Source organism: Monodelphis domestica, chromosome 1, assembly GCF_027887165.1.
Source record: "Monodelphis domestica isolate mMonDom1 chromosome 1, mMonDom1.pri, whole genome shotgun sequence".
Classification (NCBI taxonomy): domain Eukaryota; kingdom Metazoa; phylum Chordata; class Mammalia; order Didelphimorphia; family Didelphidae; genus Monodelphis; species Monodelphis domestica.
This window is the reverse complement of record NC_077227.1, coordinates 27,447,023-27,519,111: the sequence shown is the minus strand read 5'-3', so window position 1 is coordinate 27,519,111 and position 72,089 is coordinate 27,447,023.

Here is a 72,089-nt window from a genome sequence, read left to right as displayed (position 1 = left end):
GAGAAAGGAAGAAAGGAATAAGAATGAATAAACCAGTCAGTTGGTTTTATCACTCACCCAAGATCTCTCTAGGTAAGGCTTCTCATGCCAACCTCAGGCTCCACCTTCAAGAGAGCCTCCTTTCAAGAAATGTTTCCAGAGAATTCTTCTCCTTCAGAGCCAGCCCAGAGGACCTCCTGGTCCTCCCACAGAGCTACCTCCTCAGTGCTCCTTCAGAGCCACCTCGCTCAGAGCAAAACCTCCTCTGGCACTTCCCCCTGTCCTCAGACCCTGCTATCTTTAAGGAAACCATCTAAGTCCCCCCCCCCTCAGTTCTCACATCTACCAATCACTGTCAATGTCTCCCCTGTGCCAATGGTGGCTCTAGCTTAACCCAGGACTGCCCAGAGGTCTGCCCTCCTTTACACATGTCTGTTGAAGGTCATATTCTCAAATAATTAAATTTTGATCTATGCTGCAGCCCTTCCTAAATCCTGTTAGGCTGAGTAGGGTGGAGATTGTAAGTTCCAAGACCTGGTTCTGTCATTCCAAGTATCTCTATTGTATCAATTCTAAAATCAAACATGACTCAAAGAACTTCCTGTTCTATGCTTAAGCATAGGTCAAAGCCCTTTCCATTGTTCAGCAAAAGGTTTCTGTCCTAAAGCAGTCCCAAGTAGGGAGGAGAAGGATCCTCCCATGCCAAGGGGGTTCACATTCCAATAGAGTTCTTACTATCAGTAGGAAATCTTTTCCAGTATGAGATTTCCCAATCGGGAAATTTCCAACATTCATAAGTTTTAGAAATTTTAAGGTTTACAATGGACTGTCTGTAAATATGTTATATATATACATATTTTGCATATAGATATGCATAAGAGTTTAAATTTATTCTGCTGCATTATTAACATTTTTTATCAAGTTCTTAAGTCTAGACAACCAACAGAATGATAAATAAACTGCTTATTTGTGGCATTTGCCAATTTCTTAGATATAAATCTTCATTTTAAAAATTTAACAACTGGCTCTTGGGAGCTAATAGTGATATGTGAGATTTAAAATGGTTGAGGTCTTAAAGTGTAGTGATTAAAATTAGTGGAAGATATAAATTGTGATAGATATAAGAGAGGGTGAGTAAATTTGACCGCAGAAATATGTTTCGCTACAGTGTCTTGGGTTTAAAATCAAATATAAGGTGGTCGCCAGGGAAATATTCCCAATTATTCAAATACCCAAGTCAATTGGGTTTTATAGAGATTTTAATTAACAATACAATGAGTAATCAAAGAGAGAGAGAGAGAGTAAGAAAGGAATAAGTATGAAGGTCCTCAAGCCAATATGGCCTAGACCTGAGTCTTAAAAGAGAAATCAGTCAGTTTTTTAACACTCACCTCAAGGTCTGACTAAACAAGGATACTAGTGACACCAGGCCAGTATCCTCCCTCAAAGAGTCTTCCAGCCAGAGATTGCTTCAAAGGGCCTCTCTCAAGAGCCTCCAGAGCTCCTACCCCAGAGGGACAGAGCCCCTCAGAGGAGCTCCTCAAGGAGCTCTCCTTCAGAATGAGAGTCAGAAATAGTGATCCTCTTGCTCTTCTCTGAGCTCTTATTTTTAAGGGCAAAATCTCCTCTGTCACCTCCCCTAAGTCCTTACATCTACCAATCACTGTAGATGTTTTAAAGGACCACCCATTTTGAATTCACAGCTGAGTAGTTTTAATCTCTTTAGTAAAGCAAGAAAAAATGCTGCTGTGTCAACAAATTTCATTAAGAAAAAACCTCTAAATAAGTTATCACCCTTTTAGGTTTAAGTAGTTTACAAGTTTCCCCACCTTTATAGGTACTTAGTATTCCATTGTATTAATTCTAAAACAGTCATGACTCAAAGAACTTCCTGTCCCTTCCATAAGCATGGATCAAAGTACTTTCATTGTTCAGCAAGGAGTTTTCTGTCCTAAAGCAGTCTTAAGTAGGGTGGAGCAGGGACACTCCCATAGCTAGGAGCCCCCATACTCAAGTAGAGTTCTCACCATTTGCTAGGGAATTTTTTTAAGTAGAAGATTCCCCAATGCGGGAAACCCCTAACATTCATAAGTCTGAGAAATTTTGAGGTTTACAGATATGAGGGTACAGACTTCCCCTAGACACACCAAAACCAAGATTGTGTCCCAATCAGGGAGTACCTAAAAGATTCCTTTTGCCCTTGTATTCCTACAGTGCTAGGAAAGGTGACTTTGAGCTCATCTGGCCTCTCCCTTCATTCTTGGTGAGCACTGATAGAGGCCTCCAAACTTGCTCCTGATAAGCATGTATTGTCTATCTCAGATATCTGATTATCCTCTAAACTGAACAGTTCATCCCTTTTGACTTTGAGGCATAAGACATAACCACATGACCCATCTCAGGTTCCAGAGACAATGTAACACACCATCATCATCCTCTCTCCAGTCAAGAAGGTCCTATTGTCAAAAGAGTATAAAACTCCTCAATCTGAACTCCTTAAAAGAGGCAGTGTTCCTCCTGGACAATGTCTACTGGCCTTTCAACACGACTTCCAAATTAATAAATTTCTCCTCTAACTTTTCAGCTCAGTTTTGGAATCTTGCATTCTTGCAAAGGGTAACCTATCCCAAATGTGGGGTTTCACCTCAAAGCTCTCCCACAACAGCAGGATCAAGGTCCAGGACACTCCTTATCTGAGTCATCACAGACCTCTAGTGCATTGGGATGAAAAATGCCTCAGAAGCCAGAAAGATAAAACTTTTTAAGTTTTATTTTTTTACCCCTGAAGTTCTTACTGTTTGAGGATATAAATATAAAATGAAATATCTCTGAATTCCAACTGATTCTTTTAAAAACTCTGTACTCTTTCAAAATCCATAACTTGATTTTTCTACTAAGTCTATCTAATGTCAGGCACTCTTATGTTGGGATTTTTTTAGGTAATGAAAAATAGGACACTGAGTGGAATAAAAAAAAAGAATACAAAATGCTGCTGGTCAGAAACTAGACATTAATGATGACTGGAAAACACATAGACATTCCTGAAAATTTCTAGCTCATTGACAGTTCTCTAAATTCTGTCATGTACACAGCACTTCATTGTATACAAAGTGTTTTATGTACATTATCTCATTTGAATCTTGCAAATAACCTATGAGGGAGTTATTAGGGTCATCATCTCTAGTTTTCTGATGATAAAAGTGAGGTTTAGGATGGAGAAATGACTTAATAACTTCAAAATAATAAATGCCCAATGTCCAACCTAGGTATACCTACTTATACTCTATTCCTAGAATTATACTGATTTCTAGAAACTTCAAATATAATTCTAAAAGTAGCCTTAAATTTATGGGCCCTAAATTATTCTATGAATACTATATAATTAGGTTATTTCTTCTGCTATATGCTATTGCTACTTCAAGATGGAAGTTACATAGGTTTCTTGACTCCTAGAATTAGAAAACAAAAACAAAAAAAGTCAAAGTATATACTCCTCAACTGACTGAAAAAGAATTAGAATCAACTCCAATTAGAGAACATCCTAAATAAATCACTGTTCCCTTTTATTCTGTGCTCTAGAGAGGAGGGAATCAAAATATTAGAATCCTCATGTGTTTAAATGAGAAATCCCCTACCCCCCCTTTATCATATGATTATTTCCTTAGTAGCAGGAGTTGATTTACTCAAATTGTAGTTTTAGCATAAACAATGTTAGCATAAGTTTTAAGATATATATTAGCATTTGTAAAAATTAAATTTAACTCTCTCCTGATTATAACAATGAAATTAAATCCCCCCTGATTGTGAAGATCAAATTGTAACCCCTGACTATTTTTAGAACTCCCTAATTAAAAATGAGTGTGGAGATCTGCCCATTTTAGATCTAATCACCAAAAATATGAACATCCCATTTAATCATTGAGTGGAAGGTCTGTGACCCATGTTGGCAATAGTGGGTGATGAATCAGAATCGACTGACTACCTTCTGGGCATTCCTAGAGCAGAGTGTCAACTGTGATTGGTAGAAGTAAAATTAGGGGAAGACATAGGAAGTGATGCAATAGAAAATGACTTTAAAATGGAGTGACAACTTCTTGAAGAAGACGAAATTCTTCATGCTTTCAAGTTGAGGCTGGTGAAGAGGGGCAGAAGGATCTGCTGACTGGACCTGAGACCCTGTTCCTGACTGAACTGACATGTGGTAAAAGCTTACTCTTAACTGCTGTTTTTTCTCTGAAGAGACCGGCCTCAGGAAAGACTTCTCTTGAGAAACTTCCCAGGTCCTCAGCTTTGCCAAGGCTGGATGAAACTAACTCTCCCTGCTGAGGTGGTGGTGGGGGGGTAGAAATAAATTATTTAGTGCTTAGGCTAGATATCTTACCTTATCCTCTCTCTGATGTCTTACTTTACTCATTCTACATTTTGTAAATAAATTGTAAATAAAATCTCTTTGGAATTAATTAAATTCCTGGTGACCACACTCTTAAATAATCAAGTCCAACCCTTTTAAAATTAAACCCATTGCCCCCTTATACATTGTATCTAGTATCTAGTGAAGTGGGGCCTTGAATTTGACTCAAGTACCAGAGAGTTTGCTATACTTAAGCATCTTGACCTTCAGCCTGAAACAACAAGCACCTCTGGTCCTTTTTAGCTTCAAGATCACCCCACCTGTGTTCTATATCAAATATCACTTCTCCTTTTGTATTATATTTTGCTTAGTAGCTTGCTGATTCTTAGGAGTCCTGACTGCTCAAGCACAAAGACTAGGAATGATGCTATTTGTTTATAACTCAACTGGTTTCTGAGTATATAAATTGTGACAAGCCTTCTGGGCATAAAAAAGGCCATCTCCTGAGGCTCAAAGTCTTTAGTCTTGACAAGAGTCTGACTTTTTCTCTAAATAAATTTATTTCTTTTTGGCTTGGAGACTTTGATTCACTCAATTGCATCTTGGCATATACATTTTTGCTACATAAGACAAACATCATTAATTCCTGCTTACTACAACTAGTATAGCCTAAGTAATGTTTTGAGATTCTATTCAGTCTCCTTCTCTTGAAAACCCTATGTTTGTCCCCAAATTACTTCAAGTACTATAGTACCAAGAAGTAATATACTTCTTCCATTCTCAGATGTATAATAGTATATCTAAAATCTAAGAATACTCTTCATCTTTTCCAAGGCACAGTTTACTTTGGAATTAATGAAGTCCTGCTTTGTTAGATACAAAGTTTTCACATGAATCCAGTCGCATAATTCTTTTAGTACTACTTTCTAATACATTCTGTTGAGAAAACGTGATATTATATTTATTAACATGATTATGTGAGAATATATTTTATTCTCATAATATGAGTTCACAAACATATTATATACATATACATATAAACACATGTACGTATAAGTTTATATACACACAAACATACACACATGTATAGGTATATACACACACCCTGTTCTCAAGGCAGAGGAGAGAAGGGGTAGGAAATGGGTCTTAAATAGCTTCCCCAGGATCACACAGGAAGTGTCTGAGTGAAATTTGAACCAAGGACTAGTTCTCAGTTCACTGAGCTACTTAGGTGTCCCTTGGCACACAATTTGTAAAGATGATTTTTTAAAACAAATTTCCCAATACTTAGGGAAATCTAAAACATACTGGAGGTCACCAAATGAAAAATGGAAATTACTGTTATCACTGATGAAATGTTTATATAGATAACTTCTGATCACTGTTTCTATATATAACACAAAACATACTATGTAATATGTTGCAAAAGAAAAGAAGACTAGAGAGAGCACTTGTTCAGGAACCTCAAACAGGGAAGAAAAAAGATAAATAACCAATATGTTATCTATCTATCTATCTATCTATCTATCTATCTCTCTATCTATCTATCTATCTATCTGTCTGTCTGTCTGTCTGTCTATATCTCTCTATCTATATCTATCAATATCTTCATGATGCTTTTTTAAAATCTATAAATGAAGGTGATCATGATAGTGCCATTCCAGGATTTTTTAAAAACTCTTACCTTCTCTCTTAAAATCAATACTATTGGGGACAGCTGGGTAGCTCAATGGATTGAGAGTCAGGCCTAAAGATGGTAGGTCCTAGATTCAAATCTGGCCTCATATATTTCCTGGCTATGTGACCCTGGGCAAGTCACTTGACTCCCAGTATGATTCCAAGACAGAAGGTAAGGCTTTATTTTTTTAAAATCAATACTGTTTATTGATTCTAAGGCAGAAGATTGATAAGGGATAGACAATGGGGGATAACTGACTTGTCCAAGGTCACACAACTAGGAATTGTCTAAAGTTATGTTTGAATCCAGGATCTCCTATCTCTCAGCCTGGCTCTCAATCCACTAAGGCACCTAACTGCCTCATAGTTTTTCTTATGAAATAATTTTCTTAGCCCCTACATTGTAAAATTTGTAATGAATTTTTCAGTTCTAATATTCTCTAGAATTTCTAGAAATGTGTAAAAAATCCACTTTGTTCAAAATAAAAATTTAAAAAATATTCCCTTCTTAGTTCCAGCCTCAGTCCTTTTATTTGAGACTTAATCACAATTTTCAGAGGCAGATAATTTTTTTTGTATTAAAGAGAACATGTATTGAACAAAGGGATTTAAAAAAAAACACTTTGTACTTTAATCTTTAGATAATTACTCCAACTTTTTTCCCTTGAGTGTTCAAAAGTAGTTTTTGGGTTGTTCCCAAGAGCTTGATGGAATTGTTTTTTAAATAGAATCTATTCAATATCTTTAATTCTGACATCCTCAGTTGATTTTAGTAATGCTGCCTGGTCATAGAATCACAGATGTTGAAACAGAGCTCAGAGGATATTTCCATTTAATCACATTTATATCTAAAAAAAAAGACCTCTCCATCCATTCACTGATCCGGGGCCTATCCAGTCTGTTTTTCAGACCTGTAGTGAGTAAAGTTGGGACTAATGACCTTCCAAGGAAGTCCATTAAAGTTTTGGATGGTTCTTATAAGTAGGAAACTTTTCCTTTCTTCCATCCAATATTCAGTTGAAATATGTTCAATTTTTATTGATAAATCAGTTCTAAAAATATAATTAAGAAGGTTAGAGTATATTCATGGTCAGCATCAAACTATTCTTAAGAAAACAGAGTATCAGATATCCTTCAAAGTTTGTCATATATGCAATGATAGAGTACTTACTCTCTAACCTTAGGCTACTTATTTACTCTTTTTCAATGCCTTAGACAAGTCAAGAGGCATTCAGTAAGTATGTACTTCATAACAGGCACTGTGTTAATCCCCAGGGATATAAGAAAAAGACTTAAAAATTGGTCTTTCTTGCCAATATTTCACAGTTGAATAGAGGTCACCACATATACACAAGATAAAAAGATAAAAAATGTATATTATATAGGGGAACACAACAGGAAAGTGGGATCAGGAAAGACTTCTTCCAAAAAATCAAATCTTTATAGAGGACCTGAAGGAAATCAATGAAGCAATGAGATGGAAATGATGAAGGAAATGATTCCAGGGATAGAGAATGACCAGTCAGGGAAATATACAAAATTGAAAGATGGTATGCCTTAGCTTCTTTATGGGATACACACCCATATTTTGTGTGTGCTTGTGTGTGTGTATATTTTAATCAATAGCATAACTTCAATTTAAGTAATATAAGACATTACTTTTCATTTTCTATATGAAGAAATGGAAGCTCAGAGACATTAAGTCATCTATCCACAGCACAGTCTTGGAGACAATATTTAATATTATATTACTCCTGATTCCAAGTCTAATATTCCTTCTCCTTTACCAGGCTGTCTCTCTAACTCACCATGATATAATATGATATTTTAAAAGATTAAAATAATATACAAGATAAAAAGTGTTTTGAAACCTCAGAATTATTGGATGTTAAGAAAGTTATTAATGATGTATCTGAGGAAAGAAATAAATCAAAGCTTCTCCTCTCTCTCTATCTTCTAATCTCTCATAAGTATCACCTAGATTTTTTCTGTCAGTATATTTACTTTCTGGGAAAATCACCTACCTATATTATTTCTGAGATCAATGGTGGTATGCTGCTTTATGAAGTGAAATCCATATAGATCTGGCTATTTTTCTCTCCCTTCAAGTTATAATATTGGGTACCAGGATCTTCAGCCCGATTTGTGGATAGCCACTTCTACCTCTATATATGTTTCAGATTCATGATGTGGTGGACACTGAAGATTATGCTATTCTAAGAGATATTAATCTTTATGATGAACTTTTCTTCTGGCCAGAAGGTCTTAAAAGGGAAGGCATGGGAATTTATTGAATGAAATCTTTGCTAATATGAGTAAGACTACAAATGAATGGAAAATAGCTTTTTATCATTTGGGGAAAAAAGTTCTTTGTTTCTATTCTTACATCTTTATTGATGATAGAGCAGTCATGCAGATGAAGAGAAATCTTGATAGGAAAATTGGTCTCCTTTGGAGGTTTTCTGCCAAGAGTAACTATGATTAAAAATGTAGAGAAAATTAGAGTTTATAACTCTTAATTTGAAATTCTTACTTTTTTTCCTTTCATACATATATTACTGAGGATACTAACTGCAATCTGATAAAAAAATATAAAAGAACAAATAAATGAAAGATTCACTTAGGGAAAACAATAGTAACAACAGGCAAAGCCACCACCACCATGGCCACAGAAACAACACTAGGCCTGAAAACTGGTCTTTCTTGAGTACCTTCTCTATATTGTGAATTTTAAAACTATTCCACCCTAATCAGACTATTCTTTAGAAGATCTGATTTAGCTATTTCCTGATCAGTAACAATGGAGATACTTGGAATAACAGAATCAGGTCTTGGAAACTCTATATTTCTCCTCCCTTCTTAGTTTAACAAGATTTGGAAGGTCTGCATCAAACTCAAGAGTTAATTATCTGAGTAAATGGCCTTCAACATACATGTGCAGAAAAAAGGACAGACCCCTGGGCTGTCCTAAGTCAAGCTAAGCCATCATTGGTACAGATGAGATGCAGGAAAGTTATGTAAAACTGTCTATATAAGGCACATCACTTCATCTCTCCTCCTCTTTCCTGGGAGAGATGACTCTGGCTGGCAATGTGCTAAGTGTTCCAACATCTTGGCATGGTGGCACCTATTGTCTGGGTTTGGTGGTGAGTTTTGCCCTGGAGCTGATTTCAGGTTTGGGCATCTTGGCTTAGCCCTTTTCCTTTTGGAGTTCAAGCCTGACTCCTTCCTCCTTCATACTCCAAAACCTTATCTCCTAATCTTTCTGCTCAGTACCAGCCGGGGGGAGGGGGAGGACCCTACTCTTTTCCTTCTTCCTTATCCTTAATCTCCTCCACTATCAATTAAATCAACATAAAAAATTCCAACTGACTTCAGTGTTCATTAGGATTTTATAAATGAAATCCTTGGCGACCAAAAATATTAATTACATTCAGTCTCAGCCATAATTTTAACCTTTACAATATCCAGTACATATCTTCAGTTAAGGATATTGATGAGTTGGAGTTCATCTAGAGGAAAGAGATTAGGTAGGTAAGGTAACCAGCTCAGTAATATTCAATTAAACAGACATAAGATGTTTGGGCTTGAGAACAAAAGACAGACTTAGTAAGAGAGGATGACCTTGAAGACCTTGTTTTTTGAAACCCCCAAATTTTCTTTGTCCCTTGGGAACCTGCCTTTGGTAAAGTCCCAGATGACTCATTCTTGTATTAGACTGAAAAATAGACCATAAAGTACCTGATGATCTCAGTCTAGATAGACAAAAAGTACCCTTTTGTTTTAGAAGTTTCTCTTATTGTATCTAGACTTCTCCCAGGTAGTCTAGCCCCTAGCTGAAATCCTCCTTTCCTTGTTGACATGTAATCCAATTAATTTTCCATCCTATTCTTTAATCCCAAAAGTGTATATAGGACCCCATGTTCTTTAGTTCATTGGAAAAATTCCCTTTCAATGTTCATTTTCCTGGAGATGGTGATCCCAGAGTCCAAGAGCTTGTCTCTGTGATATTTTGCAGATGACTTTGAGTTGATGTGTTAACCCATTGTCTGTCTTGTCCTGATTAAATACTTGTTCTTTCTAAATACTTTGGTGGTTCTGTGCTTTTCAAGGTTAGTGACCTATATCTTAAAATCATTATTTGCATACTTATACATTTGTATATGCATAAATAGCAGCCATGTATATGTCCATGTATGTATATGCATATTAGGGGGAAATTATTTGTTTGGGCAAATTATGATGTTATTTAAATTCTAACTTGTGTATTTAAAGTTGTCCATCCCCAGAATGTTGCCTGAGTAGCTCTCTAGGAATTCTGTAGATGAATCCAAGATATTTTGGGTTCCAGGTCCTAGATCCAACTTATTTTGCATTATGACAATCAGTATGTATGATGAGTGTATGATTGAAAATCTGTTACCCTAAAAATAGAACTACATATCTCAAGATCCCACTGACTTCCTGTCATTATGTACTTCCTGTAGACAGAGGATAAAGGGCATGGGCTTTGGAGGCTCCTGCTCTCAGATGTAGAATCAGCATTGATGGTGGTGAGTGGGGTTGACTAAAAAATGGCCAACCAGCCATGGGCACATGGTCTTTATTTTATATCTTCTTTATTCCTTGATTTCTAATGATCATTAATAAATCTCTTAAAATATAATATTATTACTGAGATTTAATTTTAATTTTTACATTGATGTCAACCATTAGTCAGAGAAGAAACTCTGAAATTTTTAAGATGGTCTAGATAAACATTTTTTAAGCCACATTTCTCCTCCCAAGGCTTTTTGCCCACCCCACCCACCCTCACAAATTGCAACTCTCTTTTTTGCTGCTGCATTTTTCTTTTATTACTTTTTGCCTGGTTGCTTGTTCTCCCTACTGGCTGGGCTATTTTTATCAGGAGGACTCTTGGTGAAGAAGAAATAAACCTCTTCTCTCGTCCAACTGCTTGAGTCCTTTGATCCTTGTTCCTCCTTTGTTCCTCCTCACTGTTGACTCTGGAGTTGCTGATACTGCTTCCTCCTGATCTTCTCAACCCAGATCGATCTACCAGCACCAACCCCCAGACTCCAGAAATCCTCCTCCTGATCTCCAGCACCGATCCTAAATCAACCTCTGCCCCTACCAGACCTTGACCATTGTTGCTTCCCCTGATGGGCTGATTGCTGCAGAAGCTAGGAGTCCTTGGAGTCCCTCCTCAGGGAAGGTGGTATAAAAATAAGAAGAAAGAAAGAAAGAAAGAAAGAAAGAAAGAAAGAAAGAAAGAAAGAAGAAAGAAAGAAAGAGAGAGGAAAGAAAGAAAGAAAGAAAGAAAGAAAGAAAGAAAGAAAGAAAGAAAGAAAGAAAGAAAGAAAGAAAGAAAGAAAGAAAGAAAGAAAGAAAGAAAGAAAGAAAGAAAGAAAGAAAGAAAGAAAGAAAGAAAGGAAGGAAGGAAGGAAGGAAGGAAGGAAGGAAGGAAGGAAGGAAGGAAAACAGAGTGTCTTTTTCCTTAGGCAATGATTATCCTCCTAAGTCTCTCTGGGGAAACTAACATTTTATCTCAGGAGGAATGGTGAGAAGGAAGAGCCTCTTCCAAACAGGAAATTGATTACAATAATGGCATATTCTATGAAAGAGTGCTGCATTGCCTTTTTCAAACAGTTTCCATCTTTAGGATTTTTTATCTTTTTACCACTGATTCTTTCAATTTTATTGCCTGAGGTTCAGGGGAGTAATTCATCCACCTAAAACCCTTTGCCATTTGGGACTGCCCAGTTTTAGATTCCTAAAACCCATGTTCTCCCTCACTATAGGAATTACTACAGTGCTGACAATAGGGATCTGAATTTTAGAAAAAGGAACTTTAAAGGGTCTGGAGGTGAAATTTTAAGCCTTTTCAGACTCCATTTTTTAAATGAAAGTCTCTGCATCTTATTGTATTTTGCTGATTGTTTTTGTTGTTTTAAGTTCATATATTAATTTTTCGATACTGATCTGTTACACTGAATCATTTTAATCTACTGTTTTAATTATTAGATATATTCTGTTACCTTTCCTTCATGACTACTGAACAAAATATTGTCAAATATTGTAAAAGCCCATAAATAGCCTTTCTTTTTCCATTTTGCATTTGTTAATTGTCACATAGATGATGGATGGACTCAACCTGGCTAACAACCATTAGGGAATTTAATAAGCTAAGAATTTAATTGTAATGTTAAGGGGTCTTTAGAAATAATTTTAATTAACTAGTGATTTCTGAATGGATAAGTATTTTTTTTTATATTTATGTTTTAAAGAATGTTGTATTAAAGGTAAAGAAACAAAGAAATGCTCCTACCAAGGTATTTCTATGAAGCAGGAAGCAAAAAAGAGCTCCTAAAAAATTCTTCAGTTTAATTTACTTCCACTAGAACAATCTAGATTTATTGGTGATGTTCTAGATGCAAATAAGTTTTACTTTGTTTAAAAATATACTTGCTAAGGTTGAAAGAATTGCTATGTGTGTAAAATTTTGACAAATGTCAATCAGTTCGTAGGTTTTGTTTTTGTTTTTTTTTCCATACAGCAACTTATATGAAATATGATAGTGGGTTTGTTTGATATTGTCATTAAATGGGCTATTATAATTTTGGGGATTGTTATACTTTTTTAATGTGCTTTACATGTTGTACTATTGTTCTTTATAAAAACTGTTACTTTGTGAAAATCATTTGCTTTGCACTAACAGTTGATCATGGCCAGGTTTGAAGAGGAAATGGATCTCATTTTTCGGTGAGAAACTTTTGTACTCTACATTTCCTTAGCTGACAAAGTGTCATGATTAGAATCTTTATTTTTGATTTTTAAAAAACTCTTTTATTATTGTTTTTCCTTGCATGTGAAATAAACTATTTCAGTTTTTATTTTTTCTTTCTTTTTTGTATTTGAAGCACGTCACCAGTATTGAGATTTTCTTTAACTTTTTTGATTTTTCAGTAATAAAAGTTTAAAATATGTTTGCTATAATGTCAATGCATACCCAAAAAGCTTTAGACTATAAAAATGATACCACTGATTGTTTATAAAAAATATGGGATTTTGCTTAATGATTCAATCTGATTCTAGGATAAGAAAATACAAAAAGAATCATTGCACAGTGCCAAAAGGGGACTTCCCTCTAACTGACTTTTTGTCAATGTATTGTAACAGTTAAATTAGTTTCTCTACTAAAAGTATTATATTTTTAGAGGTTTATTAAAGATTATTAGAAATCAAAGATAAAGAAATACAAAAATATAAAAAAGACTAGGGCTGGTAAGCCCATTCAGTTTTACTTACTACATCTTGAGAGACACGTGTGCTTAGAAGTGGAAGCAGAGAGACCCAAGTAGGTGTTACAGTCAATTTAAATACAACTGCTGATCTCGCACTAAGGTGAGGACTCAGGTGAGATCATAGGGCATTATGGGAAGTGCCAAGGACTTCTGGGGAATTGAAGTATGGGGTTCAAATCTCAATTTTTACAGTGCCTAGCAATTATTGGTTTTGTTCTTTTTTCCTCTTATCCTCAAATTATTGCAATTTCAAAGTTGGTATGTTTACAAGACCCACTGGAGAGACTAGTCTTCTGTGGGGGAATGTATGATTGAAAATCTGTTACCCTAAAAAAGAACTACATATCAAAAGAGCCCACTGACTTCCTGTCATTAATTATTTCCTGTAAAGTATAAAAATTAAATTAGTTTCTACTGATAAAATATTATATTTTAAGAGGTTTATTAAGATTATTAGAAATCAAGGAAATAAGAAAATACAAAATAAGGAAAGCACAAGCCTAGGGCTGATTAGCCCATTCACAATTCACTTACATCTTGTTGCAATCTCTGAGTAGAGGACGACAGAGCAGTAGGCATTACAGCCAGTTTAAATACAAATTGTGGTGTTTCCCAGGTGAGGATCTCAGGTGAGATTATAGGGAATTCAGGGAATTATGGAGTTCTGGGGATTGAAGTCTGGGGTTCAAATCTCAATTTTTACAATCCTCCCTATAATCATTATTAGGAAACCAGTTTTCCCAAAAGGATCATTAAAACACAATCAACTTAAAGATTACAGAAATTTGAGGATAAGAGGGAAAAAAAAAGAACCAAACAATAATTGCTAGATGCATTAACAAAAAGCCAATTAGGGGCAGTCCCCTCTGGCATGAAAGTGTACATACAAATAAATGTTCAATCAACCACACCTAACGTTCATTCTTTATTTTCTCGTGCAGCTTGTGGTCTGGAGGCATCTTCATGGTGTCTTCTCCAAATAGTTCAGTTTCTGGATTCAGAGAAACATCATGTTTCTTAACCTAAAATTCTTCTCAAATGGAATTTAAACTTTGCAACTTAAAATAATAATATTTCTTTCTTTTCTATTCCTCCATAACTACTGTAATTTCTTCTTAGAAAATTGTATGTTGTATACATCTGTAGTTAGAAGTGCTTTAGGACTACAAGATGATTATGTTGAATGATCAATGGGGAGTCTAGTCTCCCAATGATCATCAGGGGGGATTGTGAATCTTAAAAACTACTCAGACTGTACTTTAGAAGATTTTGATTTAGCTATTTACTTATTGTAACAATGGAGATACTTTGTCTAACAGAATTAGGAATATCTTGGGAACTTTACATTACTCCACCCATACTTAGACATATTTTCAGGAAGATAAAGTTGTAAATTCCTCATTGAACAATGAAAACACTTAACTCATACCTTATAGTGAAGTTAGAAATTTAAACTGTCTATTTTTAAATCTAATACAAAAAGGTGTTAAGTTCCTATAAAGGTTAAATTAATAAAAAAGGGTCAAGTAACTCAGAAGAGGTAAGCTCAACAAAGAAGTGTGAAGTGCCTCAGAAAATATAATCTAACCAGAGAAGGTAAGAACTAAAGAGTGGTGAGAACTAAGAATTGGCAGTCCTGGAAAAGAATTTCTACTGTGTTTGGTAGACATAAAAATTTAGAGGAGGTGACATAAGAGAAAATTTCTTTAAAAGCAGGGATAAAAAGTCAGTTCAGACAATTCAATTCAGAGTGGAATTTAGTTCTGAACTCAGTTCAGGAGATTAAGTTCAGTGGAGGACTGGAACCCAGCTTGGGGTGAGTAATAAAACTGATTCTCTTTCCCTTAGGAGGCCACTTTGGCCAAGACTTTTAACTACTGCCTGGCTCAGCCTGAGCCAGAGCAGTTTAAATTAATTATCTCTCTCCCTCTCTCTCTCTCTCTCTCTCTCTCTCTCTCTCTCTCTCTCTCTCTCTCTCTCTCTCTCTCTCTTCCTTTAATTCCTTCTCTATATATTAATTAAAATCTCCATAATTCCCAGCTGACATGGGTATTTTATTATTTGGGACTCATCCCTGGTGACCAATTATTTAGGTTTAAGTCAAGACACTAAAATTATCCTCACAAGAGAGAGGATAAAGGGTGTGGGCTTTGGTGGATCCTGCTCTCAGATGTAGAATCAGTATTGATGGTAGTGTGTGGAATTGACTAAAAAATGGCTAACCAGCCATGGGCACTTGGTCTTTATTTTGTATCTTCTTTATCCCTGATTTCTAATGATCATTAATAAATCTCTTAAAATATGATATAATTATTGAGATTTGGTTTTAACTTTTACATGAGTCAACTCAAGTCTGTGTTTTAGGTTCCATTTCATTTGGCTTATGTGTATGATTATTACTCATGCATCCTTGACAAATCTTATATAGGTTATAAACCTTAAAGTGTTTGGAAGGTAGGTAGCTATATCTCCTTTTTAATTTATTCTCTTCTACCAAACAGCCTAATTTTTTCTAAAACTTGCACATCTGGGGATCTAATCTATAAGGGATAGAAATGTGAAGTGTTTTCATAAAAGGTTAGATTGGATTATTCAAGAGCAGGGTCACCAGGAATTTTATGGAATTCCAAAGAGATTTATTTCACAATTTATTTATAAAATATAGAAAAGAGAAGTAAGAAACCAGAGAGGATAGGGTAATATAATTAGCCTATGCACTAAGTATTTTGTTCCAGCCCCTGGATCAACCCAGGCAGGCTAATTAGCCCTTAGCTAGTGTGAAGATTAAATTTAATTCTCCCCTGATTGTGAAATTGAAATTAATTAACTCTCTCCTGATTGTGAAAATTAAATTAATGCCCCTGTCCATTTTTTAGGTTTAATCTCAAAAAGTACTAACACCCCATTCACACTTGAGTGGGGAAAGTCTGTGACTTACCTGTGCAATAGTGGGTGATGAATCAGAATTAAACTGATTGCCCCTGTACTGACCTATAGCAAAGATTTAATTGAGATTGTAGACATAAAATTAGGGGAAGGCAAAGGAAGTGACACAAAAGAAAGTTTCTTTAAAAAGTGAGTTACAACTTCATTAGTGCAGTTTTTACTTGGAGTTCTATTTAGAGTTGAATTTCCTGTGAGAATCAGTTCTTCATTATTGATGTTGAGACTGGAGAAGTATCTGCTGACTGGATCTGAGACCCTGTTCTTGGTGAGGCTATTCTTAAATCTCTTCCTTTGAACTGACATATGGTGAGTGAAAAGGTTAACTCCTTTCCTGGATATTTTCTGGAGAAACTAGCCTCAGGAGAGACATACCTCTTGAGAGAAACTTCCCCAGGTCCTCATCTACAAGGGCTGAGGCATCTTTAGTTAAGGCCAAAACTCCCTTTCCTAGGTTGAGCCAGGGGCTGGGAGGAAATGAGCAAATTACTTAGTACTTAGGCTAGATATCTTACCCTATCCTCTCTCTGATTTTTTTTTTAATTCACTCATATATTTTGTAAATAAATTATAAATAAATCTCTTTGGAATTAATATAAATTCCTGGCAACCTTATTCTAAAATAATGTAGTCCAACCTTTTTATATAATTAACCCCTTTATTCCCTTAAACTGGAGAAGCTTTGGCCTTAAGCCTAGGAACTGGGGATAAAGGGAGCCTCTCTCAAAAGGGTAGGCCTCTCCTGAGGCTAGTCCCTTCAGAAAATCCAGGAAAGGAGTCAGCTCTTTTCACTCACCATGTATCAGTCCAAAGTGAGAGATTTAAGAACAGTCACACCAATTCCATGGTCTCAGTTCCAGTAAGCAGATTTTTCACTAGCCTCCAAATCAAACTCAGAACTCCAGAAGAACTCTCCACAGGAAGTTGTAACTCCTTTTTAAAGACAATTCTTTTGTGTCATTCCTTCTTCCCCTTGACATTAGGACAATTCTTTTGTGTCATTCCTTCTTCCCCTTGACATTAGGACTCCCCAGGAGGCAGTCAGTCAATTCTGATTTGTCACCCACTATTGCACACGTGGGTCATAAACCTCCCTCACTCACGGGTAAGTGGGGTGTATATGCTTCTGGTGATTAAATCTAAAAATGGGCAGGGAAGAGTTAATTAAATCTTCACAATCAGGGGAGAATTAATTTAATTTCACAATCAGGGTAGAGTTAATTTAATCTTCACAAGTCTCATGTACAACAATATTTATGTATTTTGTATAGTAGTAAGTGATGTGTGTTTATCATATTTGTACATATATGTGACACATATGTGCATATTATAGGAATTAAATTTTAATGATTTGACTAAACTATATGAAAAGTATAATCACAGTTGCTGATTTAAAGCATTATCGATCAAAGTCAAAATGACCTTTAATAGATTTTATTGACAAAACAAGTGGAAAGAGTGAAAGTAGAGAAATACTAAAGGGTAGAAAAGACATTAATTTACCCAGTCAGGACTTGAACTGGAATTAAATTCTCTCCAGAAGACAGGAAGGGAAAGTCTGCTATCCACTTACTTAAGTTCCCTCCAAGAGGTAGGTCAAGACAATGAATTGAGTTGAAGGTGATTCCTGAGGCTGATCTTCTTAAAGCTAACTTCCTTCTTGGAATTGACTTCCTCTAGCACCTGAAATTCAGGGTCTTTTATATTGGTTTCTTGTCCCTTCCCCTTTTCACAAGGGACAATCACAGCTTTCAAATTGCCTAGCACTGCAGTGTTTGTGGGAACCACTTATCTTCTAGAGAGATGAAAACTCATCAAAAGAGTTCACAGATGCCTGGCTGATTGAGGTGTGAATTCTCATTTCCTGGCTGATTGAGTTGAAAAGATGGAGAGCTCCTCCACCTAGTGTTAATTAGGGCATTCAACCTTTTGTTGATTCAATCTAAAAGTAGATGAAGGAGACTTTATCCTGTCCTCACAATCTGGTGAAGTACTAAGTAGGGGTACTTAAGTTATTGTTAATCAAAGTGTTAACTCAAAATTAACAAAAGGAATAAAGGATTCCCTTTCACAAGTGTAAACTCAGAGAGAATAAAGAATTCCCTTTTACTCTAAGTATCACTTTGCATATTATGATGGAATGTATTAAATTTGCTACTTTGATCATTCTCGGTCACCGAGAGACTACCACTACTTTGATCAGAGAATACAGAATTAAGAGTAAAAGAAGAGAAGTATAAGGAGGAAGATTTTGTCTTTGTATTATTTAATGAACTTCATTCTTTTAGTTCTATCATCTATATACAGATCATAATTAAAATCTTTATAACATTTCATTTCTCACCTGACCTTCAGGTTCATAGCAAGCCAGCTAGATATTATAACTTGAATATGTAATAACATTTCAAATCTACATGTATATATATATTTTAAATTTATACTACTTTAGATGTTTTGCTTTGCTCTGAAATTCACTCCTATCCTAATATCCCCAGTTCTGTTGAGAGCACCACCATACTTCAAATCTTATCCATTTTTTTGCATACTTCTGCATGTTTATCTCATTCCTTAAGAAGTTCCAATTTTTCATAATTCATGATTGTCTATGAGGATCAAAGATAAACTCAGGTAAACTTTAAAAATCTTCCAAAATCAAGCCCCAATATATCTTTCTAAATTATTAGAACATTACTATCCTTCATATACTTTATTTTCCAGTCAAATTGACCTACTTGGTGTTCTTTATACAGTTTATTTTATTTCTCACTTCTAGGCTTTTGCACAAGCTCTGCCCCAGACCTAGGATATTCTCCTATTTCACCTCTTCCTCTTGAAATTTTCTCAGTTGTTAGATCCTTCCATTGAAATTATTTTGGTAACATAGCTTATGAACACCAGAGGTATTATGTGAACACACATCTAAATGATTCCATGTCCAATATTTTATCTTTCCTACAGTTCTATCTCATAGCTACCGTTAGCTATGATGTGGTCATCATCAATGTATTTCTAGATAAATGTACTAGCCTCTCCAGGAACATCCCTCTCCACAAAACACCAACTAAAATATAGCTATTCAACACTAACATGGAGAAAAATGACAGTTGGACCTTGCTGCTTATATTTCAAAGATTATTATATTATCTAAACTCATATCCAACTTTCCATGTCCTTTAGCAATTACCCCCCTCCAAATTAGTCCCCATTCAAGTCTCATTATTCTTTAACCCTCTAGCAATCCACTTAGTACTGTAAAGTTGAAAATTAATGGTTGGACAATAATTTTATAAAATTATGTGGTTTCCAATATTTCTTTTATCTTGAATCAGAAATTATTTTTCAAAAACTTACAAAATGGAGAGGAAACAATAAAATAGAGAAATGTCAAGAGATTAGAGAGGTTATCTATCCTATCACCCTAAATGTTTATTCTGGGTCTACTTAATACAGGCAGAGATTAATTAGCTGTCAACCAGGAAGGCTAGTGGTAAGTAACCACTCAGCCTCCTCCATCTAGTTCAAGCTTGTGTTGATTCAACTAAGTATGGATACTTAAGTCAGTATTAACTCAGGATAACCAAAGTAAATAACGGATTCCTTTTCATAAGTATAAACTAAGAATGGACAAAGAGAACAAGAATTCCCTTTTAAAGGACAAATGAAAGTTTCTGATTATTGACACAATCTCTAGAAAACCACACCTCTGATACAGCATTATAGTCTGAAGTAGATATTAACATCTTGAAGACCATAATAGGTGAACTTAAGCTCTAGCAAGGTAGTCCAAGGTGAGAAGACTTAAACTTTGGTTCTAGTGATGTACAGGTTTTCTGTTACCTGAGTGGCTGAGAACAAAACTAGAACTGAAATAATTCATAATAATTACACTTTATTAATTCACCTAGAAGAGGAGAAAGCCAAAAGGGGGTGACCTACCCCAAGTATTTATAAGTTACATATTAAATTTAATTCAAACAAAGGATCAAGGAAATAGTATTTGATTGGCCAGCATAGAGGACATTTTCAGATAAAATTCATGGTTTCCTTGAGACATATATATAGAGAAAATTCCTTACTTTAATCTTCATATCTGCCTGCATTTCTGGTCAGAATAACCTAGCCTCTAAATTAAATATTTAACAAATCTGGTCTCTAAGCAACAGGACTTCTTTCTTAACCACATGGGAGTAGATTTAAAAAATACAATATTTTTTCCCACTGTACCATCCTAGTCATGCTTGGGTAAACATCATCAACTCCTTTCCAAGATAATTTCTTAAATACAGAAAAAAGATTGAAAATTATCCTATGTATGATGGGTTTGGGAAATCAACTGAAGTGTATATACATATAACATCATGGATCCAAGACAATAATAAAAATGGTAAGAACTTTCTAAAATTAGTCTACTTAGAACCATCATAATTCTATCTTCTGGTTGTCTTCATGCCCAGCCTATACTTCACTACTAATCTGATATTCCATTCCTGCTATGGACCTTTGAACTCCTAATTGCTAAGAGTTCTTCTTTCTTATTTGATTCCAAAAAAAGATTTCTAGTCAGTATTTTTTTAGGCTGCCAAAGGTATAAACATTTATATATTTTTAAAATGTGTCAATTACCTCTCTATGAGTAAGTAGTTTCATATTGTGGCCGAAAAGGTAATGCAACTTTAGGTTACATTCAAAAAGTATAATGCCATATACAAATGAAGTGTTTTGTCTTGTTTAGACAACATCTGAAAAATTGTATTTAATTTTGGGCATATTATAGCAGGAATATTGACAAGTTCAGGACCATCCTGATGAGTACTAATAAGGCAAAAGGCATCAAAGGCCTGTCATATTAAAGGAAAGTTGAAGGACCTGGATATAATTACCATGGAGTAAGAAAGATTGAGAGAGGAAATAATAGTCATTGCAAGTATTTGAATGTCTGTTTTGTCTCATAGAAACAGAATCATAATTGTTCAGCTTGATCTCAGAGAAAAATAGGGTAAATGATTGTAAATTGACAACAAGGACTTCTACCCTTGATATAAGAAAAAAATAGTCCCAATAAATAGAGGTATAAAATAGAGGAATACGAAAATTAAGGAATTCATTGGATTTTCTCTCCTTGGAAATCTTTAAGTGTTGAAATTAATTGTGGTTGGGACTGATAATATATATTGATTATGCGGTTGCCAGGGATTTAATTTCTAAATCCCAAAAAGAAGCAAATGGAATTTATGGTAGTTTATTTATAATATTTACAATAGAATGAAGATGTTAAGGAATGGGAGAGAAAGAGAAAAACTCTGGCTTCTTATATCAGTTAGAATTTCTAAGTCCCAGCTGGGGAAAGAGAATCTCAAGAAGTTGGGCCCTTCCTGGAGGCTTCATGCCTCCAGAAAGGCAGGGTCACTAAGGCAGCTTTTCACTCACCAATGGTGACAATCTCAAAGAAGTCTGGGTGTTAGTCTTCCAGTTGCTCCTCCACGTCAGTGCCCAACATCTGCAAAGGAATGTCTAGATGAAGTTCAAAAATTCAAAGAAAGCACAGTTCCAGAGTTACACCTCAGCTGAAGCAATCTGGGTTTTGCCACAGGGCAAAGAATTTTAGATGATAGTCATTTACCAAAAGCAATTCTTTAGCAGCATAAAAGCAATTAATATTAGTTAAAATAACAATGAAACAATATAAAATAACTATGAGACAATATGGCTTAAAGACAACAGAGACCAACTAGGTGAGAAGAGGCAAGTTTAATCTTAGGAGAAAAGGGACATACCCTAATGGCAATGCCCAATGCATGGGTACAGATAGGAGCATTTTATAGATTTCTGATGCAAGGCCCCCTTCCCTCTCTGTTCTATACCCCCTTGTCTGGGGCCAAATTTACAATCTAGCTGCAAAAGTCTAGCCAATTAGAAAATGATAGGTTACACAGCAAGAGCCCCATCACAGTGTGGGTTTCAACAGGATAAGGGGGAACAATTTAAAGAGGTAGCTAGGTCCTTATGAGTGGCTTTTCCTACTTCTAAAGGTCAGAGGAAATGAGGTAGGATAACCAAATGGTTTGCTCTCCTTGAGATAAGAGATGTCTCAACCCACTGGGCCTATGGCAATAATAGAATGCCCTTGAAAAGTTTTTTTTTTTTTAATCCTAAAAAGATTTTCCTTCTCTAATGGTATTTAATGGAATCTCACACCAATAAGAACAAATTAATTCTTTTCTCTCCACACACAGATTTCAACATGAAATCTTGAAGCCCCCAAACTTTTAGCTAGCTTAAAGGTGAAACCCCAGTTTGAACTTTTCACATGAGAGTTTCTCCCTGAGGAGAAAATCCAACCTCAGAGTCTCAGAATAATAGACTCAGGTATTAAGTATCTATTTTGTCCCAATGGTTTCTCCCCTTAGACCAAAGTCCTTTACATTTACCCTTGGCTGGATCCTTCCCTTTTGTGTCCATTGTAAAGCCTCAGCCCCTCACTGTTTTTCCTGTCTGGGACTCTTCATTTTCTTTTGTTACCATTGTAAAGTCAATTAACTATCTCTCTCATCCTCAGCCCCCATGTTTCATATAGAAAGGTATTTTAGTTTCCCACTTTAATGGCTCCTAATGTCAGTCTAGCATGATTGGCTCTCCCAAGGGTCAGTGTCCAGAGCAGCCAGAGATTTAGTTCTCAAACTCTGTGTGGGTGTGTTGAGCAGCTCTGTGTGGAGGCCTAATTTAGCATTGAACCCCTTTCCCTAATTAAAGAGTGTTTTTTCTGACAATTGAATAGTTCTGGGTTTTTTCCCAGTCCGCATTACCAACTTCTTTCATTTGTGAGTCTTTAGAGTAACTAGATTTCCTCTACAATTATACTGAATGTTTCTTAATTGCTTCTTGTAATATTTTATATCATAGAGTAGAAGGAATATTCAGGAGTGCTTTATGCTCTGGGGAATTTAGTGGCTAATTAGAGTTCCTCTCCCTCATTTTTTCCCTAGAAGCCAAGGAATGGCAGACATTGGTTTGGAATGTTTGTTTCATTGGTAAAAGCTTTAGCCACTCATGTAGGCACTTTCTAGAACTCTTTTAATCATTATTTCCTTTCATTTACAATTTAGTTTGATCTCCTATAGATTTTTTTCACACCTAGCACTAGAAAGAGACTTGGAATCTATTTCACCAAACTCCTCATTTTCTTTAAGAGGCAAATAAAGCCAGAGATATAAAAAGTAATTAATTGCTCAAGATCGGAAATATGGTGAGTGATGGAGGTAAGTTTTTTACCCAGTTTCTGAGATGCAAGAGCCTGTGGTTTCTCTACTTCACTCTAGTGGATGAGTAATGAAAAGATTAAAATATAGGGGAGGCTGAGGCAGGTAGAAATTAGTTTCTCTCTGAAAGGAGTATTATATTTTTAGAGGTTTATTAAAGGTTAAAGATTAAAGAAAATAGAGAATAAGAAAAAACAAATGCCTAGGCCAGAGGCCTAGACAAGACCTCACCTACATTATGGCAAGAGCCACATCTGCTCCAAAATGGAAGTCCAAAAAACACAAAAGCCTTTGCAATCAGCTTAAATCCCTTCTCAATCTTGGCCCACGTGAGAATACAAAGCATTCTGGGGAAGTGGAGTAAGGGCTTCTGGGGATTGAAGTCCAGAGTTCGAGTCTATTTTTACATATCCCCGTTTGATCGTTATTGGGGAGACAAGAAAAAACAACAACCAATAATTCATAAAGATGCTTGGTCAGTTTTTTGGGACCCTCCACGCTGTTGGGGGTGTTCACCCTGACTGTAGCGTGGCCGAGCTCCATTTCTTATATATTGTTGTTGGGCATTGTGTTGGGTATTATCATTTTCCACGTTTTGAGCACTGCCATTATCTTGATTGGCATTGTGATTCCTATAGTTATTATTCCTAAAGGTGTTATTATTTCCATTTTTCCATAGCCAGCTCCTACAGACTATCATTGCATGGCCTCTCTTCCCACAGAAGGAGCATATTAAGGGGTATGTTAATGATTTATCTGTGGATTCCTGCAAAGGGGCCATGGTCTCTCCGTTAATTTTCAATTGTTCCTGTATCATTCTTTCAATTTCTTTTTTTTTTAAGTTTGCTACTGATGTATTGTGTGTCTCAGGTTTTTTTGTATGACCCTTATAGACATATGTTACTACTTTCCTCAGTTCTTTGAGGTCCATAGACTCCCAGTAGGGACAGCTAGTTTCAAAGTAGTCTTTTACTGCTGAACAACAATTCCTAATGAATTGTTTGCGTATATATTTAATGTCCCTTTCTCTGGTCAAATCAAAGTCCACATATGTATTTCCTATGTCAATAAGTCTGTCCATAAAGTGGGAGGGGGTCTCATCAATTTCCTGTCGGGACAGATCAAATTTTTCCCATGTATCAGGTCTGTCAGAGAAGTCTCTAATGGCTCTTAATAATACTTCTCTGGCCAGGGCTAGTTTTGTGTGATCTTGTACAACATTGGGGTTCCAGTGTGGATCTACAGTTGGCCAATATTCTCTCTACCTCTTTTCTTATTAGCTCCTCTACCGCTTTTCTTATTAGCTAGAGAGATGACATTATTTTTCTCTCTCTTTGTCAGAAACGTATCTAACAAATTTTCCACATCCAACCAAGAAGGGTCAAAGTTCCTGAATATATTCTATAATTTTTCTATAACCAATATTGGTTCTGCCTCAAATGATGGAACACTGTGCTTGAATTTTTCTAAATTGTCAATCAGGTTTAAAAGGTGTATAGTGTCTTACAGACACCAAGTTCCCTTCTTTATTAAAGGTGGGTACTTCCCTCAATGGAAATAAACTTCTGTCTAAATTATCTGGTGTTACTGTTTCTAGGCTACTTGCTCTGTTTTCAGTGGGGTAGGTAAGAGAAGGGAAAAGGTTAGGATTATTGGGTGTCTGAGCATGAGGGTTGGGGATGGGAACATGAGCATGGATGGGGGGAAGGGCCAGGACAGGAACAGGGGACAGGGCTAAGGGGACAGGGTATGAGGCATGGAAAGGGAGGGACCAGGGTGGGAGGGGCATGAACGAGGGGGAGCAGGGCTGAAGGGACAGGGGGAGGGGCAGGAATGGAGGCATGGGCAGGGGCTGGGTGGTCAGGAGGGGGAGGGGCTGGTTGGTCTGAGGGGGCTGCTATTTGAGCCAAATTGTTTTGAACAGGGTGGGTTAGGGAATCTCATAATGATGGGGAATGGAGAGATAAATCACTCCTTTTGCAGGATGTTCTTAATTCCCTTTCAATGTTTTGCAGAAAAGTTTTTATCTCTCCCCATTTTTCATCCTGTTCCGCCAATTGTTGATTAATAAAAACATTATGTTCCTTAATTTGTTTAGTAATAAAAGGAACAAGCGAGTGTTCTCTCTTAGAGGAGATTAGGTATATTACTAGTACAACAATTACAATCCCAAGGAAGAGGAATGTAAGAGTCACCAAGAGGCTTATAGTTTCTGAGAAAAACCATCCTACAGGAACATCTACTAGGAATCGTATGGACTTGGTTATTGAACTTATAAGCCAGTTTTGATGCAAATCATGCATTGGTTGAAGGCACATTTTTTCCTTCTTTTTTATTTTATTGTTATTTTTTTTAAATTAAATTAATTTTATTTTATTTATTATTTTTTTGTTAAGTGAATTACTAAGTTGCCTGTAACTTTTTTCTTCTTGTCAGTAGGTGGCTCTCTTTCCTGTCTACTCCCAAGGGCCTATTCTGTTGTAAATTGTCCTTATTAAGCTTCTGGGAGGGGTCACAATTAGATAAACCCAAACAAAGCCTTAAAAAAGGCTGATTAGGAGTGAATAGACTCTATACAAAGGGTAGAGCTAAAACTCTTTCTTTTACAAAGTGTGTATATGGGAGGGTCCCAGCAATCTTCTTTAGCCCTCAGGCTAAAACTGCTAGGACCATGTGCTGTCTTCCTTGAGCAAAGCCCACTTAAATTTTTTAATACTAGAAAGACCAGGAAAACAGGAAAATGGGTTTTAAGTTGGCTCCCTAGCTGTACTCAGCTGTTTTTGTTGCAGGGTAGGAGCTCCTAAGAGCTCTGTTCTCCAGAGTTTCCTTGCTGCTAATCAGTTGATTAGATAAGCCTGGCCTGGCTCTCAATCCACTTAGCCACCCAGCTGTCCCCTTAAAATTAAAGGGAGGAGGAAATGAAAAAAAAAAAAACCTGCTGACCCCCAATTTAAATTAAGGAGAAAAGAGAAGAGAGAAAAGGTGTTTATACTTACCTGTTCTGGCAGCTGTGTCTTTAAGCTGAGTTAGCTGGTAAAAGGACTGACTGAGTGAGGAGGAAGTGGGGTGAAAAGGCAAGAAAATTCAGGAAATTTATTGAGGTTCAGTAAACCTTCGAGGTCTGCCAATTATTGTAGTGAAAATTTCACCTTTGAAGATTGTTATAATATTAAAACTGTGGCCGCCAAGGAATTTACTTATGAAATTCATAAAATGAAACACTCAAGTCAGAATGGAATTTATGGTGGTTTAATCACAATGGGAGTAAGAGAAGGGAGAGGGAGATAAGTAGAGAGGAGAAAAGGGAAAGGGTTTACTCAACCTCTGGCAGGGAGCCAGAGGGAGTTAGGCCCCAAAGGGCCAAGGTAGAGAAGGAAACAGTCCTTGACTCACGTGATCAATCTGAAGGGAAGCTGTCTGTGGGCTTCCACATTGCTCAAGCTTCTAGCATGAACTGGCATCTAGCCCTGTCCACAGGAAGAGAGCGAATTCCAGAGGCTGCTCTCTCTGTCACTTCCTGTGCCTCACAAGTGCCAATGGTGGCTCAAGCTTGGCTTAGGACAGCCCAGGTGGGCAGTTAGTTATTTCTGATTTGTCACTGACTAGCATATGCCCATGTAGTGTGGGTGTGCACAATTTTGGGTGCTAGATCAAGCAAGATGGAGATTTTAAAATTCACAGTACAGAGAAATATTCTAGTTCAATGTCTTTTTGTTAAAGATGAATAGAGACTCACAGTGGGGATAAGACCTTCCAAATATCACATAGGGAATGAAGAAGAGAGACAGAAGATGAATACAGATCTTCTAGCTTCAGAGTCTATGTTCTTTCTACTCTATCATCACCCCTTAGGACTGGGAAACCAACGACCCCCAGGCTTCCATTATATAAAAGCACTTGCGTGTGTACACACACACACACACACACAGACACACACACACACACAGACACACACATACACACACATAAAGCCCTCTCTAAACATTACATATATATAAGCATTATATATATATATATATATGTATTATAAAATTCATGGTTTTATATGCTGAAAGTTCTATGAAATACTTCTCTTACACTGACCTTGGGAAAGAGCTGGAATAAGTATTCTTCTTCCTATCATTCATTTATTATAATCTTTTGCAGTCAAGTTTAGGTTTAAGTGAAGCTATGACCAGGTAGCTGTGAGTATGACTAGCTATGGAGTAGCTGAAAATTCAAGCTGCTTGGGAACTAGAAAAGAGTGTTGGACAATGGACCCAGACTGACCTATAGGCAGCTAGAGTATAAAGGTTTCATTGATTAAAGAATAATGGAAGGTTTTAGGCTAGGGTTATTAACAATAGGACACTTCCCACTGGTGATAGAGCCCAGATAGCTTCTAGACATTTAAAAGTTCCCAGAATCGATGTACTGGGAGTATTTGATCCCACCTCAGAATTTGTAGGGTCCTCATTCAGAATATAACCTTGATCCTTGTTTGATAATTATGTTCTAGCAACCTTAATAATGTGACACATTCTTTCTCTCTCTTTCCCTCTTTCTCTCTTCCTCTTTTTTCTCTCTCTCCTTTCTCTCTGTCTCTCCTCTCTTTCTCTTCCTCTTACTCTCTCTCTTCCTCTTTCTCTCTCTTCCTCTTTTTCTCTCTCTTTGTCTCTCCTCTCTCTCTGGTTCTGTCTCTCTTTCCTTCTCTCTCTCCTCTTTGCCTGTCTCTCTGCCTCTCTCTCCCCCCCCCATAGATAGATAGATAGATATTGTAAGATTAAAATTAATATCCAATAACTCCAAGGATTATATATATATATATATATATATATATATATATATATAAAGTTTATTAACAATCACTTGAAGAAGAAAAAATATAAGAACAAAAGTAAAAGGCTGAGTAAAAATACATGAGAAAAATTCTCCTTCCTGGCACTCACCCCACCTCCACAGCCACATTTCCAGAAGAAGGCGAGAGGGCGGAGCTACATAAAACTCCTTATATATAATAAGTTATATAACAAAGAAAAAAGGCAAATTAATAGCATCAAGGATGAAAAGGGGGATCTCACCTCCAATGAAGAGGAAATTAAGGCAATCATTAAAAACTACTTTGCCCAACTATATGGCAATAAATATACCAACCTAGGTGATATGGATGAATATTTACAAAAATATAAATTGCCTAGACTAACAGAAGAAGAAATAGTTTTCTTAAATAATCCCATATCAGAAAAAGAAATCCAACAGGCCATCACAGAACTTCCTAAGAAAAAATCCCCAGGGCCTGATGGATTCACCAGCGAATTCTATCAAACATTCAGAGAACAGTTAATCCCAATACTATACAAACTATTTGACATAATAAGCAAAGAGGGAGTCCTACCAAACTCCTTTTATGACACAAGCATGGTACTGATTCCAAAACCAGGCAGGCCAAAAACAGAGAAAGAAAATTATAGACCAATCTCCCTAATGAATATAGATGCAAAAATCTTAAATAGGATACTAGCAAAAAGACTCCAGCAAGTGATTAGAAGGGTCATCCACCATGATCAAGTAGGATTTATACCAGGGATGCAGGGCTGGTTCAACATTAGGAAAACTATCCACATAATTGACCACATCAACAAGCAAACCAACAAGAACCACATGATTATCTCAATAGATGCAGAAAAAGCCTTTGATAAAATACAACACCCATTCCTACTAAAAACACTAGAAAGCATAGGAATAGAAGGGTCATTCCTAAAAATAATAAACAGTATATATCTAAAACCATCAGCTAATATCATCTGCAATGGGGACAAACTAAATCCATTCCCATTAAGATCAGGAGTGAAACAAGGATGCCCATTATCACCTCTATTATTTGACATTGTATTAGAAACACTAGCAGTAGCAATTAGAGAAGAAAAATAAACTGAAGGCATCAAAATAGGCAAGGAGGAGACAAAATTATCGCTTTTTGCATATGACATGATGGTCTACTTAAAGAATCCTAGAGACTCAACCAAAAAGCTAATTGAAATAATCAACAACTTTAGCAAAGTTGCAGGATACAAAATAAACCCGCATAAGTCATCAGCATTTCTATATAATTCCAACACAGCTCAGCAGCAAGAACTAGAAAGAGAAATCCCATTCAAAATTACCCAAGACAAAATAAAATACTTAGGAATCTATCTCCCGAGACAAATACAGGATCTATATGAACACAACTACAAAACACTTTCCACACAACTAAAACTAGACTTGAACAATTGGAAGAACATTAACTGCTCATGGGTAGGACGAGCCAATATAATAAAAATGACCATCCTACCCAAACTCATCTATCTATTTAGTGCCATACCCATGGAACTTCCAAAAATTTTTTTTACTGATTTAGAAAAAAACATAACAAAGTTCATTTGGAAGAACAAAAGATCAAGGATATCCAGGGAATTAATGAAAAAAAAAATACAAAGGAAGGGGGTCTTGCAGTCCCAGATCTCAGACTATATTACAAAGCAGCGGTCATCAAAACAATTTTGTACTGGCTAAGAGACAGAAAGGAGGATCAGTGGAATAGACTGGGGGCAAGCAACCTCAGCAAGACAGTATATGACAAACCCAAAGATCCCAGCTTTTGGGACAAAAATCCACTTTTTCATAAAAACTGCTGGGAAAATTGGAGGACAGTAGGGGAAAGATTAGGCTTAGATCAACACCTCACACCCTACACCAAGATAAATTCAAGATGGATGAATGACTTGAACATAAAGAAGGAAACTATAAGAAAATTAGGCGAACACAGAATAGTATACATGTCAGACCTTTGGAAAGGGAAATACTTCAAAACCAAGCAAGAATTAGAAAGAGTTACAAAATGCAAAATAAATAATCTGGATTATATCAAATTAAAAAGTTTTTGTACAAACAAAACCAATGTAACCAAAATCAGAAGGGTAGCAACAAATTGGGAAACAATCTTCATAAAAACCTCTGACAAAGGTTTAATTACTAAAATTTATAAAGAACTAAATCAATTGTACAAAAAATCAAGCCATTCTCCAATTGACAAATGGGCAAGGGACATGAACAGGCAATTCTCAGCCAAAGAAATCAAAACTATTAATAAGCACATGAAAAAGTGCTCTACATCTCTTATAATCAGAGAGATGCAAATCAAAACAACTCTGAGGTATCATCTCACACCTAGCAGATTGGCTAACATGACAGCTATGCAAAGTAATGAATGCTGGAGGGGATGTGGCAAAGTGGGGACATTAATTCATTGCTGGTGGAGTTGTGAATTGATCCAACCATTCTGGAGGGCAATTTGGAACTATGTCCAAAGGGCGATAAAAGACTGTCTGCCCTTTGATCAAGCCATAGCACTGCTGGGCTTGTACCCCAAAGAGATAATGGACAAAAAGACTTGTACAAAAATATTACTAGCTGTGCTCTTTGTGGTGGCCAAAAATTGGAAAATGAGGGGATGTCCTTCAATTGGGGAATGGCTGAACAAATTGTGGTATATGTTGGTGATGGAATACTATTGTGCTAAAAGGAATAATAAAGTGGAGGAATTCCATGTGAACTGGAACAACCTCCAGGAAGTGATGCAGAGCGAAAGGAGCAGAACCAGGAAAACATTATACACATAGACTGATACATTGTGGTACAATCGAAGGTGATGGACTTCTCCATTAGTATCAATGCAATTATCCTGAACAGGGAAATGGGTTCGAGTCAAGAACACATGTGATAACCAGTGGAATCATGCGTCGGCTATGGGAGAGGGAAAGGTGGGGGGGGGGGGAAGGGGAGGGGAGGAAAAGAAAACGATCTTTGTTTCCAGTGAATAATGTATGAAAATGACCAAATAAAATAATATTTAAAAAAATAAAAAAAAAACATTTTGGATAAAAAAAGATAAAAAAATAAGTTATATAACATGAGTATATATTCTTTATATGTGCATATATATACATATATATTGGAAATATTTATGCATATGCTCACACAACACAACATGCTTTCTAAGTATTTCTGTAAGGTAATCCATCAATACTACTTCAATTCCCAGGTAAATATAGGAATTCCTCAGCACCCTGATCCAATACTCTAGATGAATGTTGACTTTGCTACCCCCCACCCCCATGAGGCCAAGAGATTAAGTAATTCTTGGCTGAGGTGTTTTAATAGACTCCTTTCAAGTGTTTTGAATAAATGTATGTATTCTTTATAAATTCAGTTTTCAATGATGAGAATCCTGTAGAATGAGGGTTCAAGCCAGTAGAATTTGAGAAAGGTACAACCCAGTTCCTAGTCTTTAAGCCATCAAAAAAGTCTCTTCTTTTCCATATCATTACAGAATAAGAAGTAATTATAGATACTCCAAAATCCATATGAGATGTGTTCATAAAAATAATTATAGTCATCACCCTTCCCCAAAACATTTTTTAAACATATAGACATATTTTCGTTCAAGACTTTGTCCAAGTAACTCCTTCTCTATGTAGTCTTCCCTGTTTCCCCCACCTGAAAGATTTTTCTTTCTCATCAGTTTTCATAAGAACAGTTTGTCTCAGCCCACTTTAAACCCTTTGCTCTCCATCTTCTTTTACATTTGCCTGGGTATGTATCATACAAACAGCTAGATGGCATAGTGGTTTAGGTGCCAACCATGGAATCAGGATGACCGGAGTTCAAATCTAGCCTCCAACACTAACTGGGTATATTATCCTGGCTAAATCATTTAACACTTTTCCCTCAGTTTCCTTATCTATAAAATAAGCTAAGGAAGAAAATGTAAGCCACTCCAGTATCTTTGCCAAGAAAACCCTAAGTGGGATCAGGAAGAATGGACACAACTGAAAAATGGTTGAAAAATAACAACAGTATATTTCATATTTCATGTTATGTCCCTGTTTTATTAACTCCTTGAGGAAAACAATGGCAGCATCTTATCTTTGTTCTGCCAGGACCACATGAGGTACGTTACAGAGAGGAAGTAATGTACGAATGACTGGTAATTTTTGCTTATTTTTTGTTTTTGTTTAAAAAAAAAACCTTAGCTTCTGTCTTAGAATCAATACTGTATATTGGTTCTCAGGAAGAAGAGCAGTAAGGGTTAGGCAATAGGAGTTAAGTGACTTGCCCAGGGTCACACAGCTAGAAAGTGTCTGAGGTCAAATTTGAACCCAGAACCTCCCATCTCTGGGCCTGGCTCTTAATCCACTGAGTAACCCAGCTGACCCCAAAATGATTGCTTTAATGCAATGTTTTTTTTTTGATATTTATAAATATTTCTTTACAAAAAATAAATTAATTCAGTTGGCAAGGACATGTGATGACAAGGCAAAAGAAAACTAAGTCCAAGAATTATTCTCTTTTCTTTCTTAACCACTAATAAATCGGCTTGAAGTAATTTTCCAGCTACTATTTTTAAATCCCAATGATAGAGTTTGGAACATTGTATGTGTGTATATATATATATATATATTTTCTATGTTAATCTTTTTATTTTTCACATCCTCTTTTTACAAATAATTTCCTGACAGGGATACCTCACTCAGAGCTTAGGAAAGATATAAAGGGAAATCTAGGAGATATAAAAAAGTTAAAATGTATCATTTTTTAAAGGGTCCAAAGATAATTAATTATGGATTTTTCCTTGGAGTGCACACATTTCCACCCTTAAGTTTCAGAAAAGCCAGTCTCTTCTTTGTGAAAATCTGGGAAAACTGGAACACAGTCTCCCTTTCAGAGCATTTTCCTTCCTTCTGAAGATCTTCCTTTCTCATCATAATGTCACAGCTAAAAAAATAGCATCTCAGGTTTCAAATGATAGCTTTGCTGTATTTTGAGCTTCAAGGCATCTTCAAAATAAGCAATTCTAAGTCCCTCATTTTATAGATGAAAAAAAGTAGGCACAGAGAATTTGTGACATACCTATGATCACAGCTAGAAAGTGCTACAAAGCACTCAGCTTATACCAAAGTCAGTGGAAATATCATTACTTCCATTTTGAGGTTGAGGAACACTGAATTCAAGGAAGTCATTTGGGAGGAATTTTAAAGAATGAAAATGTTAGAAACAGAGCCTTATATTACCCATTGTTAAATTAATGATCTTTTTTTGTTACATCATACTTATCTGAACAATTTACCTGACATAAGAATAAGTCTCTTCTCTATGGACATCTCCTTTTAATGAATCTCATTCGTAACAGTTTTTCTTTGTTTTTTAAATAGGGCAGGCCTACAACTGTTACCTCAATTACTTACCTCTTCAGACTGTAGAACATGACCTAGAATATTTTTTTAAATGCAATTGGTCCTATTTATCTAATGCATGATCAAAACATGTTAACACAATAATTCCACCCCATCTACAACAAGTAGTCCACCTCATCTAACATAAGTCAGTTAAATACAATTGTTCATTTTCTTTGCCTGTAACAGTTTAAAATCTAACAAGTCAGGCAAGAAATGATGAAATCAGAACTATATTTTAACTAGGTAAGAGCATTATCCATTCCTATTTTCAAAGCACTTTCATAATCATTTAATAATGCTTGCTGCCATTAATGTGGAACTTTGACAGTGTTTGTTTTTGTTTTTGTTTTTACTCAATTACTTGAGGATCTGAATTTTTGGTTGATATTCTATCACTTCAGTTATTCGCAACACCAATTGGGTTTTTCTTGACAATGATATCAGTAGTGATTTGATATTTCCGATGAGGAAACTAAGACAAAGAGGGTTAAGTGACTTGCCTTCTGTCACACAGCTAGGAGAAGTCAGAGACAAAATTTGAACTCAGAAAGATGTCTTCCTGATTCCAGCTCTGGCATTTTATACATTGTGCCACCTAGCTGCTACCAGCACTCTAAGACTGCTTTGTAATTACTATGCATATATAGTCATTATATGATTATATATGCTATTTATATCATTAGAATATAAGTTCTGTAAGGTCAAAGGCTGTTTGAATTTTGTCTTTATATCCCAAGCATTTAGAGTAACTAGTACCTAGTTACTTAATTAATGCCTACTAATTTATTGAATAATTAATAAATATGTTGCTTTCTTGATAAGATTGCACTAACTTTTTTTCTAGAATATTTTTCATCCATAACTGTCCCCACTCAAACTGAATCAATCACTGTCTATGTTTCCCCTTGTGTATGACCTGAGAAATGAAAAACCAATCAGATGCATGAAAGGCATTGGTAATTTTCCTGGTGGGATCTTTAATGACCAATGATCATGCCCCAGTGTCTCATACTAGTACTCAACCCTCCCTTCTGTGTAATAAAATTGTGTTGGGATAAAAAGTCATTAAGCAGCCATTGGCTGTTTCTGAACATCCTTCTTAAGTCCCAAACTTCTGCTGCTCAGATGGATTTGAAACTCCAAACCTGCTGAACATTGATATGGCCATTGGATGTCATCAGTGTTCTATCTAGCCCCCGATGAATCATTTACATGCCAGGAAACACCCTGACAGTTAAAGGCAGCAATCCATGCCTCATTGTGGTCATACCTTGGTGCAATTCTTTGCTAAATGGTGTGGAAATTGTAACAAAAATAATTTTTACTAGGCAGTACTGGAAGATAACTACATGATAACATGATGGGAAATTAAAAGAAAAATTGCTACCTATGCCCAGAATAAAAGCAAGAACAGAACCAGCTTTGAAATTATGCCAGAGTGATAATGAAAATCCTATCAATGACATTAACTGCTCTAACAATGAAGAAAGAGCCTTTAAATAGCTACTGAATTGTGAGCAGTCAGCATCATCTTGGAATTTCAATTCGCTCTGTTATCAGGTATGGGGAAAACCAACTCAGATAACTTAGGAACTATATCTGTCAGAGAGCAACTTTGATATTTTTTGATCCAAGAAACAAGCAAAGATACTTCAATATAAACATTTAATCTTAATAGGGACAATGAAGAACATAAAAAGCATGTCAGTTCAGAGGATTTTCTTTTCTCTTTATTTATCCAGACTGGTCTGTTTTTTTGAATATAGCATTGTAGTGATTACATCAATTATTGTACTGTTGGATAAAATTTTGTATATTTCTATTTACTTTCAAAAGATATTGGTTCAAATATCCACAGAAGAAACAATAACTGAAGAATGTATACTTCCTAAGTTAAGACATGCATTTGGATAAGATGTGTGTGTGTGTGTGTGTGTGTTTGTGTATGCGTGTGTACAAACAAAAGACAAAATGTTAGGTTGAGAATATTGACAGAGTGAGAGATGGGACCAGACAATCATGTGAATCAAAACCAAACCAAACCAAACAAAATGCAAGACAGTCCTAGAATTGGGTAGATCCTCTGGCAATAATTTTACTGAGCATGAGTTGTGAATGATGGTGAGCTCCATATATGATTGATGATATAAACTGAAGAAACTTCCAAATCAATTGATTCTCAGGTCTATTTGTGTTTTTGAGAGTCAAGATTGTTTAAATAAAAAACCATACAAATATGACAAGATTAAAGGCAATATTGAGGGTGAAAAATAAAAAAAAAATCTTACTGAAAAATTAACACAATCGTCTCCAGAATAACTAGAACTAGAGTGTGTGAAGATTACATTTCGTTCTTTCCTGATTGTAACAATGAAGGCACTTAGCTCTTCCTTGATTGTGAAGGTTAAATTGTAATCCTCCGTCTATTTTTAGATTTTAATCCCCCCAAATGTAAGCATAGTACTTAAAGTTGAATATGGAGATATACCCTTTTAGATTTTAACAACAAAAAGTTATGAACACCCATTTCATACATTGAGTAGGAGGTCTGTGACCCATGTGTGAAGGAGTGGGCAGTCCTGGAGTGGAGTGTTGGCTGTGATTGGTAGGTATAAAAATTTAGGGGAAGTGACACAAGAGAAAAAGGTCTTTAAAAATGGAAACAGATACACACAGAGGAGAGGCAATCAGACTTGGAGTGAAGAGATGCTTGGAGTGAAGAGACACTTGGAGTGAAGATAGTCACTTGGAGTGAAGAGAGACTTGGAGTTTTGAAAGAGGCACACTTGGAGTGGAGCCTGCTGGAGTTGAGACTGATAAAAGAATCTGATGATTGAACTGACAACATGGTGACTGTAAAGGCTGACTTTCTTCCTTGCCCTTTCTAGAGGCATGAGCCTCCAGGAAAGGCCCATCATCTTGAGACTCCTTTCCCCTGGCTCAGAGTAAGCCTGGTCTCTCTCTCTCTCTCTCTCCTTCTCTCTCTCTCTCTCTCTCTCTCTCTCTCTCTCTCTCTCTCTCTCTCTCTCTCTCTCTCTCTCCCCCCCCCTTCTCTCTATTCCTTAAAAATCTTCCCTCCATTGTAAAAATAAACTACCATAAATACCATTTTACTTTAGTAATTCATTTTGGGGATTTAGAAATTAAATCCCTAGCAACAAATTAAATATTCAGTCCAACCATAAATTTAACAATCCGGTGACCATGTTGGTTATGACAAAATACCCTCAATCTTCTTAACATTCCTAAACTTTTCCTTACTGTTGTGACCATTCCTAAGTCATCAAAATAAGCTTATTTTGATCAGCTGTTGAGGTAAGTTCAAATATTTTCCTTTTTTCTTTAAATTATAGAATACAGCTGTTTTAATCTTAGCAACAGGGTCCAAAGGTCCTAGCTGGGGAGCTGTTTATAAATCTCCCTTGCCTTAGGGAACAAACAACTCAATTAGCTGATCCTTATTTACAATACTAGCTGGCTTGATTGCCCTTAACTATCAGTGAGGAAAACCTGGATAAAGGAGCACTGCTAGAGAGAGTGATTATATTAAGTTTTAGACTTGTCTCCCTCTGCTCTTTCTCCCAGAAGAGTTAATTGGATTACAATTTTAAAAAGGACCACACACCTAAAAATATGTGGTTAGAGCCAGTACAAAACTTAATTAACAACTGGCTTTTCAGTAAAATAACCAAAACTGGACAAACATTGTTCTTTGTCTATTTCATAATCCCAGAGAATGTATGGCAATAGCTATACTCTGCACTGTTCCTGGTTGTGATTTTAATTGTTGGAGCTGTAATGTTGTGTCTATTTTTCTCTAAGAGAAACCTGGAAAATACCATACATAAGCTAGAGAATCAGATAGGAGAATTATGTCAGTATCCCCTTGAAAAACCCATTTCCCAGTCAAAACAACCAATTGTTCCTTCTACTACTCAAAAAAATGCAGAACTAAAAGCTCAGCTTGAGTCCAACCATAAAAAATTAACAGAGGTCATCTTCTCTAACAAACTCACATTATAGATGTCAAATCTGAGGCAAAGAAAGTTTAATTAGCTTTTCAATGATCACGTGATTGGATGATATCTTTTTAACACAATTGGATGTTGAAGATAATATGTTTTTCTTCTTTTTTGATTATAATATTTTGGTGATATGTGTATTTCAAATGAGTAATTTCAGGAAAAAAAAGTTTAAGCTTGAATTAAAATAGGCCCTTCAATAATGGATTCAGTTTCTTAAATTGTTTTTCTTTTTTGTTGTTGTTGTTGATTTTTTTAATGTTCAATTGAGTGCTACAGTTATGGATTCAAAGTTGGGATTTGAACCCACATTCTGTAACTTCAAGCCCACCATTATTTCTACTTCCCCTTTTTGTCTCCTAGGGAAAGGGGATCTATATCATGGCTTGCCCCATTCTTATAACCTTATCTCCATCTTAAGCCTTAATGATATAGCTGGAAGTATTAATTTGGTTTCATTTAGTATGGCTATGAAAAAATTCATTTTTTTATGTGGTTCCTAAGTTTGATCTCTTCACAAATTGTTTATTTTCCTTAAAAAAAAGTTTAATGTGAACACCAATACCAAAAGCAATGCCTTTTTTGTTTTCTGTCTTTTCACTTGAATCATATGCAAATACTAGGGATTTGATTTTTTTAATGTTCAATTGATTTAGATTTGATTTTAAATCATAATATTTTTAAACTACATGTGACTGTAAATGAGTCAAGTCTACATATTTTCAAGGTCTTTCTATATAGACAAGAAGAAAGAGTCATATTCACCTTTTACTTTGACTGCTAATGCTAAGAAAAGAAGCAGTATATTGTTCCTATCTAGGGCCTCTGTTTGCCATTAATGGTTTGTATAGGAGCTGTTAGTCCTCATTAGGGTGTGTTAGCACATTAAAGGGGTGATAAATTTTGATTCCTTCCTTGGCTCCATTGTTATCAATCCTTTTATTATCTTCTGTATGTACTAACACCCCTTAATGAGGACTAACACCCTCTAATATGGGTTTGTCCAATAAACAAACAGTAAGGCTGCAAACAGAAGGTCAACACAGTTAGAATCTTTAGTGTGTTTCTCCCCTTTGGACATTAGCCAATTGTTAGAATCTAACAATAAAATCTATGCTATTTTCAAATACAATGGAGAAATAATAAAACAAAGAGGAAAATATAGAAGATCATAAAATTAAATGTGTAGTGAATGAAAAGAAAAAATGCAAGAATCACTTTTTCCCCTACACCACAGTTTCTCCTACATTCAAAGAAAATTAGTGATAGACAATGCTAAACATTAGGCAAGGTTATTTGAACTTTGTTGTATCTCAATTTCCTCATTAGTAAAATAAGGGTAAAAAGATGACCTCTGAATCCCTTTTCATAATTTGATCACTTATCCCATGATTCATAGGAAGTTTGAGATGATTATACATATATTACTTAATAATAGATGTCAAAAATTGTAAAAAAAATGTTAGGATGTTTGACATATGAGGTTCATGGTGGCATGAGGTGATATTTAATTTCAAAAGATCCTTTCGTACAAAATTCCCATCAGAAACATCAAAGAAAATAGTTACTATGATTTCTGATTATTTTATTTCTACTAACATTTCTTTCACTTGTATTGTAACCCAGTTTAGCAATAAAACATAATCTCTCATAACAAATATCCATGCCCCATCCAATTCCCAGGGGGGCAATATTAAAAAAATATATATACATTTATTTCTTCATTTTAACTAATTCTATGAGCTCTTTCAATGTCTACTTTTTTCTCTTGTTCAAAAACATTGGGAAAGTTTTCTTGGATAATTTCTTGTAGTATGATGTCAAGGTTTCTATTTATTTTTGAGTTTTCAGGTAGACTAATGATTCTCAAATTGTCTCTTTTAGACCTATTTTCTTGATAAGTCATCTTCTCAGTGAGATATTTCATGTTTCCTTCTATTTTGTCAATCTTTTGATTTTGCTTTAATAATTCCTGCTATTTTATGAAATCATTGGGTTCTAATTGCCCAATTCTGGTCTTTAAAGACTGATTTTCCAATATAATCATTTCATTTTCCACTATAATCTTTTGATTTTACTTTTTGGTTTTGTCTATCCTGCTTTTTATGGCTTCCAGCTGTTTAATTTTTGTATTTAATTCATTTTTAATTTCATTTGATTTCTGGGCTTCTTTCTCCAATTACAAGTTCCTGTCTTTTAAATTAGTATTTTCTTTTTGAACTATTTCCCACTTTTCTTGCCAATATTCTTCCAACTTATAGATAAGCTCTAATTTAAATTCTTCAAGAACTTGTGGCCAATTTCCACTTTTTTGGGAAAGTTTGTATACATTTATTTGTTCATCCTCTTCTGCTATTTCCTCTGTAGTCTGAATTTTTCCTCAATAAAAATGATCCAGAGTCAAAGCCTTCTCCTTGTTCTTCTTGGTGCTGGGAAGTTGTTTTTCTGTGGCAATGTTTGCCATCATTATGCTATTTTTTCCCCTTTCTTTTCTAGTCAGAAGTCTGAGTGAGGAGAGCAGGCTCTCTGTGTATGGAGCTGAGGGGCAAGGTTTTTGCCTGAGGCCACCTCAGGAGTCTCTGGAGCTTCTACTGTTTGCAGCCATTCTCTGCGCTATCTCCATGCCCAAGGTCTGTGCTCTTCTTCCTGTTGGGGTCCTAAGCCTAGCTGCTCTCAGGGCCTTTGGAGGTCTTAGTCAGCTACAATGGACCTAGAGGTGCCCCTTGTTTGCTCACTGATTCTAGCACATGCTGGCTCTGAATCTAGTTCACTGGCTCTGTAAGTGTGTTGGGGAAGGGAAGAGTAGCTCTCATTTGGTGGAAGCTGTTTCACCCCCTTATAGTGTGGAAATGCCCAAATCCCATGTACCTTCAATGCTGTGTCCTACTGTGGAGTCCCTTTGTTCAAATGAATTCGGGTTTTATTTGGCCTTTTGAGGAAGTCTATGTCAGTAGGCTATGAGGAGATGTATATTACTGCATCTAAACTGCAGCCATGCAGTTATCAAGGAGCACCAATCAGGATCACACAATATCTGGCAGCTTCCACACTAAAGAACCAAAAGGCTTAGAATATGACATTTAGAAAGGCAAGAAAATTGGATCTTCAAACAAGGATCACCTAACCATCAAAACTGACTATACACTTTGAGGGGAAAGTATGAGCATTCAACAAAACAGAATATTTTCAAATATTTGTGAAGAAAAAAACTAGAACTAAGAAGAAAGTTTGATATCAAAACACAAAGATCAAGAGAAACATGTAAAGGTAAATAAGAAAGAGAGAGGAAAGGGAGAAAAATGTTTTTTTTTTAATTTAAATTTTCTTCATTAAGGGCTTCAGTAAGATGAAATTGTTTATATTAATATATGTAAAATTATTTTAACTCTCAAAAATTGTATTCACTATTATAGTATTTAGAATAATCATTCATAGGTAAAGATTGGGGTAATGATTGGTCTAAAATGATATACAAAAAAAAGAAAGAAAAAGGGAGGGGGAATAGAAGATGGCTCCAAAAGAAACTTGAAAGAATAAGATAAATAGGATAACCAATATCACACAAAGAAGTTCATGGGAAGGGGAGGGGAAGAATGCTATTATAAGAAGGAGAGGAAGTGAGTACTAATAGGAAATACTTAAACCTTACACTCTGTGAACTCAATTCTGAGAGGGAAGAGTATCTAGATCCATTGGGGTATAGAATTCTATCTTACCCTACAGGGAAAGTAAGAAGTGAATAACTAAGAGGAGGAGTGGGGCACAGAGTACAAAAAGGGAGGGAAAAGAGGGGGAAGGAAATTTAATAGACCATAAAAAATTAATAAGAAGGGAACAAAAAGAGAAGGGGCAGAAAGGGAAGGGAAGTATATAATAAGGGTGGGGATTAAGGGAACTGATTAAAAGCAAACCACTTGTTTAAAAAGATAGCAAAAGAAGAAAGGGCAGAACTAGCTAAGGATATCAAAATGTTGAAGTATGTTAAAAGAAAAAAAGAGTTAATTTAATAAAAAGTTTGGACTGAATTATATTTAAAATAGTGTAATCGGTAATTTAATTTATTCCAAAGAGATTTATTTACAATTTATTTACAAAATAAAGAAAGAATGAAGTAGGCAATCAGAGAGAGGATAGGGTAAGATATCTAACCTATGCACTAAGTAATTAATGATTAAGTGGGATGTTTTCACTTTTTGTGATTAGATCTAAAAATGGGCAGAGGTTATAATTTAATTTTCATAATAGGGGGAGAGTTAATTAATTTCATTTTCACAATCAGGGTAGAGTTAAATTTAATCTTCACAAGAATCCACAAGTGGCAATCATAACTTTGAACTTGAATGGGATGAACTCACCCATAAAATGAAAGCAAATAGCAGAGTGGCTTAGAAACCAAAATCCTACCATATGTTATCTACAAGAAACACACATGAGGCAGGTAGACACTCATGAGACTGAATATAATAATTATTGGTTGCCAAGGATTTTATTTATAATATCCTAAATGAAACATAAGTCAGAATGGAGTTTATGGTGATTTAATTACAACAGGAGGAAGAAATTATTAGAGAGAGAGAGGGAGAGAAGGAAAGGAGGTTAACTCAAAAACCACTCTGGTTTAGGCTGAGCCAAAAAAGGAGTCTAAGGCCTTGGAGAGTCAAGGCAAAGAAGGGAGTCAGTGCTCATCACTCACATGACCGATCTGAAGGGAAGCTGTCTGCGGGTCTCCTCCAAGCTCGAACTCCAGGATAGAACTGGCGTCTAGCTCTCTCCACAGGAAGTGACGAGAACCCCAGAGGCTGTTCTCTACCTCACTTCCTGTGTTTCACATATGCCAATGGTGGCTCAAGCTTGGCTTTAGATATCTCAGGGGGGCAATTAGGTGTTTCTGATTTTTCTTTAGCTAGCACATGTCCATGTAGTGTGGGTGTGCACATTCCTGGGTGCTAGACCAAGCAAGAAAGAGGAAATTTAAAATTCATAATCCCCCCTGATGATGATTGGGGGACTAGTCTCCCCAACTAATCACTAAACATAAGTGTCCTACACCCCCAAAATTTCAAATTGCAGTTGTATACAAAATTTTGCCCTCTAAGGGGAAAACTACAATAGTTATAGATAAGGGGGAAATAGAAGAGAGAGAGACAGCAAAATCAATGTTTTTGCTGGGTGCATTGACAAAAGCCAATTAAGGGGCAGTTCCCTTTGGCATAAGAGTATACATTCAAAATAAATGTTCAATCAACCTTCAGTTCAATCAACTGCACCCCAAGGTTCATTCTGGATCTTCCTGTAGTATAAGGGTTTAGGTATCTTTCTGCAAACAGTTCATTCTCTGAATTCAGGAGTTAGCAAGCTTCTTCTCTAAAGATCTTTCTCAAACAAAAATTTAAATCTTGGATTTAATGAAAATACAATCACCCCTGAAGAAGGTGTTGAAAAACACCCAGTTCAGCTGAGGATGCAATGTTTAGTGATGGGGGGGGGTGTTAGTCAATTTAAAAAACAAAAACAAAATCAATGCATCTAGCAATTATTGGTTTTGTTCTTTTTTCCTCTTATCCTCAAATTATTGTAATCTTTAAGTTGATTATGTTTTCATGATCTTTTTGGGGAAACTGGTTTCCCAATAACAATCAAAGAGAGAAATTTAAAAATAGAGATTTGAACCCCAGACTTCAATCCCCAGAAGTCCAGAATTCCCTATAAACTCACCTGAGATCCCCACTTGGGCGAGATCAAAATTTGTATTTAAACGTGCTGTAACACCTACTTCCTCTCTTCCTCTACTCAGAGATTGCAAGGATGTAGTGAGCAAACTAAGCACAGGGGGTTCTGAATTTGGCTAAATCATCAATGGCATGTGATTTATTATTTTGTATTCTTGATTTCTAATAATCTATTATAAACCTCATAAAGTATCAGTATCAGTAGAGACTCAATTGAATTTTTACAGTCACAGAATGAGGATCAAAGGCTGGAGCAAAATCTATCAGGCCCTAACTGAGAAAAAGAAGGCAGGAGTTGTAATCATGATATCTGACAAAGCCAAAGTAAAAATAGATCTAGTTAAAAGTGATAGGGAAGGTAATTACATTCTGATAAAAGGCATTATAGACAATGAGGAAATATCATTAATCAATATATATGCACCAAATGATATACCAAATTTCCAAAGGAGAAACTAGTGGAGTTAAAGGAGGAAATAGATAGGAAAACTATAATAGTGGGCAACCCAAACCTTCCTCTACCAGATCTAGATAAATCAAACCAAAAATAAATACGAAAGAAATAATAGAAATGAATGAAATCTTGGAAAAAATTATAGTTAGTAGACATGTGGAGAAAGACAAATGGGGACAAAAGGGATACAACTTCCTTTCAGGATCACATGGTACATTCACAAAGACTGACCATGTACTAGGGCATAAAAACATGGCAAACAATTGCAAAAAATCAGAAATAATAAATGTAATCTTTTTAAATCATAATGCAATAAAATAATAATTAGTAAGTGTACATGGAGAGGCAAATAAAAGTTAATTGGAAATGAAATGCTCCAAATTGGAAATTAAATGCTCCAAAATCAGTCAAAGAACAAATCATAGAAATAATTAGTAATTTAATTGAAGAAATTGACAATGATGAGACATCCTTTTAAAATCTATAGGATTCAGCCAAAGCAGTACACAGGAGGAAATTTATATTATTAGGTTTATATATTAACAAATTAGGGAGAACAGAGGTCAAAGAATTGGGCATGCAAATAAAAAAACATGAAAGGGAACCTATTAAAAATCTCCAGTTGAAATCTAAATTAGAGATCCTAAAAATTAAATAAGAAATTAATAACATTTAAAGTGTAAGAATTATTTAATTAATAAATAAAACTAGAGATTGGTATTTTGAAAAAAAACAAATAAGATAGACAAAGTACTAGTCAATTTATTATTAAAAAGGGAAGAATAGAAAACCAAATTAACAGTATGAAAAGGGAGACCTCACCTCTAATGAAGAGGAAATTAAGACAATCATTAAAAACTCTTTTTCCCAATTATATGGCAATAAATATGGTAATCTAAATGATATGGATGAAGATTTATAAAAATATAAATTGCCTAGATTAAAAGAAGTAGAATGCTTAAATAATACCATATCAGAAAAAGGAATTGAACAGGCTATAAAAATACTCCCTAAGAAAAGATCCCCAGGGTCTGATGGATTTACTACTCTTAAGGGTAAATTTTTATGGTTGAGACGGAATATATTATTTAATGGTCACCAGGGATTTATATTCTAAGTCTCAATGAAATACTCAAGTTAGAATAGAATTTTATGGTGGTTTATTTACAATAGAAGGAAGAAATTAATAATGAGGGAGAAAGAGAGAAAAGGGTAATAGATCTACTCCAGCCTGGCCTGCGCCAGGGGGAGATCAGAGGCCTCAACCAAGGGGCCTTTCCAGAAGATTAAATCTAGCTTGGCTTCCAGCGACAAGGCTTCTTCCAAGATGAGGGGCCTCCTCAGAGGATGGTGCCTTCAGAAAGTCAGGGAAAGAGGATTTAGCCTTTACACTAACCACATGGTCATCTAAGAGAAGAAATCTCATGTCTCCACACTCTAGCCCTCCAAGTCAAGAACCACTGCCAAAAGCCCCCAACATCCTTCTCACAGGAAGTGACATGAAATATAAAGGTAGTTCTTTACCTCACTTCCTGTGCTTCTGGGGGCCATTGGTCCACGACGCCTTGGTAGTTGGGAGACCACAGAGTGGTCCTTGGCGAGATGTGACTGCCCACTCTATCTCTCTTGCATGACCTCTTTCATCAATGCCCCTTATCTATGAATTGGCATGTTCATTATTCCCTCCAGTCTCAAAAGAAATAATGCAAGAACAAAACAACTGTACCCTAATTCTCCAAAACATCACCAAAAGATCAGACCCTTAAACCCAATCCCAAAAAGACTATCATGGGTTAACTTTTACTTAGGTACATAATTCCCAGCAAAACTGCAACTATAGGCCAAGCCAAAAACTTTCCCACATACAGAAGCCTATTCTCAGAAGTATACAGAAGTCAGCACACAAATCAATCAAAGAGGCCCAAGCGATAAGTACAAGTACATCAAGCTTCAGTATGCCTCAGTTACTTGATTACATGAATCAGTAACTCCCTAGAAGCCACCAGTCTAAATTTGAATTGTGTTCCCAGACCCCTCAGCCTCCATGATATGATTGTTGAATTGTCTTATAAGAACTGCTAATTAATTATTCCATTTTATTAAAAGCAATACGTAATTTCCCTTGATTGTTAATAAGTTCAAAATTTCTCACAGGGTAATGAGAAAATTAAGCCACCTGTGAAAAAAATCATTTATCTTGTGTGGAACATTTATTTTGTCTGTAATCACAATACAAGAATATAGAATGTTAATCAAGTGATTTGATAAAAGTTGATGTATCACTTTTCCAATTATCTCTCTCTGATTTTGTATACCTACATGCCAAGAATATGGATATAAAATAAATCCTAAGCCTGGGTATGTTGGAGCGGCTGTCAGATACAAAGCAGTCCCATGGCCTTAATGATTAAGTTGTCTTCCATTTGTTTGTTTTTTTATTTTATTTATTTTGACTGATCATTTGCCAACTGATGGGAACCCTGGAATTGTGAGTGAGGCTGGACCCTGATTGCAACACTGTGCCTCACATGTACCAATTTTGGCTTAAACTTGCCTTAGGACAGCCCAGGGGGTCAATAAGTTGTTTCTGATTTGTCAATTGCTAGCATGTGTGGGTCACAGACCATAGTGCCTCACACTTACTTGTTAAGTGGGGATATATACATTCCTGTTTGCTAAAATTCTAAAGACTAAGGAGGGTGGAGTACATCTAAAATTCCCAATCCCACCCCATGATGATTGGGAGACTAGTCTACCCAATTGATCATTAAACATAATCATCTTGTACCTCTAAATCTTCTAACTACAGGTGCATATAAAATTTCACCTTCTAAGAGGAAATTACAATAGTTAGAGATAAGGGGGAAATAGAAGAGAGAAACCAATATTTTGCTGGCTGCATTGACAAAAACCAATTAGGGGGCAGTCTCCTTTTGGTATAAGACTGTACATTCAAAAAAATGTTTAATCAACAGCAACCAAAGTTCATTTTGGATCTTTCTGATGTAGGGTAGGTTTTTCAGGCATCTTTCTATAAACAGTTCATTCTTTGGATTTTAGGAGTTAGCAAGCTTCTTTCCTTGAAGATCTTTCTTGAACAAAAAATTTTAAAATCTTGGATTTTTATTAAAATACAATCCCCTCCTGAAGTGTTGAGAAACAGCCAGTTCAGCTCAGGATGCATGGTTGAGTTATGGAGGTTTATGAGTCAATTATCAAAAGAATAGAAAAAAAAAAACTCAGCCTCAGCCTCAGGCAAAAGGCTTTGTTTTCTGTCCCCTTTGGCCTAGAGGAGTTAATTGGATTAAAAGGCTTTTTTAAAAGAGATTATGCCCTCACCCTTTGTTTTCAAACCTTTACTTTAATCCCTAGGACATCTACTGACTAAAACCAGAATAATAAATAAATTGAAAACACACACACACACAAACATATATATATATATATATATATATGTATATATATATATATATATGCATCTATATATATATATGCATCTATATATATATATAAATGAATAATATGTTCAATGAAATTTTCATGATGTATGAAAAAATAAGGACATTAAGTATTTCAGAATGCCTCCAATTCCTTTTATTCTTAGGTCTATTTATTTTTATATTCCTAAATATTATGACAAGAAATGCTGCCCAGCAAAAATTTGGAGCTAAAATGCAGGCAGACATACTAAACCAATTGGACAATTTTAAATATTTCTTACAAGGTCAAATGGCAAATACTGACCCCACCCAAAACATGTCTGACTTTTACAAGCCTGTTTCTGAACCTCTAAATGAGGAAATTCCTTCCCCCATAATGGAGATGGAAGATAACTCTCCTATAGCTCAGCTGCAGGGCCACTTCTCTCCTGGTCTGCAACTCATGGCTGAACTTATTTCCCAAGACCCTTCTCCTGAAATTCCCCCTCTAAAATTCACACAAGTAAATTCTATCAAATATTCAAAGAACAATGGAATGCTCTTTGATCAACTCAACAGATTCTGAAAAAGCCTTTGACAAAATACAACATTTATTCCTATTGTAAACACTGGAAAGTATAGGAATAGAAGGATCTTTCCTAAGAATAAGAAACAGTATATATCTAAAACCACCAGCAAGTATCATATGCAATGGGAATAAATTAGAAGCCTTCCCAATAAGATCAGGAGTGAAACAAGGAGGCCCATTATCACCTCTATTACTTAACATTGTACTAGAAACACTAACAGTAGCAATTAGAGAAGAAAAAGAAATGGAAGGTATTAAAATAGGTAATGAGGAGACCAAGCTATCACTCTTTGCAGATGATATGATGGTTTACTTAAAGAATCCTAGAGAATCAACTAAAAAGCTAGTAGAAATAATCAACTTTAGCAAAGTTGCAGGTTACAAAAAAAACCCCACATAAATAATCAGCATTTCAATATATTTCTAACACACCTCAGCAGCAAGAGTTAGAAAGAGACATTCCATTTAAAATCACCATAGACAATATAAAATACTTAGGAGCCTATCTGCCAAGACAAACACAGGAACTATTTATTTGAATGCAACTATAAAACACTATCCACACAATTAATACTAGATCTAAATAATTGGAAAAACACCAACTACTCATGGGTAGGATGAGCTAACATAATAAAAATGACAATCCCTCCAAACTAGGTTTCTTATTTAGTGCCATATCCATTACACTACAAAGAAACTTTTTACTGAATTAGAAAAAAACAAAACAAAAGAAAACAAAGTTCATTTGGGAGAACAAAATAATAAAAAATATCAAGGGAAATATTGAAAAAAATGTGAAGGAATGTAGCCTAGAAGTACCAGATCTCAAAATATACTATAAAGCAGTGGTTATAAAAACAATGTGGCACTGACTAAGAGATAGAGGATCAGTGGAATAGACTTGTGGTAAGTGACCTCAGCAAGAAAGTCTATGATAAACCCAAAGATCCCAGATTTAGGGCCAAAAATCCACTATTTGATAAAAACTGCTGGGAAAATTGGAAAACAGTATGGGAGGGATTAAGCTTAGATCAACATTGCACACCATACACCATGATAAACTCAGAATGGGTGAATGACTTGAATATAAAGAAGGAAACTATAAGTAAATCAGATAAAGGAAAGATTTTATGACTAAACAAGAGTTAGGAAAAATTACAGAATATAAAATAAATAATTTTGATTACATTAAATTAAAATTTTTTGTACAAACAAAGCTGATGCAACTAAAATTAGAAGGGAAGCAACAAATTGGGAAAAAATCTTCATAACACAAAACTCTGACAAAGTAGACCTTTACTCAAATTCATAAAGAGCTTAATAAATTGAACAAAAATAAAACCATACCCCAATTGATAAATGGGCAAGGAACATGAATAGACAATTTTCAAAGAAAGCAATAAAAACTCAATAAACACATGAAAAAATGTTCTAAATTGCTTATAATCAGAGAAATGCAAATCAAAACAACTCTTAGGTAATGCCTCACACCTAGCATATTGGCTAACATAACAGCAAAAGAAAATAGTAAATGTTGGAGGGGATGCAGCAAAGTTGGGACATTAATGTATTGCCGGTGGAATTGTGAATTCATCTAACCATTCTGGAAGGCAATTTGGAACTATGCCCAAAAGGCACTAAAAGACTGCCTACCCTTCGATCCAGCCACAACATTGCTGGGTTTGTACCCCAAAGAGGTAATAAGGAAAAAAAAAAACCTTGTACAAGAATATTAATAACCTTGCTCTTTGTGGTGGCAAAAAATTGGAAAATGAGAGGATGCCCTCCAAATGAGGAATGGCTGAATATTGTGGTATATGTCAATGATGGAATACTATTGTACTCAAAAGAATAATAAACTGGGGGAATTCCATAGGAACTGGAATGACCTCTAGGAATTGATGCAGAGTGAAAGGAGCAGAACCAGGAGAACAATGTATACAGAGACTGATACACTGTCTTATAATCAAATGTATTGGACTTCTCTATGAGTAGAAATGCAATGATCGAGGACAATTCTGAAGGACTTATGAAAAAGAATACTATCCATATACAGAGGAAGATCTGTGGGAGTAGAAACAAAGAAGAAAACAAATGCTTAGTCATGTGGGTCAATAAGGATATGATTAGAGTTATAGTCTCTAAATGATCACTCTAGTGCAAATATCAATAATATGGAAATGGGTCTTGACCAATGACACATGTAAAATCCAGTGGAATTGTGCATTGGCTATGGGAGGGGTTTTAGGGAGAGTAGGGAAAGAACATGATTTTTGTAATCCTGGAAAAATACTCAAAATTAATCAATTAAGTAAAATTGAATAAAATAAAAACAAAATATTAAAAAAGAACTGGAACAACAGAGTTTCTTTAATGTACATTTCCCAAATTGTTAGTTATTTCTGTGATTTAGTTTTATTTTCTATAGTGATAATGTGAATTGCCCAGGTCATCATACATATGATAATCTATTTGTCAAGGTCAGAATTTCAACCTCCAATCTTTTTCACTCCAAATCTAGTGCCATGCCCTTGAGGACAGGGAAAGACTCTTTGATTATTGCCTTTGTACTCTAAACACATATCACAATACCTGGTTGTTCATTTTTGAAGAGTGTCATTGACATCATAGGGTGATATCTTGATCTGTACTTGAATTGAGGTAGGGCACAGTTGCACAAAATTGTTAGAGTCTCCCTCTCAGAATCATAAAAATTTAGTTCAAGACAAAAGTCAGAAGGCATAGTGATAGCCTGGGATGCAATGGATGACCTTGGTATCTTCAATATCTGACCATGCTCTAGACACTCTGAAGTGCTTGCTTCAGATGCCTCAGTGACCAATGGAGCAAACAGTTCTCATTTGTCCATTCCTCTAGGGGAACTTTTTACATGCTTATAGTTGACATTTCCTAACTTGGTGATGAATTTGAAGTCTATTGGTTTAGCCCACCTACCAAGATAACTTTATTGAGGTGTAACCCTTCTGCATGCTACAGCTTCTTGGAGCCACAGACAAGAGTTGGGTGAAAGAACAAGTCTGAAAAAGGCTCAACAACCTCTCATAGCAGATATGCAATTTCTCCCTGAAAATAGGTGGCACATTTGATAGAATACTGGAACTTGAATCAGAAAGACTTGATGGACTCAGGAAGACCCAAATTCAAATAATATTTCAAATACTGAAGAATTATGTATTTCTGATTTAAGTCCTTTAGGTTTCTACTTATGTTCATTGCAATATCTTTCATTTCTCTACACTTTAGGCTACTTTGTTTTTGTTTTTGATTTTTTTTTCCAAAAAATTATTCCAGTCTTCTCTGGTGACAATCAGTTGTCCAGTTAGGTATGTGGTCATTTTGAAGAACACGTCCAGGCACAGTTCTGTGATGTCCACTTCAAGGGACTTTTCAGTCACCTCAGCCCATCGTCCATTCTTTCTCTTCCTTCTCTGTTTTCCATCCTCCTTCTCTCTTATTATTTTCTCATATCCTTCCTTCCTTCCTTCCTTCCTTCCTTCCTTCCTTCCTTCCTTCCTTCCTTCCTTCCTTCCTTCCTTCCTTCCTTCCTTCCTTCCTTCCTTCCTTCCTTCCTTCCTTCCTTCCCTTTCTTCCCTAAGTCAGCATTTTCTAATGGGACCATGGAGAGGAGTTATTTCACTTCTAAGAAACTGATTCCTTATCTACAAAATGATCAGTAATAGCACCTTTTATTAACTGATCTCTAGAGTTATTATCAAGATGAGTGTTCAAACCAACCGGGGGCTTGAATTTTGTTCTTAGCTTAGGCAATCAATACTTCTTTGCTCTTAGAAAATTGACTTACACCCTTAGATCCTCAACTTTACTAATCTATAAATTTAGAAAGTTGCTATAACTCTCAATCTATGACCTGATAATTCTGTCCATATAAATGGTTGTGAACTTTAAATATATTCTACAAATATATGCCATAATATAATATTGTGTCATTTAATGTATATGTCATGAATCACATATCTTTCATAATATAGATAGATCTGTTATATAGATATATGTCATATTATAATAAAGTGGCTTAACATGAACTTTTATCACAATCAGTAATAAAAGATCTAAGGTCAGTCATCATCCCTTTTTGCCATCACGATAGAGTTAAAACAATTCTAATAAAGCCCAAGGTCATGGATATCTCCAGGCATCTATATAATGAAAGTAAGCTTTAGTATCCTCTACAATTATAGAAATATGAATAATATTAGAATAGAAATATGAACATAACTTTTCAGCTAGCTATGAAAATATGTAGCTATGCTTTTAGTGACATGTTTCAAAGATATCTAAAAAATTATTTTTGAGGTCAAGAATTATGGCTGACAGGAGCAAATGAATTCCATCCTCCTGGTTTCTAATTAAACCTACTATTTTTTCAGTTAATAATTTAATATGAAATAAGTCAACTTGGTCCCTGAAAATAATATTTTATCTACAATCACTGCTCCCTTTGGAAAAAAAAATTAAAACCTTTTAACTTCCTCACTGCTGGAACAGATGGCAAGCCAACTGTTTGACTATTTGAAAAAGATAAAAGAAAGAGAATAAGCAAGAAAAATCTTTCTCTTCTTTATGACATCACCTTAATTGTACTGACAATTAATGTAATAAGTACAAATATTCCCAATAGTTTCTGTCTGCCCTCATCAATGTAGATTTCCTCTCCTTCACATCTAGTCATTTTATGCCTTTCCTGGTTAAGTTTTCTCATCAATAATGTATAAAATTCTTTGCAGAGCCCTGGAACATCTTGGGATATCAATGTAGCAATTGTGTATCCATCTATTATATGTAATTCTCAACATATGACCTGCCTACTCCATATAGAGAGATAGGCATGCCTTAATTGAGGTTTACATAGGGCTTTGTCAATTGTGTACCACATACTCATTCATAAAGCATTTTTTAAGATTCAGTGAGCCTACCAACATTAGGAATATAAAAATAAAATTGGGAAAACAATAACATTTCCTTTCTTTAAAGGTCATATTTTTAAGGAGAGGAGAGGAGAGGAGAGGAACAAACTTATTAGCTAGGTAACACAAGTGTTATTATTCTAATTTTTTAGATGAGGAGCCTGAAACATGATATAGTTACACAGCTCATTCACATTTATACAGTAACTAAACATATAAATAAGGGTTCAAACCCAATTTTTCAGATGCTAAGAAGAATTTTTGACCCTCTAAAACACAGAGGGATTCTTCTGCATGCAAAACTTATTCCTTACAATGATTTATGCTATTTAAAATTCTCCCAGAATTCTGAACCTTTTAAGCTTATTGCTAAGTGACCACAAACAATTATGGTTTCAGTACATTGCCAGAAACCAACTGCCATATAAATGAGTTATTATAATGAAATACTTAAATTTCAGTTTAATTATCAATAAAATTTTCATTAACTATCCACATCACAAAACACAAATCTCAATAGACCATGTTAGTAAATATTTTTAAAATGTGCTTACTTCAATTCTCTTTCAGTAGAAACTATCTTGCTCAGAAGATGCTATGTTCTCACTTATGGATGATGTGATCTTAAGAATAAAGATGACTATATAGAAGGGACCTCGGATACTGTTTATTCCACTGTGCTATTTTACAAATAATGGGGAAATCTCAGAACTAAAATGCACCAGCAATACTTTGCCTAGGTAGCAGAGATTCTGAATGATACCTTTAACCTTGGGAATGTGAATCTATAAAACTCAATGGCTAAGACTTGAGGTTTATTTCACACAGAATGACATACTTGTCAACATTGAGAGGCACTTTTTTTTTTCAGTGTGATGGTAAGGTTTGGGGTTTCTGATGGAAGATTATGGTTAAAGGTCTTGGTTAGAGCTCAACACAATATAAGAGATGTTTTCTCCTTAAAATGTTTCTCCCTGGTGGCTTCAGATCCTGGGCATACTCCTAGGTTCAGAGCATACCCACAAGCTGAGGGAAGTCACACTGACACTGGGCTTAGACATATCCTCACAAAAATTACTCTATATGTATAACCTTAAAATTATTTTAAAAATATTTAAGACTGAGAACTTGATAACCAAATTGACAATAGGTTGATGGATTTTTCTCCCACAGCAGTGCTCTGTAACTAATTTCCAAATCACAGATTGTTTCAAATCTATATAAGTAAAAAGAGCAACTGCTCTGATATAATCATGTCTTTGAAATATTGAAACACTGAACTTGTTTCAGAAGTTACATGGCACATTAGATTGAGAAACATGTCCTTAAACATTGAGCAAAGAATTTTTAGATTTGTTTTTATCAGAGATCTGTAATAGATTATTACATTTGATTATATTGAATAACTAAAAGGTTTCCTGGATGAATAGAATAAATTATTAGAAATGGCGAAACTTCCATTTTCCAATTATTGAATTTTTTCTGAATGGATTTTTATAATGGGATTGGAGATAATGACATTCAGGGAAGCAGAAATTGAAATTAATCAAAGAAATTGATTCTATTTCTAAAACTATATTTTTCCATGATATCTCTCCCATCTTTTCACTATCATTGGTAGAATTAAGTACCTATATTCAATATCAAATTAGATCAGTTCATGAACAAATAAGTTCCATGCTTCTTAAGCTCCAATTGACTATTCAAGCAAGATGGGAGAAAAGATTATTTCTACTCTTTGTCATCAGTTTAATCTATATCTGTTCTAAAACTATACCTCATTCAGGTTACCCTAACCACACTACATCCTTCTAGTCAGTATAGTAAATTTATAAATAATCAGTATAAAATAGCAATATCATGAAGTGAGATTACAGAAGGGAACTAAGAAGTCATATATTAATTATCACAAATATCAAAGTTGTATAATTTACAAATATTATCACATATAAACCAAAGATCACATCCAGGCATATTTGCAAAATTGAAGTCAGTGATCTAGAATTTTTTGTCATGGTCTTTTGGTTCTATGATATGTGAACCTCAGACAAGTTCCAGAAATCTGCAACAAGACCAACAAAACCTCAAATGGTGCTGAAAAATCTGAGATGATGTGAGTGTGTTAACTGAAAAAAAATTTACTGATAACTTCAAGATAATCCACATATGTTAATGAACTAACCTCAAGATGACATAGAGTTAGTCTGTTCTTTCAAAAAAAAATGAAATTTTAAATCCCTGACCTCCAACCCTTCTCCACAAGCCCTCTTCCATCTCCATCAGATTCATGAGCTGAATTCTGTCAACTCTAATTCATGGTTCCATGAGCAATTAATTATGCCTTTTCCCCTTCCCATCCTCTTCCCCACATTGCCTTCTTTCCTTTTCTATTAGATTCCCCCATCCCTATAATCTGCCTCTGTACTCACTTTTACAACATATCTATATTATATTTTTTGTCCCTATACCTCTGTTCCTTATTAAAGTATAATTTGAAATCTCACTTCTCACTGCACTGAACATCTTTCTTACTAAGTACCCAAAAATAAGGGTCCTTGTCAAATTTCATAATTTCATAAATTAATTAGCAATTCAACAAGTTGCTGATAAATCATAGCCTTGTCCCTGACACATTGCACCATGCTCTGTTTTAAATAATCCCTTCAAAATCTGACATTCTCTAAATGTATAACTTATTTAATAATAATCCCAGACATTTAAATAGTAATTTAAGTTATGGGAAATTCTTTATAAATATTAATCCATTTCATTTAATCCTCATAAAAACTCTAGAAGGCCAATGCTATTATTATTCCCATTTTGCGTATGAAGAAACTGAAGTAAACAGAGGTGAAGGGACTTGACTGAGGTCACATAACTAGTAAGTATATGAATCAGGATTTGAACTCAGGTTTTTTTTCTAACCCAAAGTTCAGTACTTTCTCCATTGTACCACCAAGTGTATTTCTGAATAATGCAGATTACATTTATTATTCTCTTATTTTTTTCATAGAAGTAGTATATATTCTGAGCAGGTGGTATGATGGATAGAGTTCCAGGATTGGAGTCAGGAAGACTTGAGTCCAAATCTGGCTCAGATATTAGCAATGGCACCCTGTGTAAGTCAATTGACCCTATTTGCCTTATTGTCTCCATTTATAAAATGAGTTGGAGAAGGAAATGGCAAAGCCCTTAGTATATTTTTTTTAAGAAAACCCTAAATGGGGTCCTGAATAGTTGGACCAGTCTGGAACAATTGAACAACAAATGTATTATATATTACATTTATATATATTTTAAAATAATGTAAATTTATATATAATAATATATAATAAATGAATTACACTATGCATAAAGTATATATTAAAGATGATAAATAAATTACAATATATATAATGAAATTATAATTCTTATTATATTACAATAATTGAAATTATGAGGCTAATAGTAGCTTAATAATTTTATTAAATCAAAGTAGTAGTGGTAAAGAGAGGGAAATACAGGAGAAAGGTAGAGAGATACTTAGCTTTCTAATCTATTGGCCGCCATGAGAGGCCTGTGACTGAACTCCAGCAAGATTACCTTCAGCTCTCCTTGCTCCAGCCAGAAGACCCCAGAGGCCACCTTGTCTCCATTTATAAGCTCTTTTCTCCACCCATTATCTCTCACATGTCACATCTTAAGAACCAATCAGAATTTTTTGGCTGCCCAGAGGGGCAGTGCCCATGGAATCAGTTTCCTGTCTCATTGGTTCCTTGGTTCTTTAAATTCCTTTCTCTGAGGGCTTATACCTGAATTTACATGGTAGTCTTTGACCTACAGGTCACTGAGAGATGACATTAAAAAAGATGACATAATAGAGAGAAATTTGCTTTCAACAGTATCCTGGTATATTATAAATGTGCAATATGTCATGGTATTAAAATATATTTAAAAATTAATATATGTAAATTGATTATGCAGGCATAATAATATATGTATTTCTGTTTTATAAATATGTATATGTAGGCATATACATACATGTAATATATGTAAAATATTAGGGCATGTTGGAGCACAAAAGACAACACAACCATCCAATGCAGCTGAGGAAGTCTCCAGGTGTAACAACTTTTTGTGCCACTGCACCCAGGCTTCCAATGCCGAGAGAGTGGGACTGTCTCTGTGCATTGACTTTTCCACTTAAATCTCCTTCACTCATCTATACACCATAGATGAAAATCCACAAAGACAATCATCATCCTTGGTTACCAAGAGACTACTACTATTACTATTACTATTACTACTATTACTATGGACCCTAAATGTAGAGATTGGATAGACATGCTTTTTAGAAAAGGAAATCTCTGGTCTGTAAAGGAATGACAAATGTTCACTCTCTGTCATTTAAAATCATTTGACTGAGTCAAAGGGATTTCTCACCTATAAAATATGCCAAAGATCATCACTCCAACCCAAGCTTCTTTGAAATTATCTGGTGTTGTATTTGCAGGATCACCTTGATTAGAGTTTGTTGTGGAACAGCACAATAACTAATTGCAGATGACATGCTACAAGCCATTCTTTGTGTCATTTTTTTTCTTGAATTCTGATGGATTTGTCTGATTGGGCCACTATCATGCCACCTTATTTTAAAATATTTTGTCCTGGTTCAGAACCTCTCAATCCATTAGCCAAAAATGAAGGTGGCCAATAAGAGAAATAAATCTTTAATATAATTTTAGTGCCCTTTTGTGCCTCTACGATCATATACTTGGGTTTCCAAATCTATTAAAGGAGAACAGACACTGACAAAATGTTAAAGGTTATTAATCATTGTGATTAAAACACTTTTTAAAAATCTGTAATTATTCTGAAGTATAGCTTCATTACCCGCTTTATAGCTTCATAGGGACAAGGTTAAAAAGTAAATAAATAAACAAACAAATGAACAAAATACTATTGCCACCTCTCTGTCATTAAAGAAAGGGGAGTAGTCTTAATTTGCTAGATTAGCATTAAAACATGCGAATTTTTTGTTTCATTAATTTATTTGTTTTTCATTTTTTAAAGATATTGTCCATGTCCAAGAGCATGATAAAACAACAGTGGTCTTGATGTCATATCTGTTTGCTTCCATAATTAGGTGGAAGCATTAAAAAACCACTCCTGATAGTAGAGGTCGAAGTGATCAAATAATGTAGAGTGTATAAAGGAACATACATTGTGTTTAAAAAAAAATTAAGAATTACATAATTGTCAAATTTTAATTTCTTTTATTTTCATGAGAATGTAAATTGTATGAGAATATGTACTTCCTTACTTTTATATGTGAACTCACAAAACTTAGCATGTAGTAACATCTTATAAATGTTTTCATTGATTAATAAATATATTCATGTGTTTTTACTTATTTTGCATGTTTAACCTTACCAACCACTGATTCATCATATCTTTAGGTGATAGAGATATTATAAGAATGAATTTATGTGTACAAAGTTCCATTCATCTGCCAAAATAGGGGACTTCTTCCTAGTAATTCTACTAAGAAAGCTTTTTGAGCTCAAGTCTTGTCTCGGTTCTGTTTTGTATCCCATGTTCAGAACCCTGCTTGGCCTTGAGTAGGTAGATAATAAATAATTCATTGATTGCTGCAAAAAATAGGAGGTTAGAGATCAATTTATTGTACAGAATGGTCACTTAAAACCCCTCAGAATCAAAAATAGCAGTTGACAACATGACATGACATTTATAATAAACTGACAAGAGAGAAATCATGATTCATCTGTTCTTGATATGTCAATTTCAAAATTATGACTATAAAGACAAAAATATTATTTCCAGTAGAAAAAAGAAAATCAGAAATATATTCAGGACATGGATGAGAATCACAATGGGTTTGACTGAGAAGATAAAAGAGAGGAGAAAATAGAATCAAATATACATAAAATTAAGAAGCATAGCCCATTATGTGCACTAAAATATTTAGGAGAATATGTTAAAGGAAGTGCTAGACTTAGAAGTATTTTTACCAGAGATGGACAACTTTTTAAGTATTACTATTCCTTTTTAAGTTCAAAGTGTTTTGTGAAGCCCCCTAAGATAGGCTGCATATTTTGCTGAAATGAAATAAAGATCAAAATGGTAATGCCTAGTGTGCATATGGATTTGTGAACTTCTTGCAATAACCTAGCAACCCACAGCCCAAAGGTAGAAACTCAGTGATTTAGACTTTGTAAAGGTTTTAGAAAGACTTATGAAATGGAAGGACATTTTTGAATACTAGTCTAACCCTCAAGCTAGAAAAGAAATATCTGAAAAAATTCACACCTCTTAAATAAACTAGTTGCTAACAATATGTGAGAATTCTCAGAGTATCATATTGGTGAACTCTATAGATCAAACTATAAAAATATTTCAGATATATTAGTGGGGAAAAACATTAAGGAATGAAAAAAGGAAAGAAAATAGAGAAGGCATGAAATAAAGACATTTATGTTTATATTTTTAATGACCACACTTCTGTTCTGATGGACTTTTCCTTAAAATGGGTAAATAACAAAAATAGCAAGAACAAAAAATTCATTTTTGCTGTTAGGTCAAATAAAAGAAATACCTCACTTACATTAAATGTAAATGCACTAATCTCTCTAATAAAATTTAAATTACTGAATGAATCTAATAAAATAATTTAACAAATTAATTCTATAGAATATTTAACTCAACAAAATTAAAATAACTTGAAATTGAAAGGGCTGTCCAACTTTTATTTTACTGCTACCTTATCTCTATCTGTCTGTTTCTCTCCCTCTTTGTCTCTGTCTTTCTTTCACACACACACACACACACACACACACACACACACACACAAGTAATATCACTAGAAATCATGAAAAAAGAAAGCCAAGAATTATATATTATCCTAAAATTATGTCCATCATTTCACATTCAAAACTTAAAACATAATTCAATATAATTACTAAAGGAAAACCTCAAAACGTTTCCCTAAGAAGTGTCATGCAAATAAGAAAAGCACAATTGGAAATGTTTCCATTCTTTCTCTATCTTAATGAATAATGTACTATACATATATATATATATATATATATATATATTATACCCACCATGTTTGCTTCCTTTTTCCATATGATTAAGCACAAGCAAAATTCTTTTGGACACTTGGTAGACATTTGAGAAGCAACATAGCATCAATATAATACTTATGTTGATATAACTCTGTTTTTTTCTTTAAATAATATTTTATTTGATCATTTCCGAGCATTATTCATTAGAGACAAAGATCATTTTCTTTTCCTCCCCCACCCATAGCCTACGCGTGATTCCACTGGGTATCACATGTGTTCTTGATTCGAACCCATTGACATGTTGTTAGTATTTGCATTAGAGTGTTCCTTTAGAGTCTCTCCTCTGACCTGTTCCCTCAACCACTGTAGTCAGACAGTTGCTTTTCCTTGGTGTTTCTACTCCCACAGTTTGTCCTCTGCTTATGGATAGTGTTTTTCTCCTAGATCCCTGCAGATTGTTCAGGGACATTACACCGCCACTAATGGAGAAGTCCATTATGTTCGATTATACCACAGTTTATCAGTCTCTGTGTACAATGTTCTCCTGGTTCTGCACCTCTTGCTCTGCATCACTTCCTGGAGGTCGTTCCAGTCTCCATGGAATTACTCCACTTTATTATTCCTTTTAGCACAATAGTATTCCATCACCAACATATACCACAATTTGTTCAGGCATTCCCAAATTGATGGGCATCATAACTCTTTGTTTTAAAGAGAATCTTAGAATCATTAAAAACTTTTCTTTCTTAAATTAAACAAATCTTTTCTGCTGTACCTATTTTAAAAATTTTATTTAATTAATTAAGAATATTTTTCCATGGCTACATGATTCATGTTCATTCTGTCCCCTCCTCCCATCCCCCTCCTGTAGTCAACAAGAAATCTCACTGGGTTTTCCATGTGTAATTGATCAAGACCTATTTTCATATTATTAATATTTGCACTAGGGTGATCACTTAGAGTCTACATCCCCAATAATATTCCCATCGAACCATATGATCAAACAGTTGTTTTTCTTCTGTGTTTCTGCTCCCACAGTTCTTTCTCTGGCCAAAACAGTTCTCCTGTTTCTGTTCCTTTCACTCTGCATCAATTCCTGGAGGTCCTTCCAGTTCACATGGAATTCCTCCAGTTCATTATTCTTTTGAAAACAATAGTATTCTATCACCATTATGTTGTACCTATTGAATTTTACATCCAGTTTATTTTCCACCTTCATTGTATGCTTCTGGTATGTGTGTAGATATACCAGTCTTTTCAGTTGCTCATCTAATTGAAAATCATAGTCTGAATAAAAAATATGTTTAATCCAATTTTCTTATAATTATTTAAAAAATGTTAAACCATGATGCAATAAATAAAAAAAAGTTGCTCTTATATTGAAATAAAAAATAGTGAAAAGAAATCATTTTAAAACAAATACACCAAAAATGAGATTAATGTTGGCACAGGCTTTAGCAAGACATAGGAGATTCCTTATCATTAGGGATTTCCAAACAGAAGCTGAAGGATGACTTTTTATGTTGGTTGCACTGATAATTCTCATTTGTGTATGAGTGGGACTAGGTGACTTCTGAAGCCTCTTCTACTTTGAAATTCTGTGAACCAGTAAACATGTCTTTTGAATATAAAAATGTATGGGATGTAGCCAAAACAATATACAAATGTCAACTTGTATTGCTAACTGGTTACATGAGGAATAAAGACATTTAAAAATTATTCATTGAGTTTATTATTCATACCAAGAAACTTATAATAACACTAATGCAATGAGGAGAAAAAATGAACTAAGATTTGAGAAAATATGAAAAACATTGAAAATATTACTAATCCTATTACTACTAGGAGAAGGAATATACTGTATATGCCTTTATTTGCCTATCATTCCCAAGTGACTGCTGCCTGTGTCTAAAGGACAGATTGGTCTTTTTGTTTATAAAAATAACATAGTGAATATTGAATCACACAATTAGTAATTAACAAAAGACTTTGAATCAAAGTACTCAGACTATAAATCTATGCCTATGTCTGCTGTACCCCACTAATTTTTCCTAACAGCAGGGGGATGTTAATAAAGGTCTGAATAATCAAGCAAACAAAATGAATTGATGAAGTATTTTTAATGGGCAAGGAATTATGGATAGCCCTGGCAATGCAAAGTCAAAATTTAAAGTCCCTACTTTCATAAAATTCAGATTCAAAAAGGGGAGATTATGCAATAATATATCTGTATAAACTATATAATTCAAATGAATACAATGCAATTTATGGAGGGAGAAACTTAAACAGTAGGAGGTACAGGAAAGGTTTCATGAAGGAAAGTACTACTTGAGAGAAGCAAGGTAATTCAAGATGTGAAGTTCATTCTATGTATAAGAGGAAACCAATGCCAAAATTTTCAGATAGAAAATAATCATTTTCAGGGAAAAACAAATAAGCAAATGGGGCTCTGAAATTTTAAAAGTTTGGAAAGAAATCCTCAATAAGATTTGAAAATTAGGAAGGAGTCAGGTTGTATACAACTTTATTTTTTATTTTTTTTTTAAATTTAGAATATTTATTCCATGGTTACATGACTCATGATTCCTCCCACCTCCCGGTGCTGACAAGCAGTTCCACTGGGTTATACTGTATCATTGTTCAAAACCTATTTCCATGTTATTGATATTTGCAGTAGAATGATCTTTTAACATCAAAACTCTAATCCTATCCCTAGCAAACTATTTGGTGGATCATATGTTTTTCTTCTGCATTTCTGTTTCCATAGTTCTTCCTCTGAATGTGGAGAGCATTCTTTCTCATAAGTTCCTATGGATTGTCCTGGGTCATTGCATTGCTTCTAGTAGAAAAGTCTATTACATTAGATTGTGCCATAATGTATCAATCTCTGTGTATAAGGTTCTCCTGGTTTTGCTCCTTTCACTCTCCATCCATTCCTAGAGATTGTTCCAGTTCACATGGAATCCCTCCAGTTCATTATTCTTTTCAACACAATAGTATTCTGTCACCATCCAATACCACAATGTGTTAAACTGTTCCCCAATTGATGGACACCCCCTCATTTTCAGGGTTTTTACCACTTTATAGAGGCTCTTTATAGGATACAGCTATAAATATTTTTTTCCAATTATCTCTTTAGGTTGTATACAACTTTAAAAGCCAAAGATAGGAGAAAATTCATATCATCAAAATTGACTGAGATCAAAACATGTACAAATTAAATAGAGCAAATTATCACAGATAAATATTTATACTTCTGTACTATTTTCCCATAATCCAAAAGAAGTAAATGTCTAGGAAATATTCCTAAAATAAAAAAATTAAATAAAAAAGGAAATGATTTCTTAAAGTGACCATTTTCAGAAAGAAAAACTATATAGCACATTAAAGGAATGTCCTACAAAAGTAACATCATACCCAAATAGACTGAAAAATGAAAAAAAAAAAGAAAAATGAATGAACGACACCCAATTTTAAAGGATAGAAATCTTCTGTAATGTATGAGGTATTTCAAAGCAAAGAAAAATGTGGATGACTATCTAATTCCTAGCATAAATCAAATAAGGTTTTGATCTATAGGCCAAGATAAGATCAAAATGAGAAAGAAAATTATGGGGAAATGTCATTAATGACTATTTATGATTAACCTTTCAGACCTTCATGGATCTATCTGCTAATTTACAAGGGTAAGCACTTTCAAAATATAGATTATAACTCATATTTCTTCTAATCGTATTTGACATGTGCCCAGAATCTTCCAAATAGTTTTACATATATTTATCAAATTGATGATAATAATCCATACACAGACGTACATATAGTAGTGTATGTATTTATGAGTGTGTATATGTGTGTATATACACACATGAAAACTTTCCAATGTGTCTTTATAATGTATGTACACATGTTTAGACATATATGTATATATACACAAAGTATATATCTTATTCAAAATATATCACATGAATATACATTTGTTATGTATTATATACTAAAAAAAATTAACCTCTATTTTCTGTTGAACTACTTCCCAATTTTCCTAGTTGCTCTTTTGAAATAGATACTTCTTCTATAACTAATTTATGTGAATAATTTTATAGGAATCTGGGCAACAGTATAAGAACTGAAAATTCCTGGTCATATCTCTTGGTTCATTATCTATTGCTATATTTTAAAATTTCTAATCAATATTTTTAGGATTCCTGCATTATAATATGAGATCTCTTAAGTATTAGTCCACTTCTTTTGCATGTTTCCTATTATTTCCCTTGATATTTTAGTCATTTACTATTTTCCCTCCAAATTCCTTGTATTTCTTTGATTTATTTAAAAAAATTAAAAAAACTTGTTATTTTGGTTGACATAACATTAAAAGTCTAAATTAATTTAATGTAGTTATTTTGTTAAATTGGCATAGCCAACAAAGAAAATTTGATATAATAGCAATTATTTTCTTTGTCATTTCTATTGAGTACTATATGATTGTATTTATGTCTATTTTGAATCTAATCAATAGGTTGACTTAATTTATTTTATTCATTTTATAATTGTTTTGAATGAAATTTATGTTTCTTTCATATCCTGGCTTTTGTAATTAGTATCTGGAAATGCTGACGTTTCTGTAGAATTATTTAATATCCTGATAACTCTACTGAAGACATTAATCATCTCAATTAGTTCCTTTCATTACTCTTTTTTTTTTTGTAAACCATCATGACATTTGCAAATAGGGGTAATTTTGTCTCTTCTTCGTGGATGTTTATTCCTTTAATTTCTTTCTCCAATATTATTTCTATTGTAGTAACAAGTTACACAAAAATACTTAGGAATGGGATTATGCTTGACTTAATACTCTCAATGATAAATTATTCTAGCTTTTGCTTTTAAAGTTATGTTACTAAACATATTAAAGTAAAGGCTTTCCATTCCTATTTTTATTCGAATTTTTAACACATGGCTATGACAGTTTATGGAAATATTTGCCTATGAAAATGATATTTTAAAACTGAGTTATCTATGGTCTTGGTATGATCATGTTATTTTTTTACTCATATTGAACCATCCTGCCATTCTTCATATTAATGTAATGTAACAATAGCCATTTTGATCATCTGAAGCATCCTATTTGATTTTTGCATCTATTTATTAGTAATATCAGTCTATAGTTTTCTTACTCTGATGATGTATTTTGCCTCTCTAAATTTTAGCCACATGGAATCTGGGCCTCTCAGACTTGGAGACTGCTTAAGACTACATGAGTCATGATACTTTAATGATTTAGATACTAAAGATGTTTCCAGTTATAGATTTCTGTGTGTACTGGGGAGTTGAATGTCCTGAGAATTTAAGTGCTACTGTATCCTTATTATATAGTTATTCTACTTTAGGGTAAAGTAAATAGCCTCATTTGATGAATGTTAAAGGATGTGCAAATGCCTCATTTCCTTCCAAACTAGAAACTTAAGATAAAGTTGTCATTGATCATGGCTATAACAACATAAATCTGAGAAAATCATTATCATCACCATCTAGCAATAATTATAACAGCAATAATAGTAACAAGTGTTTGCATACCATTTCAAGGTTTATAAAGATATATATGTGTACATGCATATATATGCATGTTTATACAGTATGTATACATACATAAAATTGTACATAGGTATATGTGTCATTGTTGTTTAGTCATTTTTCAGTAAGGTCATAGAGCTAGAAAGTATCAGATTGGAATCCAGGTCTTTTTTCCCAGCATGCTTAGCACTTTATCCACTGTGCTACTTTCCTGTTCACATTTTTTCATTAAATCCTTGTAACAACTCAGTGAGTTTAGTACCCTCATAACCTCCATAAAATTATGAGGGAACTGAAGCTAAAGTATGTTAAGAGATTTGTCCAGAGTCACACAACAGTATTTGAAGTCTTGTATTCCTGATGCCAAATCCAACACTTTACCCATTCTATGCCAATTAGCTCCCCAAAGAAATCCCCATTTGTAGAACCTTATGGAAAATAGAAGGAACTGATGGAGTCTGAATGTAACTGAAGCATACCGTTTTTCACGTAATTTCCTCTATGAATTTTTTCTCCAGGGTAAGCAATATGTGTCTTCTTTCCCAGCCTGATGAATATAGAGATATATATCATATGATGGCACATTTACATTCTATATCATATTATCTCCTATCTTGGGAAGGGGTCAGGGATAGGAGCAAGGGAGAGAATTTAAAAGGAAATTGCATTTTTTGATTTTATATCATTGATCACATGCACTCCTTTAGGTAGATAACTGAAAGTATGATTTTTAGAAAAAGTTAAACCCAATTAGTATAATATATAATAATACGTATTATTATACATAATATATTAGGTAAATATGTATATAAAATATCAATTATAATTATAGAATATTAAACATAATATTAGAAAGAATATAGTCTGTTGTATTAGGGAATGGTGAGTGGTCAGCTGGCCTAATGAGATCATAGGAAAACAACATTGGTATGTCTAGGTATTATTTGATTCTCTGAAGATTTATATTGATGTCAGGTTACCCAGAGTAATCTAGCTACTTTGACCTAATCTCTCCCAGAGTTGGTATCATAGTTCTGGAATAGATAGTAGTTACAAGATTAAAATTTCTTTGTAATATATCTTGACCTTGTGCTAGAATTTATTACTTCTTATCAAATGTTTCCAGAACTTGTTCCCAAACATGTTATGTTTTTAACATACTTTGAACATTGTGTCTTGTTAATAATTTATGTTAATTAACTGTTGAAAACATATAATAAAACACATTGTTTAACATATAGATGGGGGTCTTCCAGCTTCAATTTCTCACAATTAAAGATGGTCCTTCAGCTCAAAATGGGCAGAGAGATTGATTTATTTATTAAAGAAAATGGATTGCAAAATGTTATAAAATGATTAGTAGATTTGTATTAACAAGTAAAAATAAATTAATTTTTTAAAAGAACATCATGAAGAATGAAAAAGAGAATGAGAGACTGTAATGAATATCAATTCACAATATAATGATAAGCTGTTAAAGGCGAAAATGAGCTGCAGAAATATTGATATACTACCTTAAGTCAAATAAATATTTTGTCCTTAAATAGTAAGAAGAACAAGAAACATGTTAAGGATATATAAAAATGAAGCAGTCCTTGATTTTAGGGACTTTACCTTCTATTTCTAGGCTATATAACCTCAAATATAAATACAAATGAGAAAACAAACAATTTTAGGGGCAGATTAAGATAGTGAAAATTAATGGGATGAACAGAAATTGCCTTATTTAGAAGGTAGAACTTGAAATGACCCTTGAAAGGACTCAAAGAGATGGGGTGAAGCAGACTAGGACTCTAGGTATGGAGTGGAGAAAGTCTGCAAAAAAGTAGTGAGTGGGAGTAAGATGCAGGAAAAAGGATGTGTCTATAGTCTGGCTCAGTAATGTAGGGCCCCAATGTCATTTCATAAGATTTCATAAGATCTGGTTGAAGAAACTTGGAGCAGTAAAGTCTTAATGGAAAAATTATATGCTTCTTACAGTATTTGAAGGGTTTTAATCTAGAGGGGAAATCAGAATTGTTTTGCTAAGCCTCATCAAACATGAAGAGGGTCAATAGGTAGATATAAGAAAAATAAATCCTACAATTAGAATAATACATGGAAAGAAATAATTATACATAATAGTGATTCCTTTCTACCTTCCTTTGCTGAAAGCATTCAAGAAAACCTAATGTTAGCTCAAAAAGAAGGACATAGAAGAAGTTCTTGGATATAGGTTGGACTAGATGATCCCTGTGGTTATTTCCAAATCTGAGATTGTGCGACTTGTCCTGTAAAAGAGGGAAAATTTATGTTCATTGAAATCTCCTCCAACAAAAGCATTAGAGCTGCAGCTAATAAGCAATACTTCTTTGAATATTATATGAAAGTATTAATCATATTTCACAGACTGGAACATTCAAGAGTAGAATATAAAATTTCATAACCAAAGAGATAACTTTACATTCTCCTTTTAAAAATGTGCAGTATATAACTCAGGAAGCTACATACATTGGTCTATTTTGTTTTTGATATCTGAACTTAAAGAAATATAAAAGCCACAATTGCCTCCTAAACCCACAGGGCTTGCAGAGGAAATAAATAGAGCTCTGGATGAGTACTTCAGCAATGAGGCTGAGTAGGGAAGCTTTGCTCTGAATCTCTTTGCATCATTTCACATTTCATTAGGTGATCAGGATTGGTGGGATTATGCAGAGTTGTATTTCCTTTAAAAATCATTGAATCCTAGCCAATGCATATGATCACTCATCTATAGAGTCATTCAGCTAAATGAATACATGAGATGCCATAAATAGAAAACAAATTCCATTAGTATCCCTGTTCTTACATTTATTTACAACAATATTGACTGGATAATGACAATATTTAGAAATGGGAAGTTATATCTCTGAAAAAAATGGTCATTGTCAGTAACAAGTCAGAATCTAAACACATGAATTCTGGAGAAATTATCATGTAATAAAGATGTCTTCTGGTAGTCAATAGAATTAAATTCAACTCTTTGTTCTAGTCAATCAGATTCAAGTCAAACTGTGAATCTGGTCAAATAAATGCCCCATTTGCCCTCACCTATAGTTGACTCCTCTGTTACTCAAGTATAAGGATATTTGCAACAGTTAGATGGTATTGTGGGTAGCTTTCTAGTTTGCCCGCATACCCTGACTAGGTCTTAGGCAGGTCATTTAGCCTTAGATTCTTTATATGAAAAATTAAAAAGGGCTTTATAACAACATATTCATCATAGAATTGTATAGATCAAGGGAATGAGAAGAAGGGGAATAAAAGAATAAGCACTTATTTAGTGTCTACCATGTTTATGGTACTGTGCCAAGTATTATTAATATTCTTTCATTTGATGAAAATTCAAATTGTTGATTTGTTGTCAAATATTTGTTACAATTTTAACTTTACATAAAGTGTAGTTTGAAAAGTGACTTGCGAACCTTAAAACATTATATAAATGTAGTGATGGTGCTGGTGATGGTCCTTATCTCATAATAGAAGTCTGAATCATTCCCTGTAGGACAGAATTGGTTATTGCCCCTAGATCTTCCCATAATTAGGAAATGAGCATGTGAAAACATAGTCCCTTACTTGTACCTGTGCATTAAGTCAGAATGCCAAGTCATGGGATGAGGAGTTCACATGGCCACCCAAAGGTCTGACTTAGGAAATGGTCTGGCAGGTGATATGCCTGGAGGTCATGACTCATGATGCAGACTGTCCAGACAGAGAAGTCCTGGAGAAATGACATCACTGGCATTATAAGAGTCAAGGCCAAGTGGGAGTTTCCACTCTTTTTTTTCCTAGTGGGACCAGAACTTTTCTTTCTCTTCCCAACAGTCTCTGGGATTTTTTCTTTCCCTCTCCTGAATGTGGTTACCTTGCCAACACTTGAACTAAAAATGGAAACCTGGAGAAACCTAACATAGTATGGAGACTTTCTATAGTTAGACTGACCTGGGTATATCTTTCTCTCTTTCAGGATTCGTCTGTCTTGCTTTTCTTCCTGGACTTCTCTCCTGGGCAGGCACTGCTAGCCTTATTTTATCTGGCCTAGTGTGGGTAATATTGCACAGAAAGGGTTTGGAATATGGGACAGAAGATTGATTGACAATGAAGACAGTTGGAGGGGGGAAGGGAGACTTGGAGAGTGACAGTTACTCTCCAGTGGGACTCTTTCCTGTATCTGGGAAAAATGGAAGGAGCCCTCTCCTTGCCTCTCAGGATAGAAACTACCTCTATTCCCAACTGTTTGATTAGCTTCAAGCCCAGGATTCGAGTTGTTGCTTCCAGCAAAGTTCCCTCAAAGACTACTCCCCCAGTTAGAAGACTATCTCCAGCAGACATTTACTTCAGACTATCTTCTCAAAGACCAATCACTCTGAGGGAATTCTGGATTGCTTTTATGGTGACTTCTTGTCTCCTCCCCTCTTCATAGGGGCCAATCACAGTTTCCAAGTTGTCTAGCACTGTCCAGGGGGAAGTGTCTGTGGGATCCACTTCTCACTTTCTGGAGGTAAATTTCTCATAAAAAAATGTTCACAGTTTCCTGATTGAACGGTTTCTGAGGCTATAAACGCTTAAAATAATAGTTTCTGAGGGTGTGAACTCTTGAAAGAGTTCGTAAGCTTCTGACTGATTGAGTTAAAAAAAAAAAAGAGTGGAGTTCTCCAAGTATCTTGCTGGCTTCTCACCTAGCACTAAGTAGGGTGTGAATTTGTAAGTAGTTTGTGAGTTCCTCCAACTAGCTCAAGCTTGTGTTGATTTAATCAAAAGGTAGACAAAGGAGAGTTAATCCTGTCCTCATAATCTACTGAGGTACTTAAGTTAGTGTTAACTCAGGATAGACAATAATGAATTCTCTTTCACAGGAGCTATGTATAGTCTTCTAAGATTATATAATTAAGATAAACAACTTTAGAGATGATCTAGTTTGGAAAAAAGAGGTGACATGATCATATAATGCATTCCCAAGAATGTATATGACAGTCTAGTTTATAGGATTCATTTGAGGGAATAAGACTACAAACAATTATATGACCCTATCTATTATAAGACCGACTACAAACAATTATAAGACAACTATCAATGTAAGAAGTAATGAGATATATATTTTGCCTCTAATCTCAAAATCCTTTACTGCCTTATCCTATGCAAATCCTATCTACCTTGCAAGATTTAGACAAAATAAATCATCCAGGCAACTCTAGCCCATGTCAATTTCCTTAAAGGGGAAAAAAAAAGATTTTCATGGGATTTTAGAGTAGGAGGGAAATTTAGAGAACATTTAGAGTCCGGCCCTTTCTTTTATTAAAAAGTTAAACCAGAAAGGAAGTGGTCAAGATCATACTATGTCTTTTGATCCTAACTACATATCCATCAATCAAATGGAAATCTCAAACTACATATACAGCTAACATGTGAAAGTTTACATGTCCCAAACTGATTTCATTCTCATCCCTTTCAAGCCTTCTTCTTTTCCTGACTTTTTTTGTTATTATTATTATTTTTTTTACTGGACCAACTTCTTCATTGTCATTTAAGCTTCCTAAATTGGTATCATCCTTAACAGTTGATTCTCTCTTGATCCCTGCTCCATATAATTCTATTGCTCTCTTGCTGAGTCTATACACATAAAACCATTATTATGAGACTACCTCTCTCTTCTGATAGTGCCACTAAGCTATTGCTTCTCCTCCTCTCATTATACCTAGACAATTGCAGTAATCTGTAGGACGGTCTCTTTACCTCAAGTCTCTCTCCACTCTAATTTCACTTCAATCCAATCTAATGAATCCAACATGAAATTATCAATGTTTTCTTCCTAAATCATAGGTTTTATACAATAAATTTCATTGTACCCATGATTAAAAAAAACACTGGCTTTTAAAATCCTTCATAATTTCCCCACTTCCCACTTTTCCTGTCTTCTTACTCCTTGCTCTCTTCAACATATTCTGTGATCCAATGGCAGAAATCTACTAGCTGTTCTAAACTTTGACACTCCTGATTACAGGCATTTTTTTTTCTGGCTCTCTCTCACACCTGGGATTTTCTCCCTAACCATTTCTTTATCTCCCAACTTCTCTGACTAACTTCATATCTCAGCCAAAATCTACCTTCTCCAAAGAATCTTTCTCAATTCTGTGAATCGATCTACCACTTAAGTGAAGTGGAAGCCCCAATGGAACTGTGGACTCAGAATTTAAATTCATCCCTGCTTCCTACCTTATGCCTTCTGGGTTTAAAAAAATCAGGATGGTTTTGTGTGGAAGGGGTGATTTGGAAAATGGACACAAAATCAAACTTGAACCCCTCTCCTGAAATTAGAATTTATTTTCAAGGACTTCAGATCACAATAATTAGATTCTCTATTTTTTTTTGTACATGTGAAATGAAATTCTCAAAGGAAACTTCTCCTATGCCCCTCCACACCTTTTTAAAGCCATGTCTGTTCTGGTATTATTAAAAAAAGTAATTTTTAAAGGATTTATCTGTATTAATTTATTAAAATAGTAAAACTATG